General features: G+C 54.3%; 3 protein-coding genes and 1 long non-coding RNA gene across 9 annotated transcripts in view; 1 reads left to right on the top strand and 3 right to left on the bottom strand.

Annotated features, from left to right (window-relative positions):
• The window catches only part of INPP5J (inositol polyphosphate-5-phosphatase J), a 9250-nt gene extending 4938 nt beyond the window's left edge, over positions 1–4312 (bottom strand). Inside the window, 6 exon segments of the mRNA XM_045534499.1 lie at positions 1–62; positions 383–499; positions 724–832; positions 962–1075; positions 1435–2600; positions 4208–4312. The exon segment at positions 1–62 is cut by the window's left edge and continues 114 nt beyond it. Of these exon segments, the coding sequence (XP_045390455.1) occupies positions 1–62; positions 383–499; positions 724–832; positions 962–1075; positions 1435–2600; positions 4208–4312 (1673 nt within the window).
• An 8152-nt stretch (positions 4313–12464) lies between these two features.
• Positions 12465–15210, top strand: SELENOM (selenoprotein M). Its single transcript, XM_045534498.1, has 5 exons — positions 12465–12696; positions 14054–14089; positions 14312–14346; positions 14691–14769; positions 14860–15210. The coding sequence occupies exons 1-5, from the start codon at positions 12568–12570 to the stop codon at positions 15016–15018; spliced, it is 438 nt and encodes a 145-aa protein (XP_045390454.1). The 5' UTR covers positions 12465–12567; the 3' UTR covers positions 15019–15210.
• Positions 15211–15387: 177 nt separating this feature from the next.
• SMTN (smoothelin) lies at positions 15388–37473 on the bottom strand. 5 transcript variants are annotated; one of them, XM_045534492.1, is made up of 20 exons: positions 37318–37473; positions 35438–35552; positions 30859–31007; positions 30366–30459; positions 30195–30273; positions 30003–30100; positions 28736–29056; positions 28578–28650; positions 27883–27954; positions 27277–27798; positions 26913–27085; positions 23687–23839; positions 23524–23599; positions 22418–22582; positions 22256–22318; positions 22007–22079; positions 20855–21028; positions 20550–20667; positions 19813–19964; positions 15388–15688 (listed from the first exon to the last, which is right to left on the bottom strand). In XM_045534492.1, the coding sequence occupies exons 2-20, from the start codon at positions 35486–35488 to the stop codon at positions 15538–15540; spliced, it is 2757 nt and encodes a 918-aa protein (XP_045390448.1). In that variant the 5' UTR covers positions 35489–35552; positions 37318–37473; the 3' UTR covers positions 15388–15537. The 5 variants fall into 5 exon arrangements, with proteins under 5 accessions (XP_045390448.1, XP_045390453.1, XP_045390450.1 ...); XM_045534497.1 differs by lacking the exon at positions 37318–37473 and adding an exon at positions 24930–25022 and having other exon boundaries at positions 35438–35511; XM_045534493.1 differs by lacking the exon at positions 15388–15688 and adding an exon at positions 18687–18851.
• Positions 37474–59114: 21641 nt separating this feature from the next.
• Positions 59115–68813, bottom strand: part of LOC123625855 — a 12147-nt gene continuing 2448 nt past the window's right edge. Inside the window, exons 1-3 of one of the 2 annotated variants that reach the window (XR_006730668.1) lie at positions 61216–61480; positions 60839–60951; positions 59115–59254 (exon numbers count right to left, since the gene is read on the bottom strand). This is a non-coding gene — a long non-coding RNA (uncharacterized LOC123625855). Of the gene's footprint in view, positions 59255–60838; positions 60952–61215; positions 61481–68813 lie in introns of those variants that run through there. The other variant, XR_006730669.1, reaches the window with a different exon arrangement.

Below are 68813 nucleotides of genomic sequence, written 5' to 3'. Positions count from 1 at the left end.
TTGAGGAAGCAGAGCATGTGCCCGAAGGCCGCCAGGCGCACGCTCACGCCACCCTTGTTGCCCTAGGGAGGCAGGGTTGGGCGGGTCATGGGCGGGGAGGAGGTAAGGCACTGGGCGGGGCGGATGGGGGGGGATGAAGCTGGCAGAGTGTGGGTCCCTTGAAGGGGGCGGAACACTGGGACTCAGCGGTGGGGACAGAAAAGGGGGCAGGGCCCCAAGACAGGAGACATGGGATGTGCTGTTGGCAGTGCGTGGGAAGGGGCAGGCCGCAGGCTAAGGGATGGAGCATGAGGAGGGGACCTTGCCAATGTATGGGTACTGGGGGACTAATCTAGGGCCACCTTCAGGTCCCATCCTCTCCCAGGCCCGCTCTCCAGCTCACCCAGTAGCCACCCAGGCCGGTGCGCGTGCAGTCGGTCTGCACGTCCCGCAGGAACGGCAGGTGGTAGTACTTGGCGAACAGCAGCAGGATGACGCCCTGCATCCTCACAGAACTCACCTGCGTGGGGAGGCGGGGAGGCTGGGAGACGGGACACAATCCCCACCCCCAGCCCGCCCTCGGCCCCCTCTTCCTTTCCCCTGTCCTTAAGGTCTGCTCCTCCAGCCTCCTATTTCAGGGACCCAGGAACAGAGGCCCAGCGGGCCTCACAGTGAGTCAGGGCAGAGCTGGGGCCAGGCAACCCGGCAGGGTCTCGCCTGTCCAGGGGGTGACAGGGCCGTTACCAGCACGAAGTTGAAGGGCCCCAGAGCATCCATGAAGAGCTCGCTCCACTGATCCGTGAAGAGAGCGTCCTTGAGTCGCTTGTTGATCATGGAGTTCACTTCCTGCAACCTGGGGAGGTGGAGGCGGGGCAGCTGTTGGATTAGAGAGGCACCCCAGAAGCCCCTGTCATGGTGGGGGGTCCGGGAGGCCAGAGGGGCTCTGGAGGGGGGTTCACACGCCCTGCCTCCTCATCCTCACCCTATTGCGATCATGTCTGCGCCATCACTGTCATCACCACCGCCCAAGTGGAGGAGGGACGTGACATCGTCAGGGGGCATGGCGGTGCCCACATTCCATGTGACCACAGTGATCCTGTGGGGAGGGGCACAGAAGGGTTTACTGCGGGCACCACTCCCTCACCCTCACCCTTCCTTTCACAGGAAGCTCTCTAGGGAAGTAAACTGAGGCAGGTGTGGGTATCAGCCATTAGAAGGAGCCACAGGGGCCCAGCATCCCTCCTACCAGACTCTCCCTGGAGAGATCAGCTGTGGGGGGCAAGTCCCTTAGGAGGGGATGCTGTCTTCTGAGGGTCCCAGAGTGCACTCAGCACCTCCCTCCCCAAGGACTCTTTCTCAGGGAGGCAAACTGAGGCAGAATAGGCTATCCACCCTGGAAGAATGGCAGTCTCAGCTTTAAGCCCCAACAACCTTTCTTGGGAGAGGCCCCCTCACCGGAAGCCGGGGTCACTCTTGCAGGTAGGCTGAGCTGACCAAGAAGAGGACGACGAGGTGGATGTAGAAGGGGAGATGGTGACCGGGGCTGGGGCTTCTTGGGCCTGAAGGTTGGGGCTCGGGCTCCTGCCAGGCCCTGCACCCTGGGTGCCAAGCCTGGGGAGGGCCATCTCAGGGGCCGTGGGGACACCGGGAGAGCGGTTGGGGGAGCGGTTGGGGGAGTGGCTGGGAGACCGGGGTGGCTTGGGCAGAGGTGGGGGCACAGTCTGGCTTGAGGATGTCCCCGGCCGGAAGGTGGGGGACAGAAGTCCAGGGGAGCGGGTGCCAGGCTCTGGAGGGCCCTGGCCCATATCCAAGGGCAGGGTCTGGGGTGGCTGTGGCAGGACAGGATCCTCAGGGCTGCTGTGGGAGGCCTCAGGCCGGGCTCGGAAAGAGGAGGAGAAGCGGGGGTCTAGGGAGGCTTGGATGGAAGATGGGGGTCCCGTAGGACCAGATGCCTGTGCCGGAGGCTGGAGACGCCCCTCAGAAGGAGGGAGAGGTCTGGGGGCTGGGGCATCCCTCTGTCTAGCTGGTGTCCGTCCCACATAGGCCGGAGCTGATGCCGTGGACACTGGAGCCAGGGCCTGCTCCTGAGAGGGTGACAGAACCGGACTGGGCACTGGGGAAGGGTTGGACGGGGGCTGTGAGGGCTGCAGCTCAGAAGCCAGGGCCAGACTCAGGCCTGAGGCTGCCAGTGCTGGCTTGGGTCCCACGGAGGCAGGTGGTACCTGCTTCTGGTCCCTGGAAGTTGGGGCCAGACTGGGCCCCAGAGTGGCTGGGGGAGACGTTGGCCCAGCTGAGGCAGACATCACCAACTGCCCCAGGGATGTCGGAGCCAGGACTGAGCCTGAGGTTGCTGGGGGAGGCTTTGGTCCAGCCGAGGCAGACATCACCAGCTGGCCCACAGATGTTGGAGCCAGGCTGGAGCTGCGGTGGGCAGGAGCTGTTTTCTGCCCCCCAGGAGTACACAGTGGAGCCAGGATGGGTCGAGGAGATGCTAGAGCCAGCCTCAGGCCCTCTGAAGTTGACATAGCTGCTCGTGGACCTACAGGTGCCAGAGCCAACCTTGGTTCCGAGGGTCCTGGGGCTGCCTTCTTTTTTGCTGGGAGCTGAAAACTTGAGTCCACCTTGTAGAAGACAAGTCAAAGACTCAGGGTGACCCTAACCAGGGAATTCAGCCCTGACGTCCATATAGACCCTAGCAGACCCCAACCAGCTAAAAAAGGCACATTGTTCCGAGGAAGTTCTTCCTACTATCTCACCCCAATCCATCCTCTCTTGGAGGAGACAGGACACAAAGTTCTATCCCCTCCTTTAAGTCTGAAACCTCTTTCACAGATGGGGAAACTGAGACCCTGACTCGAATGAAGCAGAGTGTGAGCCTGAACTTAAGGACTCTCCTTCTCTTCCTGGCTGGCACCCACTCCCTGCCCACGCTGGGCAGCTTCCCTGGGCAACTCTCCCACTGCAGCCCCTGCAACCCCCCATCTCTCGCCCACCCCCCAGCCAAGGGCTACTGACCTAACATCCCAGGTCAGCCCACTCCAGGCACACTGGGTACTTCCTGTTAAATACCTCTCCCCTCCCACATGGTGCCCTTAGGCTCCCCCTGCCAAACATCCCAAGCCTCTTGGTCACAGCCCTGTCTGTCCTCTCACCCATTCCCAGAGCTCTCAGCTAGAGGCTGAGACTGGCCGTGTAGTTTCCAAGCCCAGCTCCATGTGACCTTAGGCAAGCACCTTTCTGCCCAGGGCCTCAGTTTCCCTGTCTATAAAATGAAGGGACTGGGTGAACGGTTCCTGGCCACATTATATTCTGGGGAGTCTTGGTCTCATATTCTCTGCATTTACGAGCCTAACATTTGCTAGAATTCCATCGCGCCCTGCGGAATAGTCCATCCTCACCGAGTGCGGTTCTAACATTCAGAGCAAGTCCAGGATTCAAAGGTGATCCTGGTATCACACCTCTCTGTGTCTCCTCCCCCCTCCCCCCCACCTGTGAGGACAGGCAAGCAGGTGTCCCCTTTATGTCCGGTAGGTAGAGGGTGGGTAGTGGGGCCATGCAGGGACCTCCTTTCCCTTCCTCATCCATTCTCTTTCTGATGTCCCCTGTCTCCAGAAGACAGGATAAAGTGTCCTTTGCCAGGGAGGGCAGAAGGTCTACACTTGCCCCAGGGTGGCCCCATCCCTGCCTCCAGAGACGCAGTTTTGTCTCCATCCCGTGTCCTTCTCAGTTCAGAGAACCTGAAACTCTGCCTCCACCTCCCTTCTCAAACTCAGCTCTCTGAGGCTGCATTTTAGGCATCCTTCTTGGCTCCAAGTGTCCCCCTGTGTGCCCCCTCTCCCCCAACCACCACACCGCCTCCAGCACTAACAACTTAGACATCCCAGATGTCACAGTTTTAGTCTTCAAAGACAAGCCCTCTCATTTTGCATGGGCTCAGAGAGGAAAAGCAACTTGCCCAAGGTCACACAGCAAAGCTGGAGTACTGCTGGGTCCCCTGACACCCAACCCAGGGCTCTCCTGGGGGCTTCTGGAGATGGCTAACTTCGCCTCTTTCTGGGCATGCCATCATTGCCCCTCAGCCCCCAGGGTGCCCTCTTCACCCAGCCCCTGCATGGTGGGCAGAGGAGAGTACCAGCCCCTCAGCCAGGGGCACCAGGGTGCCTGCAGTGTGGGGGGTGTGGGACCAGGGATCGGGTATAAGGGAGAGCTGGGTTTTAGTGGGTCTTACCTTGGAGGGCGCCCCAGTTTGGAAAGCCCCATGAGGCTTGGGCAGGGGTCCCAGGCCAGCCCGGGTCCCCGGCCTCCTGCTGCCACTGCTGCTCTGGCCCTCCATGTCTGCAGCCCCCGGCAGCCCGGGCTCCCTCGAGCTCTGGCTCCAGCTCCTCCGCTCCCGGGAACCAGTGATGTCATCAGCCATTTCAACCTGCTGAGAATTTAAAGGCACAGGCTCCCACTTCCCAGCCTGAAGGTGGCCAGGGCAAGGTGGCTACCCCACCCCCGGAATCCTTCAAACTGGCTGCGGAGGCTGGACCGGCCGTGGGGTGGGGTGGGGTGGAGAGAGTGTGCCCATCAGTCTGGCCCAGGTCCCAACTGGCAGCATGGAGGAGGCTGTCCGCCTTCCCCCACCTTCCTGCCAGTAGGCCCTGCCAGCCCTCGCTCCGGGGAGGGGCATGTTCACACCTGCGGGTAAGGTAGAGACAGGTGGTTCAGAGGTCAGCAGCCTCTCCAGGGCCTCAGAAGAAATTGGGTTTCTGTCCTGATCCTGTGACCTTCCTGACTCCCTGCCAGCTCAGGGCTTGCCTTGGCCCCCACCCTTGCCCCATTTTCAGGCCTCGGTGCCTGCCCTCCCCACCTCACCCCCCATCTTCCCATCCCAGAACCAGACACTCAGGCTCCAGCCGCTGCAGTCCTTTCCCATCTCAACCTCGGCACCGGCCCCTCCTCGCCTGCAGACACCTTGCTGCCCTCAGATGTCCCCACAGCCAGGCTTGTCCCAGCCCAGCTTCTCTCAGCTTTCCCCCCTTCAGTACTCCCTGAGTGTGGTTTGGGAGGGGGACTTGCTCAAGGTCACCCAGTGAACTGGGGAGGTCTCCCGAGTTTCGATGAGGAAACTCAGTGACCCCAGATTAGCCCAAGCCAGTTGGGGTAACTGGGGGAAGGGAACTCGGGTGGAGAAAGGCCCAGAAGTTGGGGGACAGGCTGGCAAGAGGGTAAAAAAACGGGCCTGGGAATTCCTATAGCCAGGACCCAGCAGAGGGGCTGTTCCCCAACAGGTGCAGGGGAGTGTTTGTTGAATGAGTAAGTGAATTAGGAGAGTGAGTGATGAGGGTCAGATGTGGTTGGGAATGGTTGCAGCCTCTCTGTTTCTGCCTACTCTCCACGCCCATTCCTATCTGCTAAGCAGTCCCTGAAATCCCAGTTCCTCCAGAATTTCTGGATTGCTTAGAGAGGAGTGGTCCCAAGCAGTTGAAGCAGAAGATGTCCAGAGTTCGGTGGCCAGAGCTCTCTGTTGGTCAACAGGCACCTCTGCGTCTTCACGAGCGTGTGCAGTCCCTTACGTGAAGGTGGCTGTCTCATCCTCCTCTCCTGGATGCACCTCCCACCTCTGCTTGGCTGTCTCTGGGTCTAGTCTGTATTTTCCGGCCAGCATCTTTGTGAGGCTGGGATTTGCGGGGACAGAGACTCAGGCCATATCCAGGTGCTGGGGTAGAAAGGTCTCTGGACAGTGATGGTGGAGATGATGACAGTGGTGACGGGGGAGGTGATTGTGGTGGCGGATGTGCTGATGTACATAATTATGGTGCTGGATGTGGGGGACTGAGAGTCATGGTGGTGAAGGTGGGGGAGGTGATGGTGGTGGCAATGGCGGAGGTGACAACAGGTATAGGTGATGCTGATGGTGGAGGTAGTAGAGTGGAGGGATGGTGGTAATGGCCATGAGGGTGGCAGTCAATGAAAGTGGAGGAGAGAGGGAGCAGAGGAGACGGCGGGGGTGTTGTGTCAGTGCAAGAGGTGGTGGTGGGGTTGGAGGTGAAGGCGGGGGTGGCAGTGAGGGAGGATGTGAGAGTGGATGGGGTGCTGATGCTCAGGTCACTAGAAAAGGAAAGAAAATTTGAACTCACCCTGTCCAGCCCTCTGACTCCTATTTTACAAATGAGAAAACTGAGGTCCCCAAGAGTACCCAACTTCTGATGCAATCCTGGAAGGGACAGGGGCAGACCCAGGCCACTGGGACCAGTCCTAGGGCTCAGCCATCTAGGGCAGGGACAGAGACATCAGTGCCCTTTGGAAGCCAGGCAAACGTCATGCAAATGAGTATGCAGAGAGCTCCTCCACCCCAGAAGCGCAAACCCAGGATTTTCCATCCTCCTCCTCCCTGAGCTCAGGCCCTTGAAGGCGACTTTGTTTCCAGCCCTGCCGCTGACTTACTTGGGGAGGTCTTTCAGATTCCTGATTTGTGCAAGGGAAATAAAAACACTAGATACCCCCTAAGTTTGCTGTGAAGATTAAATATGATCCTATATATGAAGAGTTTAGCATAGAACCTGGCACAGAAAACTCTCAGTAAAGGTGGCTCTGTAGTTAGCATCACCACCATCATCATCATCATCATCATCATCATCATCATCATTATGTGCTTCGGCTGCCCATTTAATGGATGCTGAAACTGAGGCTGAGAGTGCTTGTATTCCTGGGAGGCAAAGGAAGGGGTTTTGAGACCCAGGCCTGGCTTTGCCAGGGGAAGGGGGTGGGGGGGGTGGACCCCAGCTGAGAAGGGAGCAGTTAGGAGCTATATTTGCATCCTGGTGTGATGACTAAGGAGGTTGATAACAGGCTCTGGGGCTCAGGGCGGCAGGCCGGGGGCAGCTGCCAGGGAGAACCGCCCCCCTGGAGATGGCTGTATCCGGAGGCCCCTTCTGGCTCCCTCCCTTCCCTCATTGGGGGGGGGGGGCAGGGCAGTGTACTGAGGCAGAGGGTGCAGCTCATCCAGCTCCCTCCCGGAAACTCTCAGCGCCATCCTTCTGGCTGTTTGGGCCAGGGAAAGGAAGGGAGGATGCTGGTGGTTGACAGGATATCCTAGTTACTGTCCATGGTAGCCCTGTGAGGTTGGCAATAAAGCCCCCATTTGACAGAGGAAGAAACTGAAGCCCAGGGATTACACAGCCAGTAGAGGACAGAGCACGGGGCTCCTAGAAAGGTAGTGGATAACTCCCTCCTACAGAGGAGGTGACCACTGAACCCCTTCTTGGAAGGAGAGTCTCTGTTGCCAAATCAAAGAGGAGTAATGCCTTGGGCAGCAGAGAGAACTGCAGGTGCAAAGTATGGGGTGTGGAAGGTTTGGACTGGGAAAGGACACAAAATGCGGGCATTTGTGCACATTACTCCAGCTCTTTGGTTCAGTGTAAACAAGTCCTGAGCTGGGAAGGAAGAGAAACCTTTCTCCTTTCTCTTTCCTCCTCCTCTTCCTCTCTCTACCCTCCAGGGGCACATCAGGGAGGGCTTCTCTGAGAGGAAGTTTACAGGGCACAAAGGAGCGTTTCTTTTCCTTCTCTCTCTCTCTCTCTTTTTTTTTTCAGAGATAGAGTCTTGTTCTGTCACCCAGGCTGGAGTGCAGTGGCGCTGTCATAGCTCACTGCAGCCTCGAACTCCTGGGCTCAAAAGATTCTCCTGCCTCAGCCTCCCAAGTGGCTGGACTTCAGGCACGTGCCACGATGCCCGGCGTCCAGGGTTTCTTTTTGGAAACAAGTGCCACATGTTATGTCACTGGAGCCTCGTTCCCTTAGGTAGATGTCATTCTCATCCCCCCATTCTGCCACTCAGGAAGTGGGCTCCAGAAGGAGGAGGAGGAGGAGGAATGACTTTCCCAAGGTCACACAGCTGGAGCTGAGCTCCGACGTCCCTCCTCCCTCTCCTCTGCTCCCCCTCCTCCCAGGCAGCCCAGCACCCGCTGTCAGCTGCTCTGAAGTGAGTGGCTATTTTTATTCTGGTGCGAGGGGATCTCGAGCAGCAGAGCCATGTAGGTTAGAAGGCTCTAGGACACCCGGCCTCCGCAGGCAAGAGGAAGCTTACTGCAGCGACCCGACCCTGCTGAGCTTGTCTGATGGCTCTCGTTTCTTGCAGACTGACCTGTGCTGGGCTCCCATGTCTCCAGAAACTTCTTTATTGGAGCTCAGAACAGAGAATTGAGCCAGACTAAGCCCTGGGCATGGCCCTGATCCCAGATCCAACTTGAGCCCTACTCATGGTAGGGTTAACTGAGCTCTAATCTCATGTCAAGAGTGAGCCTCCACTCCAGCTCTAGACTGAGCCCTGACTCTAGACACATACTGAACCCTGATCCAAGTCTGACTAAGAATGATACTAACTTGAGACCTTGGTTTTGGAGCCAGACTGAGCCCTTATCTTAGTCTAAGACTGAGCCCTAGTCACAGACTGAACTCTAACCCCAGTCCAGACTGACCCTTGCTTTAGACTGAACCTGACTCTGGTGGAAGACTGAGCCCTGCTCTTGGTCACAGACTGAGCCCTGAGCCTAATCATTGACTGAACCCTGATCTCAGACTGAATTCTGATCCAGGGTCACACAACTCTGGTCACACATGGAGAACTGACCTCAGGCTGTGCCTTGAATCTGGTCAAAGGCTGAGCCCTGAATTTAGTCATTGACTGAGCCATGACCCTGGTCACATACTGAGCCTTGATCCCGGTTATAGACTAAGCCTACTCATTGACTGAGCCCTGACTCTAGCCCCAGACTCGGTCCTAAACCTGATATTGACCCTATCTGAACTTGACCCCATCACACGCTAAACCCTAACTCCAGCTCCACCCTAGGAAGGCTGCTGGCCTACATTACATGCTGCCACATAAGGGGTATGGATTAGGAGCAGAGATGTGTCCTGGGAGATCTTGGGCCTCCCATGCTGCTGATGTCAGAATGTTCCTATTATTATTGTGGCCACTGTCTCCACCACTGGTTCCACTGGCTGGTTGGTCAACCCTCATAAACCCAAACTGTGGCCCCTACAGGCTGCGGCATTCAGGTTAATGCAATGAGAGTGGTTTGGTGGCATCTGTCCAGCGAACAACAAGGGCCCATGGGGCACTGGGGTTTGGCTCTGTCAGCAGAAAAACCAAAGGCTTCATGGGGCCTCTGGCTTCAGTCAATCTGGGGCCTTTGCTGGGGAAGGGGTGCAGTGGAGAAAAACAGTGGAATATGTCCAATTATTTTTGTAAACAAAGTTTTACTATTTGTGTTTAGGTAATACATGCTTGTGATATAAAATACAGGAAAAAAGTGTAAAAGAGAAAAAAATTTCACCTATAATTTCACCCAGCAAGAGAGGACCATTTGTCTTTTTGGATTATTTCCTTCCAGATTTTTTTGAGGGGGGTCTAGGCATACATATTTATATATACATATTTTATAAAGTTGGTTGGCTACTGTGTTGCCACCACAATGTCCATTGCAGTCCATCTCCTTCTTAACGGGAACTGGAATATGACGGACCCAACCCACAGCTTTAGGAATGGGTCCCAATTGGTTAAAGCCAATAAGCAATTTACATCCCCCCCCATTAGATCACAAATGGACTAGTGAGATATGAGGATATTTTTGCTGAGGGCTTTTGGGAAAGAAAGCTTATTTTCTATCCTGAGGAAGTTACTGAAAAAGATGATTTCCCCTCCATTAGATGTGAATGAAGAAGACTATGGCTCTGGTTACTGCTGGAAGCCATCTTGACACCATGCGAGGAATTGGCCTAAGGATAAGCTGACCTTATGGAAAGCAGAATAGAGAGAGACCAGGTCTTGGTGACTTTGTCAACTGGATCAAACCTCACCTGAAGCCCTACCTGCCATTGGACTTTTTAACTTATTTGAGCCAACCAATTCCTTTTATTGTTTAAGCCAGTTTAAGTTGGAATTAGTGTGATTTGCAGCGCAGAGCATCACAACTCCCAACTAATATTACTATATTGCTGTTTCATGGCTTTTCCCCCCTTTTTATTACCATAACTATGTCATGCAACACTATGCTACATCGTTTTTGACAATTGAATGGTTGTCCATCCTGTGGAGGTGCCCTCATTTATTTAACTCATCTCCTGCCATGACGTGCTTATGTTGTGTTTTCAGTTTTTCACCATACTAAACAGCGTTCTGATAAACAACCCTGACCTAACAATTGGTCCCCTCTCTGATGATTACTTTGGGGCAAATTCTGAGACATGGGATTACTGGTCAAACAAATGTTTTTAGGGTTTTGATTTTTGATTTATTGAGTCAATTGCCCTTCAGAAAGCTTGCATGAATTCAAATTTCCACAGCAGTAAATAGAGTATTAGAGATAGCCTATGGTGTCAACAGTCTAGACGGGACCAATCACATTAATGTGTTTATAGAAAATGTGTTTATACAAAATGAATATTAAATAACAGCTCTAAGCCTGTTATTTTTATCTTTTTTTTTTTTTGAGACAGCGTCTCACTCTGTTGCTTGGGCTAGAGTGCTGTGGCATCAGCCTAGCTCAAAGCAATCTCACACTCCTGGGCTCAAGCAATCCTCTTGCCTCTGCCTCCCAAGTAGCTGGGGCTACAGTCCCGTGCCACCACACCCAGCTAATTTTTTTTCTATTGTTAGTCACCCAGCTAATTCTTCCTTTCTTTTTTTTTTTTCTTTTCTTTTTTTTTTTTTTAGTAGAGATGGGGTCTTGCTCTTGCTCAGGCTGGTCTCAAACTCCTGAGCTCAAGCAATCCTCCCACCTCGGCCTCCTAGAGTTCTAGGACAACAGGCCTGAGCCACTGGCCTGGACTGTTATTTTTATATCTTTATAATTAAGAAGTGGAGGGGAGGCCGGGTGCAGTGGCTCATGCCTGTAATCCTAGCACTCTGGGAGGCCGAGGTAGGTGGATCATTTGAGCTCAGGAGTTCAAGACCAGCCTGAGCAAGAGGGAGACCCCCGTCTCTACTAAAAATAGAAATTAGCTGGACAACTAAAATATATACAAAAAAAAATTAGCCGGGCATGGTGGTGCGTGCCTGTAGTCCCAGCTACTCGGGAGGCTGAAGCAGAAGGATCACTTGATCCCAGGAGTTCGAGGTTGCTGTGAGCTAGGCTGACGCCACGGCACTCACTCTAGCCCAGGCAACAGAGTGAGATTCTGTCTCAAAAAAAAAAAAAAAAAAAAAAAAAAGAAGTGAAGGGGTAGCAGGCTGCAAGCAAAGGACTCAATGCAGACCTGATTTCTCCATTAGGCACAGTAGGCTCTGTGTCTAGGGGTCGTAATACTTTTAAGGGTCCATGAAAATGTTTTAATCTTAATATCTTTTAAAATTGGAAGGAAAACATAATAATAATATGATAATGAACCCAGCCTGATTTATATTCATCTTTTTACAAAAGCAGTTGTAAAATCTTTTTTTTTTTTTGAGACAGGGTCTCACTTTGTCTCCTGGGCTACAGTGCAAAGGCATCGTCATAGCTCACTGCAACCTCAAACTCCTGGGCTCAAGTGATCCTCCTGCCTCCCAAGGACTACAGGTGCGCCATGACACCCAGCTATTTTTTTATTTTTATTTTTAGTAGAGATGCGGTCTTGCTCTTGCTCAGGCTGGTCTTGAACTCCTGGCCTCAAGCAATCCTCCTACTTCGGCCTCCCAAAGTGGTAGGATTATAGGCATGAGCCACCGATCTCGGCCCAATTTTTAATACATATTTTAAATAAAGGAAGAGGCCCAGGAAGGCAAAAATTCCTAGGAGCCACGACAGTCATAATGCAGTCTTGGCTCAATGTTGAGAAAGAGTGTCCAGATTCAGCGGGAAAGAGCACAGTGATGGACTTGCCGTGTCTGCCCAGGGCTCATGAAGAGGGGGCGTGGCATCCTGAGATGGTCATCTTTGCTGTGGTGAGATGAGCGCAGGTACATCTTGGGTTCAAATCCCGGAGGCACAACTTAATCATTTCACCTTTCTGAGCCTGTTTCCTAACCTGCAAAACGGAGTTCACAGGACCTTCACGAGGTAAGGAAGGAACTGCGAGTGCAAGCTAACACTGCGCCAGGTACTGTTCTAACGAGCCTTATGAGCATGAACCCCTGTATCCTGCCACCCGCGACAGGGCAGGTCATACTGCATCACCACAATGTGCGCTATGGAGAATCGAAACCTTCATTGGAATTTCGTCCCCCAAAATAAAAAGCCACAAACCATGATTCCCCGGCCTCACTTTCCCTATCTTAAAAGTGGAGGGTCTGGCCCAGAAACTCCCGTGTCCGTCAGCGTCCCGCCTGCACGCCCTGCCGGCGACAGGTGGCGCTGTCCGGCCGCATCCTGCGGGAGTGTCCACACTCTCGATGGGCGGAAGGAGCGTGGGCCCTCCCTGCACTGGGGCAGTGAAGGCCCGAGCGCCGGAGAGGAGCTGGGACCCCGCCCGGAGCTGGCGGGAGGGAACCACGCGAGCCCGGGACGGAGACCGCGCTGGGGGCGGGGCCTCTGGCGGGGGCGGGGCCAGCCTGCGGGCCCAGACGTGGCGCAGCGACCCGGAGGTTCCCCCCCCGGTTTGCGCATCTTCTTCGGCTGGTTCGATGAGCCTCCTGTTGCCTCCGCCGCCGCTGCTGCTGCTTCTCGCGGCGCTTGTGGCCTCGGCTACAGCCGCCACCACTTACCGGCCGGACTGGAACCGTCTGCAAGGCTTGGCCCGGGCTCGGGTAGAGGTGAGTGCGCCCGGCTTCCAGGGCGGTGACCCCATAGCCGTGGGACCACCGCCCGCTCCGGCCTCAGAACCACTCCAATCCCCATCTCCCCCCTTTCCCTCTGGCACCAGAATCATCCTCCCCACTCCCCAGCCTCAGATTGCCCCAGCACCCACCGTGGAAGCCTGAGACACCCGACCTTGCGGCCTGGAACTCGGAACCCTTCCCCAGCTCCCGGTGGGACAGCGGGTCCCCAAACACATTGGCCTCGTCTCCTATCTCTTGTCCTGGCCTATGACTTTCCCAACCCTGCCCCTTAGAACCCAACTTCCCATCCCCAAATCACTCCGTGTTTTCCTGGAATTCCTCCCCCACCCCAGTTCTAGGCCTTGGAGCTCCAGAGAGTCTCTCTTCCTTCTCCTGGGGAGAGAAGACTTTTGGGTGTCTCCCCTCATCATGCAGGAGCCAGAGAAGGGGGTAACTCGGAGAGGGAACCAAGGCGGTAACTAGGTTATCAACGTCTACTGGGTAGGAGCTCCCCATCCTCCCCCACTGCCAGGAAATTCCATTCTGGAGTCCTTGGCTTGCTCTGTGACTTTGACCATCACAGCCCCTCTCTGAGCCTTAGTTTTCTGAACTCCTGACCTCAAGCGATCCTCCCACCTCAGCTTCCCACAGTGCCAGGATTACTGACATGAGCTACCACAACAGGCCCTCAGCCTTAGTTTTCTGTCTGACAAAAGGGGAGAGGATGAAGGAGACCTGGAATGGGTGATCTTGGGGTCTGGACTCCTGCTTGGGAGGTGGCCTCCTCTCAGGGAATGCAAGGAGGTGCCCTCCCATCCTGACATTTCAGGGAAGCAACCAGATGGTCTCTGGTGCTGGACAGCAGATGGCAGGCAGGGCCAGCTCTGCCTGCAATGGGGTAAGGACCAGATGGCAGGTGTCTCTAATGGGGGCCCCCAGGGCCGTTCCGAGCTGTTTCCTTCTGGTCTGCCTCCATCTTGAGATTTCAGGGGTCAAAGGCCAGGCCCAGGTCTCTACTGCCTGAGAGGAGCAGGGTGATCATTTCTCCTGGGCATTGGGAGTGAGTCAACAGTCACCAGAATGTTCAGGCAAGAGCCCCAAGGCAGGAAAGCACCCTGTAATCTCTGGCCTTACTCCGTTCCCCTGGTGTCTCTAGGCCTGAGTTTCTCCACCTGTACAGAGTTCCCCTTCTGCCCACAAGGGACTTCCATCTCCTACACACCTTGGGCATTGCTGTCCAGGGATAACTCACAGCCTGACCCAATTCAGGGATGAGGATGAAATGGCTTTGAGGGTGTAGTTGGGGTAGATGTGAAGGACTCCTGACCTATCCCATTTTGTCCCCCTCCAGACCTGTGGGGGATGACAGCTGAACCGCCTGAAGGAGGTGAGTTTGAAGGAATGGGTCCCCAGCTGTGTCCCCCCTGAGCCTCTTGGGGAGTGGGACACGTGGTCCCGATTATTAGGGAAGGGGGAGGATCCCTGGGCTGGCAGTCAGGAGCCTGCACCTGACTTGCTGTGGGACCTCACTGGGCTTCAGTGTCCTGTCTGTATCTGGGGCTGGGAGGGAGTTGGGACCATGATATCTAACGCTCTGGTTCCTCCCCAGGTGAAGGCTTTCGTCACCCAGGACATTCCATTCTAGTATCCTTCTCCTGTTCTCAGGAAGGGGAAATGGGAGGGCACCAGGGGGGATCTCCTTCCGCTCAGCTGCACAGACAGAGATGGCAAATGGTTTCCGACTGATAAGTGGAATTGATTGGTAGTGACTGCCCAGGGGACTCTGAGGTGGTCTCCATGTTAGGTAGGCAAGAGGGCTTGACTAGTGATGACTGGCACAGAGAGGAGGGCCCTTTACTTGTTCGAACTCTAATTTTCTCACCTGTAAATGGAGATCCCGCCCCACCCGGGTGCCGAGTGAGCGCCCAGCAAACGAGGCAGTACTGTCCACATGAGCGCAGCGCTACCCGCCTTAACACCACCTCCAGCCACAACCTGGTGATGAAACACCTCCCTGGGGCCGACCCCGAGCTCGTGCTGCTGGGCCGCCGCTATGAAGAACTGGAGGTAAGGCCGAGGGCGGTGGACGGGGGGCGGGGCTAGGGCGGGGAGAGAGGCGGGGCCCGGCGCGCTGACCCCGCCCCTCCTCCGGCTCAGCGCATCCCGCTCAGCGAAATGACCCGCGAAGAGATCAACGCGCTGGTGCAGGAGCTCGGCTTCTACCGCAAGGCGGCGCCCGACGCGCAAGTGCCCCCGGAGTACCTGTGGGCGCCCGCCAGGTCCCCCGAGGGAGCTTCGGACCGCGCGGACCTGTAGGTCTGGGGACGCGGCGGAGCTAGGACCACCCTGCCTGAGTCCCGGAGACAGAATGAAGCGCTCAGCATCCCGGGAGTACCTCCCTTGCTGAGGGCCGACGCCCGTCCCCGAGCCTGCAGGAATGGAATTGGGGCGGTTCCCCTCAACCCGCTTGCTTCCAGCCCCAGCTCCACTAAATCCCTTCTGCCTTGACTGAGACTCGACTCCTTCCTTGCTGCGGGCGAGTGGGGTGAGCGGTGGGAATAGGAGTCTCCCAAATGCCCCCGGGGGACCTCGCATCCCCAAGTGCCTGGCTGCTGGCGTTGGAGACACTGCGAGCTGCCTTTTATCCAAATCCTTCCTCCCCCCAGAGGCAGAAAGGAGTCAGGATCATTGAAAACCAATAATTTATCAAAACGCTGCGTGTGCGGGGCAGGGTGTCGCGACAGACAGGGCGGCGGTGGGCAGGCGCACAAGGAGGGACGGTGCCCGAGGGTGGGGGCGGCAGCTTGCCGCGGGCGGGCCGTGCGGGCGGGGAGGCTAGACATTCTTGCCGCGCAGGCGCAGTTCGTGGCGCCGCAGGTGGTTGTAGAGCGACTGCACATAGGTGAAGACGCACTTGGGGTCGGGCTTCTTGCCCATGATCATCATGTCCTCCACCTCCACCAGGGGCACGCAGTCCACTAGCATCCTGCGGGGAGGGGGCACGGGGGTGGTTGTCAGCGCTGGCTCCGCCTCTCGCGGCGCCCCTTTACCCCAAGGTCTTTTCATTGCCGTAGCCTGCGGGTCTTTCATAAATTCCAGATTCTTCATCCATTGGAGGAAAAGCCTTCTAGGAAGGCAGGAAGCCCTTGGCCGCACCCACCCAAGCCCAGAGCACCCCTGTCGGGGAGCATAGCTAGGCAGGTGGAGGTGGAGATGGGGGAGAAGAGGGCCCACTGCAATCAGGCAGGTGCTGGATCTGCCTTTCCCCCAGCCCTGGGGAAGGCCTGGTACCAGGTCCCCCCATCAGTTCTCCCTGGAGGGCCGCCTTCTGCTCACTCTCACTGGCACACTCCAGTTGGTACAGGCCTCTCAGCCGGGCTGTTGCAGCCAGAGGGGCTTCCCCATTGGTAAATATTTCTCCATGGCCCCCAGTGACCCTCTGGTCCCCTGATGATTATCTGCTAGCTGCCTGACCTGGTACTTCCTGCCCAGGGGCCCAGGAACCCCGTCCTCGGGGAAGTGGGGGGGTGAGACACACAGCTTTGCAGCTGGAGAGAGATGCCAGGAAGTGTGTGTGGGTGGGGGTAGGGGGGTTCATTAACCCTTATCACCTGCCTTGAGTAGAGCAGGGAAGGCAGATGAGGATCCCAGCCAATACCAACTAGACCATCTATACTGTGTTCAGGGCTGGGACCACCTCTCTGACCATCCTTCAGAGTGCTAGCTGCACTTTACAGATAGGGAAACTGAGTCACGGAGCAGCGGTGCTGTTTCAAGCTTCACAGCTTAGTATGTCCAGGGCTGGGCCTCATGGAACCCACACTCCCAGTCCTGGGCGTTGGTACCAGCCTGGAGCCCCCTCTTCCCCACTGCAGGAGCCCTTTCCCCACTCTGGAGTGAGTGAGTTGCTGCTACTAAGCAACTGACAGCCCCAGAGCTCTAAAGCTGGCGCGTGCTCTCTGGTTCCTTTTCCCCTCCTATCCCAGAGCACGACCTCTTCCTGGCTCCCTGTTTGCTCTCTCCCATCTGCCATGCCTGGCACTTAGTAAATGCTCAGTCAATGTTGTCGAATGAGTTTCCTTTGGCAGGGAAGGCATACAGGCAAGGATCGCTCTTATTCCCAAGACATCTGAGAGCCCAAGACCACCTCCTGTCTTGGGCCTTCATGGTCAAACCTGGTACTGTGGTAGGGCTGGGCCTACTCCCTGCTCACCTGGACTCCTTCCAAGATGGAGGCTGGGAAGCAGAAAACCTGTTTAAGTCCAGGTTCTTCTACCCCTGGCCAGCTGTGGATGCTAGATAAGGCCCTGTTCTGTGACTCGGTTTCCCCCTCTTTATAACCGATAGTCATTCCCTACCTCATTTGAGACCTTGGAAGCACAGAGAGGTTCCTGGCTCTGCTGCTGATGTGCTATGTGTCCTTGGGGTCATCCCTACCCCGTACTGGGCTTGTTTCCCAGCTGTAGCATGGTACAGAGGCAGCCTCTCTCTGAAGCTTCTAGCTGTGGCTATCTTCCCGGGGATCCCGGCCTCCCTCCCCAACCTAGAGCTCCCTCCCACCCCTGGTGCCTTCCCTGGAGACCTTATAAAGACATTGTTTACACTGGGGCTCACGGCTCAGGACTCAGGGCTCAGGCTGCCCCAGTGACAGGCCAAACACCAGGCAACTTGAACAACATGGCTGAGTCACACTTTCCAACTGGATCAGGGCTCAGCTGGGCCCCTCTCCCTCCAGGCCAGCTTGCTGGCCGGCAGCTCCGAAGTCCATATATGACCTGGAGACAGCACCAAGCCCATCCTTCCCTCACCTGCGCTGCTCCTCTGAATATATGTGTGCACATGTGGGCTGCTCTCTGCAAGGGCGCCAGGCCTGAGGGGCATCCGAGTGTACCCCCAGCTAGCTCTGTGACTCATGCTACTTTGGGCAACCCCCTTGCTCCCTCTGGATCTCTATTTTTAGTCCTCTCTACAAAATGGGTAGGAAAACAGCGATGGGGCAAGGAAAAGAGCCACTAAGTGGGCAGTCTGGAGTCCCAGTTTCAGGCCCCAGCTCTGACCTACCCCCACCCACCTCCGGGGAACCCTGAGCCTACCTCTCGCCCTCTCTGAGCCTCTTGTCTGTAATGGGGCTGTTAGTTCAGGATGTGAATTCTCTACTGTGGCCCTGAGCTGAGGTGACCAGAGAGGAAATGCCACGGCTGGCTTGGGGATCCGGAATCCCCAACCAGAAACATCTTCGTGTTGAACTGGCCCCTCTCCTGATCTCCCCACCTTAGAGTATGGTGCCACCAACTCTCCAGTCTCCAAACTGGAAACCTGGAAGGCTTCCTGACCCTCCTGGTCCCTCCCCAAACCAGATCTATCAGGCAGCCTGTGTCCCTCTATTTCTTAAGCTTGTTCCAGCCATCTAGTCCATCCCATCTCTCATGCAGGCCTCATCCAAGGATTGTTCTGGAATGCTAACCTGACCACATCCATCCTTCCTCTGTTTGGAAACATTTTATGACTCCTGCTGTCCTCAGGAGGAAGTTCAAACCCCTGCCTGCGGCCCCTTCCTCCTCCCTCACACCCAGGCTCAAGTTCCTTCCCTTCCTGGGTGTGCCACACTCGCCACCTCTCTCATCCCGGCCCTGTGCATAGTCTGATCCCTCTGCCTGGAACTCCCTCTCCCTCCCTTAGCCTGAACTTGTTCAGCTCCCAGCTTAGTCCGCATTTATTTCAGATAGTCTCAGACCTGCAGCCTGGGTCAGGTGCCTCCCGTGGGCTTCCCCATTCCAGTCCTGCTCACCTGAGTGAGCACTACCCACTGAGAATGGTTTCACCTGCTAGGCCCTGAATGCCCAGGAGACAGGACCATGTCTTATTCCTGTGGCTTTTCTAAGGGTTCCCCTGCTTCTCCCACCCACTTCCTGGGCCCCTCTCTGTGTGCCCTGCTGAGCAGATTCCGGTGAAGCAGGGCAGGTGGGAGAGGCGGCGTTTCTCACCGTGGGGCCCCCAGCAGGGGTTAGGACTTTTTGGTTTTTACCAGCCCCTTCTGGACCAGACAGCGGTAGAACTCCTGGATGTACGTGTACACGCACTTCCAGTCAGGCTCTCGAAGCCGCACCATGTCCTCTGTATCCAGGAGCTGCGGGCAGTCCGCATGGGTCCTGGGGAGGGTAGGGGGCCGGGAAGGGGCAGGCGGGCGGGGGGCCAGGGCCCAGGCGGGTAAGAAAGGGAAGAGGCAGAGAAGAGAGAGGGGAGAAGAGAGACACACACGTACACACAGAGACATGAGTTCAGTTACGTTCCCAGTGCTGCGATCTGCCAGCCCCCCCGCATGCCCCCTCCCCATTGTGGACGTGCCGCTCACTACCCATCACTAATGGTGTGCAAGGCAGACAGGGGTGGGGGCCAAACCAGTCACAGGTGCAGAGAACTCTTGGGGCAAGCGGGAATGCGGGGTGGGGGCAATGGCGTTGGCGCCAAGGTTGGAGAGGAGGGCTGTGCCCCAGGGAGGGGAGGTGAGGGAGGCGTGAGAGGAGGTGGGGGGAGGAGGAGGAGGAGGAAGAAATTTGGGGGGAACCAGAAAGAGGAGGGGAGAGGAAAGACAGATGGAGGAGGGTGCTGAGGGTGAGGTGAGCAGATGGGGCAATGATTCCAAAGTGGAGGGCTTGCTGATGTCCTATATAAGCCTCTGGCAGCACCTATATAGGCTGGGCGGGCACGGTGCCCGGGCCAGGAGCCTCCTTTTGGAATCTCCAGCCGGGATCCCGTGGGAGCAGGAAGCTCTGGTGATAGTGGGAGGAGAGCAGGACAGAGAAAGGGAGCGAGAGAGGGAGAAGGGGGCAGAGGGAAGATGGAGGGGATATGGACAGGGCCACCTGGTGGGCCTTGGCCCAGGTTGGTGGGCGGGCCTGCGGCTCCTTCGTTCCGGCGGGCACCTGGCACGCTCAGCATCGGGTGGGCGGGGGTGGAGAAGGACAGGGACTCTCTGGGGAAGGGGGGGTCTCAGCTGCTGACTGACAGTGTGGCTGGCTGGCTCCAGTGGGTCTCAGGACAACAGGGCCTGGCCTCGATGCCCAGCCCTAGATGCCCAACGACATCAGCAGGGCTAGGGCCCACACTTACTCAGCAGACGAGAAGGCCACCTCGAAGTTCTGGCGCCGGTTTTGAGGGCTAAGCTGCCCATAGTCAAAGGCCTCAGGGAAGAAGTTGTGCACCAGGGCACAGAAGGCCATCCCATCACTCCAGCTGGAGGAGAAGTTCTGAATGTCCACGTGCTATGGGTGGTAGAAGGACTGGTCAGGACCCCGGGGGGCAGCTCCCCTATGCCCTCGATCCCCAGTGCCTTGGCATTCCAGACCTACAGCAGCTGGGCACAGAGAAGCCCTGTAGCTGCTCACGGCTGCACAGTGAGTGAGCAGTCAGGACACGAGCCTCCTCCAACTCGGTCTGTCAACTTCTACATCTAAGATTTAGGGGGTCAGAGCTACCGAGAGGCCCAGTGCCATCCAGGCATGGCCACGGTCATGCCCCATCATGCCTTCCCTCATTTACAGAAACTTACCCCGTGCCCCCCACAAAGCAACAAGGAGGGGATTCCAAGAGTGGGATCTGTCCTTGAACTGTGCCCACCGCCCAGGGAGCCCTCATTAGGCCTTGTCACTTAATCACTTGTTCTGGTATCTTGGGCATGTCATGTGTCCTCTTTGAGCCTCATCCCAGAATAAGGCTTTCCATGTTCCCTGCGAGGCCACACGGTGGCTGTGAAGTGTACAGGGGACTAGAAAGGAGTTCTACCAAGCAGGAGGTGCTGAGCTGGGGTCTGGGGAGGTCTCTGGGCCACCTGTTGTCCTAGGGCTCACCTCGTAGCCGCGCGTCTTGGCTCGGCACCAGTCCAGCAACATCTGCTTGATGCTGTTGGCATTGGGGACCCCGAAACTGGTGGAGCGCTGCACGGCTGTGCGGGGTCCGCCAGGGCTGCTGTGGGGGTGGGTGAGGACCAGGTCACAGGACTACAGGGGGTCTCAGTCTTCCATGACCTTCAGACCCTTCCCACCCCAGATCAAGCCGCCCTCTTCCCCCTATGGCCCTGCCCACCATCAAGCCCCGCCCCTGCACTCATCAAACCCCGCCCCTCACTGCCCAGCCCCCGCCCTCTGCCTCTCACCCCGCGGCGCCCTCCTTCTCCAGCTTCTCGATCATGGCCTTGCGTGCCTGAGAGGCTGAGGTCTTTGGCAGACTCTGCGCCTTCATCAGCTCTTTCTTCTTCTCCGCCTGGTGCTTCTCCAGCGCCGCCAGGCTGCCGGGCCGCGGGCTGGCCTGGTCCTCGCGGTCGAAGATGCTACGGGTTGAGGAGGTGACTCTTAAGCCGGTGGAGGAGGGACACTCCCCAGCCCTGGCCACCACTTGCCAGTATCTGCACTACCCCTAATGCCAGCCAGCAAGGGAGTCTTCCTCATCACACCCATTTTACAGAAGAGTACCCAGAGGCTCGAAAGCCAGGAAGGTTTTCATCAGGCTTGGCCTCCTCCCACCCAATGGGGAGTTTTCTGAGAAGCCTCATTGTACCATCAAGTTACAGGTGAGTTCAGCTTCTGGGCACTATGAACTAGTAAAAACAATGACCAGCATAATAATGTTAATGGTAATAATAATAATAATAATAATAATAATAATAGTTCATGTCTGCTGAACCTTTCCTGTGTGTCATTTTAAACTTCATAAAAGGAGGGAGGGACTCTTACCATTTCCACTAAAGATGAGGAAACTGAGGCCCCTAGCAATAACTTGCCTAAGATTTCAGAGGACGTAAGGGACAGAACTTGAACTTGAACAAGGTCTCTGTGACTCAGAGTCCCTGGACCCCTCTGGTTCCCAGCCTGGATTCACATCCTGTCCTTGCTTTCTGCCAGCCCCAGCATCCTCTGGAACATGGGGTATACCCCTCTCTTATGGGGCTAAGGAGTAAAGGTGCTCTGTGACCTAGGACGTGGTTTGAAGACATTGGCAAGTGGCAGTGCCACCAGGCAGCTCATTGTGGCAGTCAGGCCTCTCTACGGGTTCAGTGCTATAGCTGCCACTCTGAGCTGTGGGACCTTAAGCAAGTCTCTGGCCTCCCCAAGCATCCACCTCCCCGTGGTGTGGCTGGGGATTAAGTGAGATCACAAGCAAGCAGGAGTGGTCTCTCACTTTGCCCCTCCCTAGCTATATGCCTATCACCTCCCAGCATCTCAGTCTACCCCTCTGCAGAATGGGTACACAGTGAGCTCCCCTGTGGCACTGACTCCTCTGTGGTCTGGGGGTGGGTGTGCGTGCTCACCTGCCCATCTTCTTGGATGAGGAGGAGGAGGAGGAGAAGGTCTTGGTTTGCATCATGGTACTGCCACTGCCATCTGCAAAAAAGGGCAAGGAGAGCCAGGTGAGGGGGTGGGAGGCTGTGTGGAGGGACGGTGATAGCCGCAGGCGGAGAAGAGAGAGGGACAGCACAGTTGAAGACACGGAGAGAAAGCTCGAGGAAGAGCCCGAGGGGGTCGGCAGGCGGGCACAGGTCGACGCCGGGCAGCCTTACTCTCTGAGCGCCTCACGAAACTCGACTCCACTGTGGTGGTGCGGGCCGTCCGGGTGCCATCATCTGGAGGGGCAGGAGGTGAAAAGAGGATGTGAGAGGCATACGGGGTCACGGGGAGGACATGTGGCCACCCTGACCCCTGAGCTCTGCTCGGCCCCTTACTGGAGTGGACGAGCCGCTCGGTCTTGGTAACGGTGCTGACAGCTGAGCCATCGGCCGCCCGCTGGCTGTGCCGCGTGGTGGTCTCGGTGGCTGTGTTGCCACGGCTCTCCCCTGGCCGGGCCCGTGCCTCCTGCAGCCGCCGTTCTCGCTCCTTGTCCCGCTGGTCTGGGTCGGGGATGCCCCACGCATGCGCAGAAAGGCCGCCCAATGCCCACACAGCACACACGCACAGGCACAGGGGCACACAAGATGGGACGGAGGGCGGCTTGTTAGAAACACTAATGACGCAGGTGACAAGGGCCTCTCTAGGAGCACGGGGGGTCAGGGGACAGCCATAACTTGGCAGGGAGTGGGGTGTGGGAGGCGGCAATGGACTCAGGCAGAAACCAGGGAATACGGAATAGCTGAACACAAAGGACTATCTGGACCCAGGAAGGAGTTTCTATGGGAATGAGTAGCTGAGTCAGGAGGGAGTATCTAGATCCAGTGAGGGAGTAGCTGAGTCCAGGGAAGGAGAAGCTGGGTGAGGGCAGTAGCTGAGCAGATCATCAGATGGGTCTCTGAGGGGGAGAAGAGCAGGTAGAGGAAGGAATATCTACACTCAGGGAGGGAGTGATCGGAGGGATCTGAGAAGCAACTGGATCCAGGGAAGGAGTAGCTGGGAGAGAAGCTGGTGAAGTGGGTTAACTGGGCCTACAGGAAAAGAAGGTGGGTGGGGATGGAGCCTGGGGTAGCCAGCAGTGGGCCCCAGAGGAAGCAGCTAGATTCACAGAAGGAGTAATGGAGACTATTTGGAGAAGCAAATGAATCTAGAATCTGAGGGAAACAATAGCTGTGTCCAGGCAGGAGGTAACTGGGGGAGGAAGTAGCTGTGTCCAGGAAAGGAGAAGCTGGGTGGGGGCCGAGGCTAAGGTGGCCAGGGGAAGAGAAGCAGCGAGGCAAGGGGGCAGCTGGTTCCAAGGGGAAGGAGGCAAGGGAACAGCTGGGTTTCCAGAGAAGCTGGGCTGGGCAGTTCTCGAGCTGGAGTGTCCACGAACGGACCCGGAGAGTGAGGGGAGCAGCTGGAGAATGGCAGCCGGATCTAGGGCAGGGCCCTGGCTCTCTACCTCTCTTCCTCTGTCGGAGCTCACGCAGCGCGGCCCGGATGAGCTTCCGCTCTTCAAAGTCCGTGGTCTGATCCAGCTGCACATAGAACCCTTGTCATTGCCCACCTGGTGCCTGCTGGTCCCTGGCCCCTGCCAATCCCCAGCCCACCAGATCCGGCCATACCATCTTGTCCAGGACTCCCTCATCCTCGATGGCCATCAGCTCCTCAGCGCTCAGTGGGCTCCGCCCACCTGGCGCTTTGTCCGCCCGGGTCTGCTCAGCGCCGTTGGCCGCTTCCACTGCGGCGGAGGGAGGCTCCGCGGGCTCTGGCTCCATCTGCGGGGTGGGGAGAGGGCACGGGCTTTAAGCAGGGGCATAGGTGAAACCCACCACGTCCCCAGTGGACAGGGCACCAGATCCTGCAGCTGCTGGCACAGCCTTGAAAATAACCACTAGCCCGCCAGTCTGCCAGCCTGCCCAAGCATGGCCATGTTGGTGTCAGGCTCAGGGAAGAGACGTTGAGAGGCTGTGGCAGGGCTTCCCACGTACCCAGACTTGTATTAATATAATCAACAGTAGCAGTAATGATGATTTCCATTCAGTAATAAGGGCTGTATAAGCACAAGGGATTTTACTGTCCCCATTCAACAGAAGGGAAGATTGAGGCTCAGGGCAGCTGAATGACTTGCCCTCAGTCCCTCTATAAGTTCCATGCAGTCTGGGGTCTGAGCTGAAGGTAGCCTAGCTTCTGAAGCAAGTTCTTTCTGCTGCTTCTCTCCCAGCCCCCTCCCAGGCAGGCTCTGCTCTGTCCTGCCAGTTCCCGAGGCCTGGGTCCTCCTGGGCCAGTGCCTGGGCAGCACATGCCCCCCACCTCCCTTGCCAAGAGGGCTGGACCAGGGCCCATAGGCTCCTGACCAGGTGTCTGACTGGGGCTGCCCTGAGCCAAGATCTCTCTGAAGCTGTCTTCAGTACCACCCGCCCCTACCGACCCCTGCTGGGGCCCATCCTCTAAGGGGTGTCCAGTCTCAACCTAGCCCCCCACCCCTCCCAGGGCATCTCCCTAGCCCCTTGAAGACAAGGCGCCAGCCCAAATATTACAGCCCCTCCCCTCTTGGCAGAGCCTCTCTGTCTGCTACAAGGGTAAGGAGAGCCGAGGTGGCAGCTGTTTCAGGGAGGCTTGGCCAGCGTGGGGGGGGTGGGGCTGGGACTGGGGGCTGGGCCATGCCAGGGGCTGCCAGGGCAGCTGCCACGCGTGCCTCAGGGCTGAAGCCTGGCACCTTCTTGCCTCAGTCTGGGAGCACCCCAGTCCCCTGTAGTACAGATAGGTAAACTGAGGCTCAGAGAAGGTGGTGACACACTTAAGGTCACTCAGCAGAGGCAGAACCTGGCTCGAAACCACCCCCTCCCACAGCCCAGGGGGACTTACAAGACTGCTGCTGCGGGCAGTGCCAGCAGAGGAGCGGCGGCGGGTGCTGAAGGCAGGCGGGTGGGCTACGGGGGTCCCTGCATCCTCGGCTGCCTGGAAGAAGGCCTCGGGGTCTGCAGCAGCCAGGAGCAGCTCGCTGGGCTCCAGCTCAGGCTCAAGGTCGGGCACGAGTGGGACCCCCAGCCGTAGGCTCAGCACCTCCACCTGCCTGCCCAGTGCGTCCAGCCGCCGGCTCAGTGCCGCCGTCTCCGCCCGCAGCTCTTCGGCTGCCCGGGCCACTGGCTCCACGGCAGCCACAGCTGCCTCGGCTGCCTGGGTCACTGCCGCACGGCCTGCCTCAGCCACTGCGTGCAGCTCCTCCAATGCCCGGCCCAAATGCTCCTCAAGGGCTGCAGCCAGCTCAGGCCCAGGCCCTGGAACCCCCGGCATGATGCTGCTGGGGTCTCTACAGGGGGTAACGGTGGGATGGTGGCAGGGGCTGCTGCCTCTGGTTGCCAGTGTCTGAGTCTTTGCAGCTGGTCAGAGGGCGAAGGCAAGGGCAGCGGGCCTGCCCCGCCCCTGCCGGCCTCCCAGCCCACCACCAGCCAGCTGGAGCTGTGGCCCAAATAGAAACCTATTCTGGGCTCCACTGTGGAAGGGGCAGTGGGGGAGGGGCGGCCTGCCCAAGCGTCAGGCCTGGCACTAGCCCTGCAGCGATCACAGACCCGCAGAACAGCAAGACTGCGTGGCTTCTGAAGGATGACTGAGACCAGTGCCCCATGCCTCACAGGTGGGGAAACTGAGGCAGGGAACAGGAAATGGGCCTATATGAGCCACTGCACACATTAGCTAGAAAGATCCAGTCTGCCAGACTCCAGAGCCTGCACTCCTCTGCCCTCACACCGTGCTGTTTCAGATGGGGGAGATGAGGCCCAGGGAGGGGCGACTTTGAGCAATCTGCTGTAGCAACGGTTTCGCTCTGAGATGTCTGAGATCAATGTTCTCTGGCCTGCCATGGTGCTCAGATCCAGCCACAGACTTTGAGCAAGTACATTATAGGCACCTCATCTGTTCCCCCTTGGTGCTAGATGGGTAAACTGAGGCAAGCTGTTGATGTCAGACCCACTGTGGCACCTCCCACCCATGTCAGGGGCCTCAGCAGGTACCCCCGCCCCACGACCCCTTGGCAGAGGGCAGGTGGGTCCTGCTTTGTTGGAGGAAGGGCATTTGCTTGTCCTCACTCTCTCCCTGTCACCCTTAAGAAGGCCCAACTCTGGCTCTCGCCACCTCAGCCAAAGTCCCATTCCATCCCTGGTTCAGCATAGAGGGCATTACCTGGGCAGCTGGGTGGCCCGCTGGGATCCCTGTCCCCGGCTGAGCAAGCAGCTGGTGGGTCCGGGGCTCGGGAATGAATAATGGAAGGGTGCTGCGTATTCAGTTCCCGTGGCACCTGCTAGGCCGCTGCCTCACCTGATTGGTGTCCCCCTGCCTGTCTGTCCCCCATCCATGCTTCTGCCCAACCCCCGCGGGGAGGTTGACGCAGATGCTAATCGCTAATCTCCAATCTCCTAATGGGCCAGGCTGATCTTGGATGAGCAGACTGAGCTGCTCTACACCTCAAGGCGGATGTCCAGAGTGGGGCAGGAGCAGGGGCACTGGGGCTGCCACAGGAAGACGGGAGCAAGCCCCGTCCACCCTCTCTGAGCCTCAGTTTTCCCATCTGTTCATTAGGAATGAACTAACCCATTTTGGAATAAGGATCAGACATCAGCACGTGGGAAACTTAAGGCCAGTATAAAGTGGCGTCTGACACATCTAGTGGCTGATACACTAGGGTCTGGCCTTAGCTCTGCCACCAATTGGCTGTGGACTGTGAGCAGCCTCAGTTTCCCTGTGTGTGCACTGGGGAGGAGCAGAGCAGAGGAACCCGGCTAGCCCTGCACCCTTAAGGGGTCTATGTGAGGTTGACGGATGGTGAGGTTGGTGGGGTGAGGAGGGGCTCACCTTAATGCTGCATCCTCCTCGGCCACCAGGGGAGGCATGGCTGAAGCTGCTGACGTGAGTGACACTGCCCAGCCGGGCCAGGGTCCCAGGGCCGCTGACATGGGTGATGGTGTTCTTGCCCCCACTGCTGGTGTTGAGGAGGGTGGGGGGTGCCCGCAGCCCCAGTGTCAGTTCTGGGTGGGGAGAAGGGCTGCTGTCAGGACCAGGTGGGCTGAGGGCAGTGCCAGCCAAGGCTGATGGCACCCCTCATTCCCGGTGCACCCTTTGGAGATACCTGAGCCCTGGCTGCAGCACCTGTCCTACACGTGCAGCCGAGGGTGCAGGCACCCATGCCCAGCAGTGAGGGGGCAGCGGGGAGGCCTACCTGCCCTCTGGTTGCCTGTGGGCAGCAGCACCCGGCCCGTGGAGGACTGGCCACGGCCATCCTTGATCTCGATGGTGAATGTGGTCTTCATACTGCCCCCTGGCTCAGCGGTGCCCACGGCCACAGCCAGCGGGGCACTGGGCTCCTCTGAGCGGGCCACGGCCCCCCCTGCTCCGTTTTCAAGGGACCTGGCAGCTAAGCCACGCCCACCGGGGCTGTCCTCCCGGGGGCAGCTCTGAAGCTGGGCCAGGGGCCGGGCTGTTCCTCGTTGCTCCTTGCTGAACCGGGAGGAGGTGTCACTGGGACTGTGAGAGGAGGAGCCGCTGGAGGAGGAGGCAGGGGTTGTGCTGGCGAGGGAGGGACCCAGGAGCCTTGTGGGGGTCAGGGAACCGAGGGCGGCACGAGGTGGGCTGTCCTGGAGCCCAGCAGGCAGAGGAGAATCTGATGTGAACTTGCGGACGCGGTCACGCACAGAGCCAGCCCGCTGGAACGGGGAAGGTCCACTGGCCAGGGGAGTGGACTCTAGAAAAAGAGACAGGAGGGCTCTCAGTGGCTGGGTGGGAAAGGGACTGCTCAGAGGTTGGGGGTGGTGACAATAGGCAGTACCTCGGTTCTGGGCTGGCTGGCGGGGAGTGAGCACAGACAGGGAGCGCTGGCAGGGTCGGGATCCAGCCAGGTCTGGCAGGTTTAGGAGGGGGTGGTGGCCATGTGGAGGAAGAGAAAGGAGAGTAGATTGGGGGGGGCCCACCCCACACATTCTTCTCCTTCACACCTCCCTAGCCCCCAACCCCTTCCTGTACCCAACCTCCCTAGTCTCCCCATCCCCTCCTTCCCAAGCAGCTGCATCTCTTCTAGGGGCACCTCCTTCCCCTCCCGCACTGACCCCAGGATGACCTGGACACTCCTGGGGGCTTGGGCTAGGCTTGGGCTGGAGGAAGGGTGCCCAGATCCTTCTGCTGGTGGGGATGGGAGACACCCCCCCTGGCCAGCGCTGCCCATGGCTCCTGCTGGGAGATGGGCGCACTCCCTTATTGGGGAAAAGAATGTGCCTGAGGCCCATTGCCTTTCAAGGCTGCAGGGAGGCCTCCGGCCATGGGTGTGGGGGGGGTGGGCCTGGCTGGGGGCGGGGACACCTTCAGGGTGGAGGAGGGGGTGGGGAGAAAGGAGGAGAGTGCCAGAGACTGCCTGGACCTGAGAAGGCTGGAGCTGTCCAGGCACAAAAGCCCATTCTCCAGGCAGGGAAAGGGAGGCTGGGGGAGGGGAAGGCAGATGCCTGTTGCTACCCCTGCTGGGACCCTCACCTGCTCTCTTGGTGTCAGAGGGGCCTCTGGTGGGGCTCTGGGCAGCAGGGGGCTCTGTGGGGCCAGACAGGAGCTGCAGGGGAGACATGGCATGGGCAGGGCCTGACTCCCAGACCCAGCTCACCTGCCTGGCATCCCTGCCCCGCGTCCAAACTCACCTTGTTGACCACCTGCCTCTCAGTGCTGGGGGGTGCTGGAGACTCCTGGGGTTCAGGGCTGGTGGCGTTGGGTGGGCTCGGGGGTGGCTCAGGGCTGCCTGGAGCCTCAGCTGCAGGACAATGGGCCTCGGCAGGCTCCAGGGGAGGCTCAGGAGAGGCAGTGGCGGGTGAACTGTTGGGTGAGGCAGGTGAGCCGGGTGTGCCCCCAGGCGGGGCCTGCAGCAGGAGTGTCACTGTGGTCACATCATGGCTGGTGCCCTCAGGGGTTGGGGTTGACTCTGGGACGTCTGCCTGCTGCTCCCGTTCCTCTCGCTCTGGCACCTGCAAGGAACCCATAGGATGCAACCAGGGCTCTCCAAGTCTTGAGTGCTGCCCCCACCCACTGAGGGCCAGGCTGGCAGGTGCCCAGGGCGGGGCATGCAAAGCAGAGGGGCTGGGCATGGCTTCCTGTGGGCACACCTGCACAGGCATGGGCACGGGTACTCTAGGGGCAGTCTCTGATCCCAACTTCCCAATCTCTTGGCACTGCCTAGCCAAAGGTAGTTCCGAGAGGACAGGGTCCTAATGTCAGTAGTTGGGGATGGTAGGAGACCTGCTGGAGATACGAGCCCCCGGAGCGGAGGTTCCTGACCCCTGTGTCTCAATCAGGGAGTGGGGGTGGGGTCTTCCCAGGACCATGGACCCAGCGGCCTCTGCTGGCCACTTCGGGAACTTCATGGCCTGACCTCTCACCCACACTCCCTGGAGAACAGAGACAGCTCTGTGGCGGTGCTCCATGAGTCAGCTGACACGCAGGCCCCATAAGCCAAGGTAAGGATGTGGGCTGCCCGGAGGGTGAGGGGCAGCCTTGGGATGGGTTTAAGCAAGGGAGGTACCAGGGCCAGATTTGCATTTCCGGGAGATCCGTCTGCAGCTGGGTGGAGACTGGACGGCAGGGGTGGGGGTGGAAGGTAGGAGTGGAGGTGGGAGAAGTACCAGAAAGCGGTCATGGGAAAGGGACAGGAACTTGGGAGCAGTGTAGACAGGCTGGCTTTGCTAGGGAAGGCCTGGGTACAGAAAAAGTCTGGAGTAGGGGACATGTGGCTGGGGGTTGCCCAGAAGAGTGGGCAGAAGCCTGAGATAGAGCCCCAGTGTCCCCAAACACAGGCTGAGGGGTACCCCTCACATTTAAATACCAGTCAAGCAAAGACACAGGTGCTGTCTGTGCCATGGGCATCTGTGGGCACAGGACGCTGGGCCACCCTCCCACCCTGCCCACGCCCCTTACCTCACACCGTTCCAGCCTACGTGCTGCCCGCCCCTTGCTGTCCTCTCTTGAGCCACTGTTGGTATGCCCACTGCACAACCTCCCAGCCAAGGTGGCAGCTGGAAGAGAGGGGGCAAGTGTCAGGCGAGGGGCCAGGAGGTGCTGTGGGCAGCATATGGCAGGGCAGAGACAGGGCCAGGACAGGGCACCTACCCTCAATCTCCTGAGCCCGGACGCGGCGGATGGCGGCTCGGATCAGCTTGCGTTCCTCATACTCACCGGCACTTCGCAACTGCGGGTGAGAGGCAGGCCACGGGTGTTGGGCTGTGGGGACCAGGTCTTCACTTGCCCTGCCCCCATCCCCTGCCCTGGCCTGGGCCTCACCAGCGTGGTCAGCTCCTCCACGTCGCTTATGGACTCCAGCCGCCCCGCCAGCCGTGCCAGGGCAGCCCGCTGCTCGGCTTCCCGCTGCTGAGAGCTGCGGAGACATCATGACTGTAACCACCGTTGCCATGGCCAGGTCGTGGAAGATATGGCTAGTGGCCAGAACAGAGTACCCAGAACCTTGGCAGAAGGGCAGGATTTGTGCACATTGATACACGCGTGCCCATGGACGTGAGCTTTGACTGCACATTGATAATGCATGCCCATGGTCGTGGGTACCAATACCACATGCTCAGACGTGCTGTCCACACCAGCATGGCCCAGATGCCACGATCAGCACATAGTCCATGCCCACAAACACCCCTCTGTATTCCAAAAGCGTGCACATACGGCTGTGTGCACAGTCAGCAGACACGCTTGTGCTCACACCTGCCTGCACACATGAGCTGAGCCTCTCACCCTCTCACCCCCATGTTCAACCCCCGCCACTCACTGCAGCCAGTTCTCCTTGTTGTCCTGCCGCTCTGCACGGAAGCGCTTGGATGCCAGGGCCTCCTCCTCGCGCTCCAGCTCCTGCCGCTGCAGCTCCCGGATGGCCGAACGGATGCGCCGCCGCTCTGCCAGATCTGCTGTGACCTCCAGCTGCAGGGCAGGCGGGGGAGAGGGCTAGGTCATTTTAGCCACTAGGGGCGGAGGGCTGGCACCAGCTGCCCACGGCTCTGCCTGGGGCACAATAAGTGGCCTGTCTCCACTCCCTCTGCCCCAAGCCCTTCACGTGCCTGCCTGCCCACCCAGGATCCCAGAGGGAGACCTAGCTCACTGCGTCAGGGCTCGTGGGGAACCCACTGTGCATTGTGGGTCACAGAGCACTGACTGAGTCGGCAGCCAGCAACCGCCCACCCGTGCCAGGGGCCGGGCCAGGCACTCCTTCCTGCAACTCGACTCCTGGCCCTCAGAGCCCTTCATCAAACCTCCGAGAGCCAAGGAGCCCTTGCAGGAGGAGGAGGGAGTGACCCTGTGAGTCCCTGGAGAGCAAAGGGTGATTGATTCAGGCAGCTGGAGTCCACCCTGTGAGTAAGGGAGAGTCTCATGGTTTAGTCCCAAAGCACACAGCCCTCCTGGGGGTTGGCTACCTCCCCACAAATGGGGAAACTGAGGTAGGGGCAGATGCTTAGGAGTCCTAGCTTCTTGCCTGGCTGAGGGCTATTTTTTCCCCCTGGCCTAGTCCCAGCCACCATTGAAGGAGCCAGGTCCTGGGATGGGAGGGCCATTCCCCCAGCCAGATAAGGCAGCTGGCATCAGGAACCACCCAGGGTCCTAGAGAGGGCATCCCTGGGTGACAGGTTCTCCCACCAGCTCCTTAGCTCCTCAGTCCCTGAGAAATTAGGGGCAGCTGGTCTAATGAGATCCAGGAAAGAGCACCTTCTCTGGGGTGAGTCAGCCAATCCTGTTGCCTCCCCCACACCTCCACTTAGCAGAGCCACCTGCCACGGACCCTCTGTAGCTCAAGGGAGAGAGGACTGGCCCAGGGCCTTCCAGGAGGACAGTGGCAGAGATAAGCCTCCAGTGTGGGTCTGATAGCCAGATGGGAGCGAGTACAGGCAGAGTTATCTCCTCTGCCCCCACCTCCCAAATCATTCACGGTAGGGCCAAAGAACCCTCTGCCCCCTTCCTTTTTAGCACCCCCCCAATCATTCCTTTTTGCCTAGCCAGGTGGCAGGGGTAGGGATCCATGGGTTTCAGTAGGGAGGTAGGGTGGCCCAATTTAGCCATGAGCCAACTTGTCCTAGGCTGAAGAGAGTGGGGAGAACCCTGGGGGCAGAGCCCTGCAGGCTCCACATTCGTGAGGACCTATAGGAGGGTCCCCTGAAACTAGAGCCAGGAACCCCAGCTGGTTCCAGCCCCAGGGCAGTGGGTGGGAATAGGAGCAGTGACTAGGGGTCCTCCCTACATCAGTGCAGACACAATGAGCACCTCCCCCCACTTAGTTCTAGCCAGTCAGGAGGGAGAGAGAGGACAGGGCAGATGGAAGGGACAGGACACCCAGAGGCATGAGTAACATTTTTGAGAAACTGTGCATCAGAACCTGTGCCAAGCGCCCCCACTTGTCCTAACCTCACAAAACCCCTACTTTATTATTACCGTTTGACAGATGAGGAAACTGAGGCTCAAGGAGGAGAAATTATTTGCTCACGGTCAAATGACCTGAACCCAGGTCTCTCTGACTGCAGGGCCTGCCCTAGACTGAAGCTAGCTCTGCTACTGGGGTCTGTTTATCATGGTGGGGACCTTGAGGACCCTGACACTGTGTTGGGGACCCCACTAACCTGGACTAGAGATGGGTTGAGGCCTAAGGGAACCTATTACAGCAGAGAAACGGAGAAGGAGGCTCACCTCCCCAACCTGAAGTCCTGTCCTCAGGCCCAGAGTCCCCTGTGGTACATTTGGAGATTGGGGGCCAGAGGGGACTGCTGGTCCAGCCCCTCCTGCGCAGAGGGTAAAGAGGCCCAGAGGTGCAATGACTAGCCCTTTGTCTCCTGGGTCCCCATTCCCAATGATCTGGGCTCCAGAGGTGAGGTCCGTGTCCCTGAAAAAAGCCTGACATCAAGAACTTGGCCACCTCTGGGAGCTTCAGGGTCCCCCATCTGGAAAATGGGAACCGCCCTCTGATCCCCCTCAAGTGGGCGGGGCAAGGCTGGGGGCCGACAACCTCATTCCACTGGTCACCCTCTGGCATGACCCTTCCCCGTGGGCCTGGAGGCAAAGGTTGGACCACAGTGTCCCTGCTGTGTAAGGAGGGGGCTGTGGGAGGGAGGGAAGGAAGTACAAAGCGCCATTGTCCACCGAGGGGGAAGGGGAAGAGGATGGGGCGGTTTCCTAAACTGCCCAGTGAAATTCTCCCGGGAGGAAAGAGGGTGCTTCCTCCTCCCGGGGGGCCGGGCCTCTGGGTACATTCTGCCCTCCCTGCTGGGGACGTCAGGCAGGCCCCGACGTCTCTCTGGGCCTTAGTCTCCCCGCCAGCACGACAGAGGTGACTCTCTAGGCGTTCTCTCAGTCCCAGCGCCCCCACTCGTCCACCGGTGACACGCCAGCGGCAGAGCAAGGCCTCGCCAGGTGGCGCCGAGGGCCCGCAGGCTCCGGAGCGGCCCGCCCCCGCAGGGCACCCTCCCCGCCTGTCCCCCACGGCCCTGCGCTAAGAGCTTAGGGGGCAGCCAGACAGGAAGATCCCGCTACCGCCTTCTTTAATGTCTGGGTCTACACGGAGGAAACCGAGGTTCCCAGAACTTAAGCGGCTTCCCCAGGTCGCCTAGCTAGTGAGTGTCGGAGCCTGAACTCGAACCCAGGACAGAAGCGGAGGGTCGTGGTGGAGAGGCACGTGGCCCCCCGCCCAGTGCTCAGGAACGTGCGGGAGCCGGGCCGGAAGCGACCGCCGCGTCCCCGAGTCCGCCCGACGCCGCCGGGCTTCCAGGCGGGCGGCGCGGCCCAGCTTGCCCTTATAAGGCCCGGCCCCGCGGGGAGGAGCCTGTCGGGACGCCCCGGTCCCTGCCACGAGGCCGGTGGGGGCCGGGCCGGCGCGCGGGGCGGGACCCTCGGCAGTGCCCGGGCGCAGCCACGGCGGGGGCCCGGTGCTGGAGGAGCCGGTCTCGGGGTGGGAGGGACCTCGGGAGGCACTGCGGTCTCGGGGCAGGGGCTGTGTCTCATGTGCCCTTTCCCAAAGAGGGGGCGTGGGACGGGGATGTGCTGACTTCAGTTGCCGCTCCAGCTGATTCTCTTCTCTGAAATCCCTTTCCAGCGCCCAAAGGTCGCATGAGAGTGGGGGGTGGCGGCTGGAGAACCCTGAGGCTGAGGGTGGACGCCTGGAGATGGGGGTCCTTGGGGACCTGGCCTGGCTTTCCCTCTGCTTGGAACGCTCTGCCTCTGCTGTCCCCCCTTAGGACTGGGACTTCCTGAGGGGAGGTCGCAGACACCCAGAGAACACACAGGCCACGTGCCTTAGAGAGGTCATGGCAGCTGCTGGGCACCGCACAGTGGCTGGGCTAGGCTGGCTGGCTCCAGCCTCTGCCTCCATGAAAACGGAATTGGGGTAGGATAGGTCACTTATCTTCCAGGGAAGGTAAATCTTTAATTCACCCCCCTGGACAAGGGTCAGGGGCTTTGGGATGGAGCTCTGGCCCCTCCTCCAGGTCAGCTGCTGCCTGGTCTTGCTGGTGGGCACATCCCTGTCCCGCTGTGTTGCCCTATAGCCTTTCTGTGCTTGGGGACAGATAGGGCACTCAGGAAGCAGCAGGGGAAAGGGGATGGAGTGGCCTCATCCTCCCACCACCCCAAGATCTAGGCCCATGCTTCACTCCGTCCCAATGCTAATCCTAGGACCTAGATTTTGTGTTTCCCCACATCACCCCCACACCTTATAGGTAAAGGAACTGAGACTCAGAGCAGAAAAATGACAGACTAGAAGTCACAGAACCCACAAAGGCCCACAAAGCCTGTCTTTCTCTTATGGGCTCTTCCAGCCTTGACTTTCCCAAGATTCTTAGTCCCCTAAGGTCCCCTCTGGGGTTTGAATCTTGGTGCAGTTTCTTCCTAGATGGGTGCCCTTAGGCAGATGATTTCACCTGAGTCACAGGGTCCTGGCATTCAGAGCTGTTGTGACCATTCTGTGAGATGGTGTACCAGTACCCAGCCTGCCCCCGCCATGCCCTGGCATTATTAATCATTGCTGCTACCATTATCATTGGGCCAGCTTCCGGGGGTGGGCACTGGCCAGGCTGTTGCTTGGGAGAGGCAGATTTAGCCTGCCCACACCTGCGGCTGCACATGGGCGCGTCACCAGCAGTTACTATTTAAACAGGTGGTGGCAGTGGGGGGCTGGGAGGCACCAGGCTTCAGCACCTGGCATGGACAAGCACATGCCACAGAGGCCTCTGCTTCAGCCACATGGAAGCGGCTTACTCCTGTTCCCCCAGCCCCTCCCCATCACCTCTTCCTGCCAACTGAAAGGTAGCCCGGATTGGCCCTGCCTCTCTGGCATGGCTTTCCTGTCCCCACAGTGGGATGATGGGATCACTTACCAGCTTCCGAAGGGCTCCCTCATCCAGCCCAGCTAAGGCCTCGTCCGCCATCTCTCGGGCCCCTAGCTCTGTCCGTCCCCAGTGCCTGTAGCACCTGTCACCAGCTCAGAGGATTCTGCAAGGGACAGACATGAATCAGACCTAGAAACCACAGGCATTTGGGCTCTATGCCTTAGTTTCCCTCTCTAACACATGAGCATCCCATTCTTGCTGTCCCATCCTGTAATGTGGCTCCTGGCTGCGAGTTGCCCTCTGCCCTAGGGTGGCTTGCTGGAAAACGCACTAAACCAGAGTAGGGGTCCCTGGTTCCAGCCTTGCCAACTGGGCTGCCAGTCTGTTGTGTGGTCTGGGCTGGGCTCTCAACCTGTCTAAGCCTCAAACAACGAGGCAGAAACCTGGACTGAGAAGCCAGGGTCCAGCAAGGCCCACCCAAGCCGTGCTCACCACCAGGGGGTGCATGCCAGTCTCCACGGTTTCCTGCTCCACCCACCCATCCCCAGGGCCTACCCAGCCCCCACCCACTCCAAAAGCTCAGCCTCTGGCTGTGGGCTGAGCCCATATCCAAGTCTTTGCTACCACCACCACTCTCATTCCCCCAGGTATAGGAGGTATGCTGCGTCTTCCAATTCTTGGAGCCAGCCCTCGGCACACACCCCTCTCCACACCTCTGGTCCTTGCCCTCCTCATGCTAACTGTCCTGACCGCATGAAGCCAGGTTTCCAGGCATCCAGAGCCTCCTGGCAATTCACACACTTAAAATTCAATTCCCCAGCTGGAAAGGCCTTCAGAAGCTGACCCGCCCAACCTCTGGCTTTCAGGCAAACCGAGAAGATCAGAGAGGGCCAGGGATTTGTCACAGGGGAAGGAGGAACCCAAAGACTCAGAGGGCAGGGAGGGATTTAATTAAAATCTTGGTCACCTCTGGTTTCTGAAGTCTCCTTCCAAAGTGTCCCCAAGGGCCCAGGACACTCCCTCTTGCCCCCTCACTGCCTGTCAAAGTGGATCCCTAAATCCTGGCCCAGCCTCCCAGTGCAGCTCTCTCCTTCCTCCTGTAGCCCTAATGTCTTTCCGGAATTTGAGTGCCCTGGCCTGACACACTGTAGTAGTAGAGGTATGATGACTGAAATGGCCCTAGGATCACTCCCCCCACACACTCGCTCACACAACTCCTGTTGATTCATCCCTCAATCATCCCTTCCCCCTCTTCAGAATAGTCACTTGGCAAGTCACCCCATCCGGTGAATGGGTCTGGGGGGCTACTAAACCATACAGTTGGGGTATGTGGGACCCTGCCTGTTCAAGTCACTGCCTGCTTCTCCCATCCTGGTGGGCTCAGATGGGTATCAGTCTCCCAACCTGTCTGTTAGGGTCCTTGTCTCTTATCTACCTACTTTGCCTGGGGTAAACCCCCTCAAGACTGTAGCTCAGTGGTCACCAGCCTTGGGATCTGTGGATACTCTGCTTCTCCCATGTCTTTTCTTCTGAGGCGCAGGGGTCACTAGTGCCTAATCTAGGACACCCAGGGGACTGTAAGTGGCTGGGAATCTTCCTCAGAGATTCCCCTCTCCAGTCCCATGGCTTCCTGTCACACAGTCTGGGGTCGCTGGACATTGTGAGGGACCTCAGGGGTCTGTGGGAGCTTCCCCAGGGTATCTGCCCCACAGACTGGCATCCCTGGGGGGCGTGGAGCCTCTTGGCGGTCCGTGGGCATCCTCTCCCAGGGTCTCAGAACTTTATGTCATGGCTTAGAGCTCCCGTAGATAGGTGGAGGTTCCCAGGTCTGGCAGTTCCAGAACCCCTGTCCAGATATCCGGGTTCCACCCCCCGGAACCCGTCGGGGTGGCACCAGGACCCCCGCCCTCCGAGGTCAGCACACCCACCTCTCAGTCCAGCCCACCCGTCTGGCGCGGGCTCGGGTTAGCTTGTTCGGGACCCGGCAGATGGATTAGAGACGGGCAGGCGGGAGGAGCCGCGACCCGGTGTCCCAGGCCCGCTCAGCAACCGTCCCCTGGACTCTCTGTAGAGCCGCCCGTCCAGCCGCGCCAGCCGTCCCGCTGGCCCCGCCCCGCCCCGCCGCACCAGCCAATCCTCGGTTGGGTACCACCCACCATCGTACCCCATTGGGGAAATTCAATTTGATGACCACGCCCCGAAGGAAGGCCCCGCCCCGCGCGGGCCAAAGATGTTGGAGTCTGCAGTCTTGGGGCGGTCGCAGCGCTGGCTTTGGTGGGTTTGGTGGGCGTCGGCAGGAGGACGAGGCTCTGTGCTAAAGTCGAGGAGGGTTCTCGGAGCAGGGGTAAGTGGCCTGGGATCGTACGAGTCCCAGAGCCTTCGGGACAGCCCCTCTCCGCCCTCCTCTTTGTTCGTGAGACCAAGTCCCCTCCCTCAGCTCCACCCTCTTCTCGCGTCACTGCTTAAGCTCCGCCGCCGCCCCCAGGCCGCTTTCGGGACACCTGGTCCGGCCACCTCAGAGCAGGAACTGAGCGACCAGCAGCACCTTGACTTGTGTTGGAGTGCCAGGACCATGTCAGGTGGAGCAGGATGAATCACACCGCACGCCTTACCAAGTCCACACATCTTCGCAAAGACATTGCCTTCACCTAGCATGCTCCTCATATCCAGGCCCTCAGGGTCTGCCTCTTGGAGCGCTGGAGTCCTACATTGGGAATATCATTCAACAAATGGTGGAAACTGAAGCCCAAAGAGAGGTGACACGTCCAAGATCAAACAAGGAATTAGCCAGAGGACCCAAAATCTCAGACCCACTGGGGAAAGCTACTCCACCTCCAGTGCTGGAGGCCCTAAAGGCGCTCGCGGGTCTCCATAGAGACCAAAGGGGGTGGAGCTTTGGCCGGATGGCGTCTGGAGTCTTGTCTGTCAAATAAAAACAATAATAATATCAACTCGTTTATTTTGTACTTGCCATGTACCAAGCATGTAATTCAAATAACAACCATATGAGACCAGGATTATTCTCCCATTTACAGATGAGGACAACAGCTTCTAGATGGTGGAACTGTAATTCATATCCAGCTTCTTCTGAGTCCAGAATCTGTGCTTTCAACCACTATAATGTGGGGCTGTGGGGCGACGGTTTCAGCCTGTTGTCCCAGAAGAGCCCTGGTTCAGACCCTCTGAGACACTCCCCACCCCTATCTAGGGAAAGGCCCAGTATCCATGCTGAGACTCTTTTCCATGTGTCACATCATTTCATCCCCACATCCCTAAGAGGTAGTCCCATTTTGAATGTTGGAAAACCAAGGTGTAGAGAGGGAAGCCACTTGTCAATACAGGAAGAGGGGCAAACAGAGCCCAGTTTGGAGCTATAGTTTGAAGTTCTAGGTCCTCGCTACGTGTCCTAGGTGCCATCTTATTCTCCAGAATGAGGGTCAGCACCCTACAAGGCCAATTCCGTCATACTTCAAACCCTACACACCCCTTTGGATGGCCCCTTAGGGCGGGGCACACTTAGGACCCCTCAGATCCTCAGGACCTGCCTGAATGGCAGCTGCAGGCTCCAATGAATGGCCTGCTTCAGTGCTAGCTCTGTCTCGTTCTCCCACCCTGTCCCCTCCCAGGCAGGCTGGGAGAGGAATCACATGGGTGAGTTCCTGTGCGCCTCAACTTAATGTCTGACACAAGTGCTCACTAGCCCCTGGAGGTACCAAAGGGATGTGTGGGTCCTGTCCCACTGTCAAGCCCTTAGGGCCCCATTCCACCTCCAGACCTACATGCCTGTTTCTTTCTCTTCCTCTCTGCAAGAGGCAGTAGCATTTGGGGCGTGCTGAGGGGTGGTGATCTCAAGATCAAAAAGCAGCCTAGTGGGGTGCTGGAGAAGTTTATAACCATAGCCCAGGAGATAGCAAACATCTGTGATGAGGGCCCTGGCACTTATTAATCACTTGTTGCATGTCAGATGTGGGGCTCCCACTATTGCAAGTTGACCATCGTGCGAGATAGGTATACTCCAATTCTACAGGGAAGGAGGTTGAAGCTCAGGGAGGTGAAGACACCCTGGACTGGTAATGGCATTCAGATTTCAGTGGAATTCTGCCTGATGCTGAAGCCCCTTCCCTCCCCCTTGCTTCCTCTAGGATGGAGGAAATCCTGGAAGACTTCTCAGAGGAGGTGATATGTAAACTGATCCTTGAAGATGAGTGCAAAGAAATTTACCTTCCAGAGAAGAGGAGGAAAGGCATGGAAGGGCATTTGTAGCAGAGGAACAGCATGAGCAAAGACTGAGAGGCTTGTGAGTGGGGGAAGGAGGGGAATGGGCTGGGGATGGAGCAGGAAATGGGAGTGGTTCCATCTGTGAAAGGCCTTGAATGCCAGGTGAGCGGGTTGAATGTATTTTGTGGGCACAGGGGAGGCCTGGGCCTCAGTCTGCCCATCTATAAAATGAGGTGGTTGAACTGGCCAGCTTCAGGCCCTTCTAGGGCAAGGAGCTGTAACAGGCAGGGTCCAGATTCTTCCAAGTTCAACCCTGGACTGGTAGAGTGGGGAGTGGCTGGAGCAGCTTAGGGGCCAAGGGTAACATTTTCCTCCAGAGCCTGAGTCCGAGAGAATTAATATTTTACCAAGCTGTTGGTGTTGGATCCCTAAGTCACCCTGGCTCCCCCTCCACCCCACCAGGCTCCTGCAGAGAAAGCCCAGACCTGGGGTGAGGAGGCATGAAGGGTGGATGGGGCTTAGCCCTAGCTCCACCACAGGCAAGGCTTGGCTCTCCTGAAGCCTCAGTTTCTTCATCTGCACAATGGAGGAATCGTGCCTTGAGCTCCCTAAGCCTGCTCTCCGCAGCCTGGACAAGACCAAGTTCTGAGACTTTCAGGGAGATCCCCATCTTGGATGTGCCCACAAGTGGCTATGAGGCCAGCTGAGACCAGAACCTTGGGGCTATGAAGGTGCCCAGGGGCCCGAGGGGCAATAGGAGGAGTGGAGGAGTTAGAGATGGGTCTGAGCTGGGCCTGGGCTGGAGTCTCACAGCCCAGTGGGGATAGGGGAGAGACAATACTTGCGCTCTAGAAGGTTTAGAGAACAAAGCCCTCACTTGCTTTGAAATGTGGAGACGACGGGGAAAGGCAGCCTGGAGAAGGGAACAGGATGAGCAAAGGAAGGAGGGACCGTGAGGAGCTTGTTGAGGAATAGTCAGGCAGGGTGACGCCGGAGCATGGGGTCCCTAGAGGAGAAGAACTGGTTCTTGCTGGGGTTGGCTGGACCCAAGGGCTGTGACCCTCCTCCCCATGTACAGAACTGGAGGCCCCTAGGTCATGCACAGCAGCCCTAGGAGCTGATTGAGGACCTGTTTGGCAAACCAGTTTGGCAAGGCCATCACGTCCATGATGTCATCCGGTTGCTGTGTTCTCTGGGCAGCAGTGCCAGACAAACTTCCGGCCTTGGAGGAGGAGGAGAAGGGGGCTTGAGTCGCCCAACGGGCAGCGATGAACTCCAAGAGACTAGCCTCATAGACAAAAGAGAGGGTTCTGGATGTGCCAGCCTGGACCTCTTGTGACTCCTGGAAAGTCCCCAATGCCTGGGGAGGGAGGGGGGCTAGGCTCATGGTGGGGCACTGTGTCATCACTGTCCAGTGGGTTGGATCCTGGCTCCCAGTGTCCCTTATAATACATGTGTGACAGTTTTGTCATCATTATGACCCTCACATAATGAGTCCCGAGAGATAAGACCACCATTATACAGATAAGAGGACAGGCTCCGTGAGGCTAGGCCGCGTGGGTACCTCACACACAATTCGAACCCAGAACCTCTGTTCTCAATCACTCTACTCCACCATTCACCATTCGGGAGCTCTGCACAGATGGGGTTTTGTCAAAAATTTAAACTAACCCTTCTCTCTACTTGCGAATGCAGCAGCTGAATCTTGGCATTACAGAGTCCAAGGTGCCCACCTTGTGGTCCAAATAGATAACTGAGTCCCAGAGAGGGCAGAGGATGGGTTTCGGGTCACAGAGCAAGTTGGGGTAGAGCCACTCTGTACCCCAGGTCTCCAGCTTCCCAAACCCTTGTTTCCTCCTCCGGGCCTGGCACACCCAAGGATGAAATAAGAATAATAATTGACACATATTAAGTGCCTACTCTATACCATTCATTGATTTAATGATCACCACAGCCCTGTGATGTAGGTGCTAAGATTATGTCCATTTTACAGATAAAGAAACTGAGGCTCAGAGAGGGGAAATCACTTGTTCAAGTGGACACAGCATGTTAGTGGTAGGGCTGGGATTTGAACTCAGGTATATGGGCTCTTCCCTCTCAGCAGACCCAGCAAGCCTCATCAGGAGCACGAGGACGTGTAGACAGAAGAGTGGATGGCTCCTTTGCAGGCTTTGAAGGCGAGCACTGTCCAATTCAGAGTTTCCATGCAGGCCTGGCCTCTCCAGGGCAGGCAGAAAAGTGCTGTGGCTGCAGAAATGCTCTGAACCTTCCCAGAGGAGGCGGCCGCGGTGGGAGGGAGTGCTCAGCACCAACCTCAGAGCCAAGTGTAAACGTGGCGGCTGGACCAGCTGCAGGCGAGGGAGGGCAGGCAGGGTGGGGCCCAAACCCAAACCCGGCCTCTAAGCCGTGTTCCCAGCCCTCCGCCAGCCAAGCCCGGCCCTGCCTGCCCATCTGGATTTGAGATGAGGGCGCTGGGCCTAATAATAGCCAAATGGCAGCAGAGGCAGTGCCTGGAGCCACGGCCAGTTGGGGGCTGGGGTTCCCCATTTTCTCATGTTGGCCTTGAACAGGATTCAGAACTTTAAAAATAATAGCAACTGTTTATGAATGAAGTTGGTTCTATGTGCCGGGCACCGTGCTAAAGCTTAGCCCGCAGTAACTCATTTATTCCTGACAACCTCCCCGTGGGATAATACTGTTATTAGCCCTTTGCATGGATGGAAACACTGATGAGCAGAGAGTTAGGCAAGTTGTCCCTGACGATAATGTGAATTTGGCAGCCTTTGTACAAATTGCTGAGTATGTACGATGTCCCCTTCTGGGCACTGTGCTAAGCACTTTCCATGTAGTTTCCTGTGGATTCCCAAAGCATTAAGAGGTAGATCCCAGTTTATTTAGATGAGGAAAAAATGAAGCCCAGAGAGAAAAGTGACTTACTTAATGTCACACGGTTGTGATGGACACAGTCAGGACTCAAACCCAGAACTTTCTAGAACTTTCTAGAGAAGTTAAGACCTTAGCTTCTGGAATTAGACAAACCTGAGTATAGTGATGACATCACTGCTCCTTAGCTGTGTGGTCTGGGAAGTCATATCACCTGCCCAAGCCTCTGTTTTCTCCTCTGTGAAATGGGTGGTTGGTTGAGATGACACTAATACTACCTGGCAGCTATGAAGCCCACCTTGAGTACAAAAGGTAACTTATATCATGTATTTATATTGTATATTCCCTTAATCAGTTCTCGCACTGGCCCCCAAGGTGGGGACCCTGCTCTTCTCACACGTGTTTTATAGAAGAGAAATGTTTGCATCTCAGAGGGGGAGTTAGGATTTGAGCCCAGCACTGTGATTCCAGAGGCTGAGCTCGTCTTTTTATCCTTTGCATCCGATACTGAGGCACAGAGGGGGTGTGGGATGCACCTGATTCACATAGTAAAGTAGGTCTCTGGGGCCATCTGACACGCAAAAGCCAAGCCAGGAAGCCTTGTCTGCCAGCCCCAGGTCACTGCAGTCACAGCCTCTCTGGGCTTGGAGACCAAAGTGTTCTCTAGCCCCAAGTTTCTGGAAAGATGCCCTGTTGTTCTGAAGCCTGGAGCAAGACCCAGATTTTTGGGCTCCTTCCTCAAGAAGCCTGGATGCTGAATTCTAGGTTCAGCTAGCAGAGGTGGGGACGTCCCTCCTGACCAAAGAAGCCAGGAAAACTCCATGGAGTCACTATGGCAGGCTGGGGCATGAAGAGAGCTTCAAGTCTTTCTTCTCTTCCCTTCCTTGAGATGGGGTTTCACTCTATTGCCCAGGTTGGAGTACAGTGGTATGATCACAACTGATTGTAACCTCAAACTCCTGGGCTCAAGTGATCCTCCCACTTCAGCCTCCTGAGTAGCTGGGACTACAGGTGTGCACTAACACACTCGGCTAATTTCTTATTTTTTGTAGAGATGGGGTCTCTCTATGTTGCCCAGGCTGGTCTCTTAACTCCTGGGATCAAGCCATCCTCTTGCCTCAGCCTCCGAAAGTGCTGAGATTGCAGATGTGAGCCACCATGCCCGGCCCAGATTTTTCTTAAGTCCTAATTCATCCATTCACTGGGCACTTCACCTCCCTGAGCCTCAGTTTCCTCAACTTTCAAATGGGGACACTAGTACCTCCTATAGTAGACTGTTTGCAAAAGTGACTTCAATTATTTGCCTCTCTGGGCTATCCTGTTTGAGTATAAGAGACCACTGGAACAGGGACTAGTTGTCCTGGCTGAGGCTGTCCTAGTCAATCACCAGCTAGACTAATAGCTGACCACAGATAAACAAGCCCAAGTGAGACCAGGAAAACCGAGCCCAAAGAGCCAATCCATGAAATCATGAGCTAGATAAAGGTTGGCTGTTCTAAGGCATTAAGTTTTGGAGTGGTTTGTTATGTAGCATTGTTGTGGCAATTGGCAACTGATACATAGTTTTATTCACTGTAATTAATGTTAACTGCTGTAACAAACCAAAAATCTCAGTGGTTTAACCCAATCAGTGTTTATTTCTCACTCATGCAAAGTCTGATGGAGGTTGGGGCTCTCCCAGGCAGCTCTTTTCCAAGCAGTGAGTTCCCCAGGCCCTCCCGGGAATCCATTTCTGAACCCTCTGCATGTGGAAATGGAGTCTAAAAATTGAAGGAGGCTCATCCACTCTTAACTGCTTTTGCCCAGGGCAGATGTGCAATTTCCCTGGCCCGAATGTAGTCACATGACTCTACTAACTGCAGGGAGAATGAGGCCAGGGCCCTCCTGTGTGCCCAGGAAGAAGAAACAGGTTGGAGAACACAAAGCATTGCTTCTGCCAAATTCCTCCCGTGTGGGGCTGTTGTGTGGGTAGGGATCAAGCAGAGAATTAACATCCATAAAGAATCAATTCCAGCACCTAGCATGTGTTAGCTTAAATAAGGGGCAATTTATAGGTAAAAACATCTGAAGCTCAGAAAGGTTCAAGAACTTGCCCATAATCACACAGTGAGCTAATGGAATAGTTATTTTGCGGTAATGAAAATCTCAGAGAGATCTGGAGTTGGAGAGATCTGGGTGCAAATCCCAACTCTGGCACTTCCTTACTATGTGACATTCAGCAAGTTACTCAATTTCTCTAGGCCACAGTTTCCTCAGCCATAAAATAGGGAGAGGAATAGTTCTAACCTCATAGGGTTTGGAGTGATCATTCAGGGAGCCTTCACGTGTCAAGAGCTCAGCTCAGATCCTGGCACATGGGACCTGTTTAATGCATGTGAGCCACTTTGGTGGAGGGGAGGCTATTTCTGATCTTACCTTGCCAGACTCAATCCATTTGGCCAAGCAGCTTTATTATGTTTTGGGCAAATCCAATCACAAAGCCCCCAAACACCTATGGCTATTTTGCTGACAGAGGTCTGGAATGCCTCCATTATTGCTTCCTTTATTTAGACTGAAGCTTGGCTCTGTAAAATGCATCCCCATCTCAACCCCCGCTTTAGGACTGTCCCTCCACTAGGAAGAGCGCAGGGCAAGAGGGCCTGGAGCGGCTCCAGCTGGGAAGAGGCCAGGGCCAGGGCAGACCCTGCTGGGTGTGTGGTCTGGGCATTCTGATCACTTTCTGCCCAACCAGAAGAGAAGGTCCAAGATAGCTGACAAGTGGCTTTACCCCACCCCCCCAATTTAACCCATCCCTGAGCTGCCTGTCGCAGCCAGACAGAGGTTCCCAGGCAACTGCCAACACTTAGTATAAGCCTCATGGAGTGCACAGTCTGGAGGTCGAGACAAACTCAGCAAACAGACTCTTCTAGAAACTTATGACAGATTGTGGTGAGCTCTCTTAAGGAAGAGCCACATGGCACTATGGAAGCATGTGCTAGAGGCCTACTTTAAATTATTTTGTAAGTTTTGTTTTGAATAGGTAATCCTGGGAGGTCAGAGGAGGTGTCTCTCAGGAGATAATTATGCTCAGTTCTGGAGGTTAAGAAGAAATTTGTTGAACAAAAACTGAGTTGGTCTTGGGGTGCGGGTGTGGGTGTCCCAGGCAAGGGGAACAGGCTGGGCAAATGTCCTGAGGCAGGAACAACCTCCAGGAACTGATAGAGAACCAATGCGACCGTCGTTTGAAGGGTCAGGGAGGAGTAGGGTTCAGATGAGAGAGGAGAAGAAGGGAAAAGGGACAAGCCTGAAGGGTCCCTGTGGGCAGGACTGGCTACATAATTTGTGGGGCTTGGCGTGAAATAAAAATAAGTGGGCCCTTTGCTTAAAAATTATTAAAAATTTCAAGATAGTGACAGCAGAGAATTAAACTAAGCATGGGGCCCTGTGCAACTGCACGGGTCACACACCCGTGAAGGTAGCCCTGCCTGTGTACTATAGTAAGAAGTGAGGGCTGCAGGGAGCCATGGAAGGCTTCTGAGCTACAGGTGACAAGATCTGATTTGCAGAAGCCTTGGTTCCTGTCCTCACTACACCACACCTGGATGGTGTGTGCATCTCTGCACAGGTGGGTGGCCTACTTCATTTTCCCCTTCAGCATGTCACTCCCCTGCTCAAGAACCTGCAGTGGCTCCTACTTCCTGTCACATCCAGTCCAAACTACCTCCCCAGACACTCAAGGCCATTCAAAATCTTCTCTTAGTGGATTTAGTTAATCCAATGTCAACATAGACTGTGTGCTGAATCCGGGAGAGATGATGAACCCATCCAAGTTCACACAGCAATTACAGGAGGGCAAGCCAGGACTGGAACCCAGGTCTCCCGAGGTCTGCCCACCCAGCCTTGCAGGAGGGTGCAGTCTCAAGCTGTGCTTTGTATCCCCCAACCCAGCACGAAGCTGTGCACACAGTAGGTGCTCAATATATGCCTGTGACGGTGAGTTCCTCTTGGGGCACATCTCTGCCAGGGCAGGGGTGTCCCAGAATCCAGGATGCAGTTAGCATCCTTGATGACGCCTCCCCTCCTTCACCCCTACCTCTAGGCATTCACCAAGCCCCACCGCACCCAGGCCGGCGGGCCAGGTCCTGCGCATAGACATGTTGTGTTTGGCCTGTACAGTGTCTTAAAGCTTTTTGAATTTGTCGTTCACATGTAAAACTCAGGACATTTCACATGGCAATCCGCATTTTTGTTTCTCTGCAAAGTCTCAAGCCTGAGTCTGGCAGGAGTTCTCTCCAACACCTGCTCTCCCCGGGGTTCCGCTCTAGTCCTCAACTGGCAGCTTGAATTTGAGACTTGGAAGAAAGAGCGCCCTACTTACCACCAAGGACCAATCAGGATTCTGGATTAAATCAGATTAAAACTAACTCCTCCTTCTGGGGGGCGGGGCCAGGATGGGTAAGCCCCGCCCCCAGCCTCTGCCAACAGGGAGTGTGAGGGGTGTTTTGCTCCAAGTTTTACAACCTATCCCAACCTGATGGCTGACTTCTGAATCCCTTAGGGCTTACTAGATGCAGTGACTGACTGCTCCTCTGTAGACCACAAACGCTGCTTCCTCTCCCCCGGCCTTTGCCTTTGCCATTTTCTCTGTCTGGACGGCTCTTCTGCCTGTCTCCACTCTGGCTGGCTCCTTACTGCCATTCAGATCTCAATCAAATGTCACCTCCTTACAAAGGGCACCTACCCGAAGCTTTCGAAAATTACCCTGTACTGTATTGTACTCCTCTCCCCCATTCTAGCAGTTATTACCTGGAATGGTCTATTTGTGGCTATTTGTCTCCTGCTAGACTGTGAGCTCCGTGAAGCCAGGGACTGAGTCTGTCTCGCTCAACAGAGTAGAGTCCCCAGGGCCTTTGACCTGGCATCAAAGAAGGGGCTCAACACACATCTGTGGAACAAAGGAACCACTGGATTCACAAAACACCTTTCCCTGAAGGATGCTGTCATCCCAGGTGTGGGTGGGAGCCAGTAATGAAGTCAGTCTATTTGCAATTAGGGAGTAATTAGTCACTAGCTAATTGATGCAAAAGACAGCTCAGAGGCTGGGAGGAGAACAAGGGACTGAAGCTCAGAAAGGAGCCTCAGGTCTCTTTCTGGGAAAATATTGAGAAAGGGCAATGAGGAATCCCTAGGGTAAAGTTTGAAAACCTCAGAAGCCCCTCAAAGGGTCTTGGTTCCTTTAAGAAGCGGGGAGGTCTAACGAGGCTATGCTGGAGGAACCGGACTGGAAGCTAGGGGGTGGGACTGAGGAGGAGTCACACTTTCCTGCTGTTGGGGGCAAAATTCTTTTTGGGGGGTATTAAGAAAGGTTCTGGTTGGGTGCAGTGGTGTGCACCTATAGTCCCAGCCACTTGGGAGGCTGAGGTGGGACGATCCCTTGAGCTGAGGAATTGGAGTCCAGCCTGGGCAACATAGCAAGACCCCAACTCTAAAATAAACAAACAAAAAATGCATTAAAAAAGATTCTTTTGTTTGCAAATATTGGAAACCTCCCTGGATTACCTAGTGCAAAAAGGAGACTTTATTGGAAGGCCATTGGCAGAAGTGGTATCAAGATTATAAAAATTTCAAGATACAAAGAGGGAGGCTTTTTCTTCGGTATGGCTGGAGGAGAAAACTGATTAAAGCAAAGTGCCAGTGATGGATCAGTGAGGAATGGATTCTCTTGACTACATGACATCGGATTCAGCTGGGGAAACTGAAAACCAAAGTGACAACTCTTCTGGTAGCAGCTTATTTAAAATGCAATGTGTTCCTTACTCATCTAAACAGAGGCAAAGAAACTCCACTAGAAAATATGTTCATTCGCCTGAAAGCGTTCAAGCAAGAGATTCACCAAATGACTCATCTATAGAACCAAGATCATTGACTTGACAAGCTATTTTTGAAAGATTCAAGAAAAGGAAATGTAAACTTAAAAAGAGAAAATACAAACCAAAACGGGGCGACAAGGGGAAGACAAAAAGGAAAGAGAAACACTAGAAGCTCACAAATAGATGAGAAGCAGTTTAGAGGCAAAAGACGTGGGTTCTCATTTTTGGAATCAGAGAATGAAAGAAAACCTTGGAGAAAAATTTTAAATTTCAAGCAAGCTGTTACAAGAGGATTTTTCAACTACATTGAAAAATTGATGTATGAGCACTATCTTAAGGAGTCATTAATACGAATTGTTGGTGAAGATTTAGAAAAAGACGATCTTGATAGTCATAGATATAAATATTTGGATGATGAAGGATCCATTTCTCCTATTGGGTCAGTGGCAGAGGATGAGGGTGCAACACACATTGAACATGATTAATGTGATATCGAATTGCAAATGGATGGTTGTTTCATAATAAGTTCTGATTTCCCAAGGAAGATCAGTGTATATCTAGAACAAGAGAATAGTTTTGAAGAAGCTTCTTTGTCTAAAAAGAGAGTTACAGAGGCCAAAAATATTGGGCAGAGGACACCAAGGCCTGAAAAGGACATGGGAACATGAATGTCAAAGAAGGTAAACAATATAGACAAGAAGTGACTTTTCATAGAAATAACCACAGATAAATGTGGATATATACACCGGCCTGGTAGTGAAGAAATTCTTCTTCTTCTTCTTTTTTTTTTTTCGAGACAGAGTCTCGCTCTGTTGCCTGGGCTGGAGTGCCGTGGCATCAGCCTAGCTCACAGCAACCTCAAACTCCTGGGCTCAAGCGATCCTCCTGCCTCAGCCTCCCGAGTAGCTGGGACTACAGGCTTGCGCCACCATGCCCGGCTAATTTTTTCTATATATGTATTTTAGTTGGCCAGATAATTTCTTTCTATTTTTAGTAGAGACGGGGTCTCGCTCTTGCTCAGGCTGATCTGGAACTCCTGAGCTCAAGCGATCCTCCCGCCTCGGCCTCCCAGAGTGCTAGGATTACAGGCGTGAGCCACCGCACCCGGCCCAAAGTCAGGTATTAATATGCAGCTCTTTCGAAGGATACCTTCTCCCCTATCTGTACTCATCTTCCTCTTTTAATTTGAGATGGCACTGTAGAATCACTGTATGTTCCAGATTATTCTCGGATCCACCCAGCTCCCCGGCCCAGTTCTGCTTCTTTCTCTTCTGGATCAGTCTTGAAATTTTGATGGGAGCTGCTGTGTTATTACAGACTCCACAGTTGATTGGTCGAGGCGTAGACATCTGGCCCAGTTGGGCCAATCAGACACCTTCCCTGTTTTGTTTTGTTTTGTTTCACACCGGAACTAAGAAGTACTTGGTCTGTCTCTCCTGTTGAAGCCATGAGATGTGAAACATGGAAGCTGTTAGTGTTAAAATAAGTTTAGCCTACAGCTGTCTCCTTACATATTTTAAGTTCCGTGTAAAGGTTTGTCCGTACATAGTGAGCTGTAACCTAACCGGTTGTGTAAAGATCGTAACCTACTATTGTGACAAGTAGCAGAGTCTCAGCCAATCACAGCAGCCGCGTTCCGGCCAATCACAAACGGCCAATTGTTCCATCAGCGGACAAATAAGGTAAACGCTGAGCTATAACCATTCTAGCCGTTTCTGGACCTCGCTTCTGTTTTGTGTATGGCACTTCCTTTATTGTGTCCACAAATGTTATCCAACCATGTGGCAGCCCCTGAGTCTCTGTGAACCTATGCTGATTCTGGGGGCTGCCTGCTTTGCGAATTGTTCTTTGCTCAATTAACTTTGTTAAATTTAATTCGTGTAAAGGTTTTTGTGGGTTTTTTGTTTATTTGTTTTAGAAACAGGGTCTTGCTATGTTGCCCAGGCTGGACTTGAACTCCTGGACTCAAGTAATTCTCCTAAGTAGCTGAGACTACAGGTACGTGCCACCACACTTGGCTTAAAGTGTTTTTTTTTTCTTTAAAAATTTTTTTGTCCAGCTAATTTCTTTCTATTTTTTTAGTAGAGACGGGGGTCTCGCTCTTGCTCAGGCTGGTCTCGAACTCCTGAGCTCAAACGATCCACCTGACTCGGCCTTCCAGAGTGTTAAAGTGTTTTTTTTTTTTTTTCAACATTAGCCACCATGTTCTCTGCCACATGGAGGAAGCCTGTCTGTAGTTAGAGTGAGAAGACAGCTAACACAGAGAGTGAAGCAGAGAAAGAGTGAGAGACCTGATTCCATTTGTTCTTGAAGTTTTCTGTACTTGCCAGGAGTGGTTGGTTGGTTGACCTCTCTGTCCACTACATAACCCCTGGAATCCAATAAATCTTCCATTAAAACCCCCTTCCAATAAACATTCTTCTTTTTTTTAAATGAAGGTAACTGGAAGAGTTTTATGTGGCTTTCACCCAGACACTCAATGAATATAGCTACTTTGAGTTATTTGCATAAATATTTTATCTCTCCAACTCATCTGAGGGTTGCCAAATGCCCATCTTAGATACTGTTTTCACTGGCCTGCCACTAGTGAGAAAACTAGGACAATGTGGTGAGTTACTTACCTGGGTAATTTTTTAAATTGCTAAATTCTGAGAATAGTTCTTGTTATTGAATTTTATGAGATGATGGTAACAGTAGAAAGTAGTGATTTATTTTTCCTTTAATGTTCTTTGAAAAATAACAAAACGTTGGCAACTGCATGCCCCATTTTAGGATGAAACTTTACTGGAACATGAAATCCCGGAGTCTGGGGAGTGCTGGCCAGGTAATGATCCCTCTGGGGTGGGGCCCTCACCTGGCTCTCAGCACAGTGCCTGGCACTGGTAGTGCAGGAGGTACCTTGGAAGCGAGTGAGATGAGCTAATGGATTTAGAGAGCTGTTCTGGTCTCCTGCCTGTCATGCGGAGATGATCTGACTTAGAACTGTTACAGCTTGTTCATTCACCCAATTCTTTTATGATTTTCAAAAGAGGCCTCATTTCTTTACTTATTTGAAAAATGTCCTACTCATCCTGTCTGGCCCTTCAAGTGGATCTCAGATTAATTTTCTCTTTTATCTTAATTATCTGTATAGACCTCAGAAGGTCAAGGATTAGCTCATTGTGTGAAAGCACTGAAATAAGAGTCAGACAGCATTGTGGTCCACCCCTGGTTTCTTCTCTGGCTGGTTGCAAGGTCTCGAGCAACTTGCTTAATTTCTCTGAGCCTCATTTTCCCCATCTGTGAAATCGGGATGATATCTAGCCTACCTTTTGCATAAAGCTATTGCAAGGGGCTGAACAATGCTTTGGTAGCAATTTGGAACTGGAAGATGGTGGCGGTGGGGGAGGGGAGTAGGTGCCAGGTGTTGTTTTAGAGAAGCTGGATTAAGATTAAGTAACATGGGAATGTAGTAAATGGAAATGCAGGGAAGTGTGAGGAAGTTCCTAGCTCTGTCTCTGACTTGAAAGTGATCTCACCCTCTCTGTGCCTCAATTTCTTCATCTGGAAATCCAGGTCCCACAGTCAGGAAGTAATTCTTTGGATACCTCACACTGGGTACTGAAGGATGTGTAAGAGTTGATTACAAAGAGAGAGGCACTCAGGTGGACGGCACTATATAAGCAAAGGCTTGGGGTTAGGAATTACTGTGGCATGGATACAAGACCCTGGGCTCACATGTTTATTGTCACGGAGACAATAGTAATACTTCTTTATTGTGATAAGAATTAAATAAGATAATGCAGGTAGAGTGCTTAGTGGTACGTAATAAAGTCAGTCATGGTGCTTGTCCTTACCAGTATTGTTTTATTTTACAGATAAAGAAAATGGAGCCTCTAACAGGTGATGTGCTGGCCTGGAATCACACAGCTATCAGTAGTTGCGCAGCATTTGAACCCAATCTTCTGGACTCTAGAGGCCAGGCTCTGAACCATTGTCTTCCAGTCACCCAACTGAGGGCCTCTGTTCCCGACCTCAGCTGCTTCCGTGACTCAGCAACTGTGGGTGGCCTTGCTCCTGTGCCTGGGCAGCAGAGCAGGCGAGAAGCCTCCTAGTTCCTTGCAAACCAAATATGGCCAGATCAGGCCCTCTGAGGCCTGACCCCCAGGCTGGGCCTGTTCCTGCCTGCTCGTCAGGGCTGTGGGGCCCTACTCCCTGCTGAACCTCCTGGCTCTGCTCCAGAGGACTCTGGCAGAGCCTCCAGTGAGATACCCCTTCTCAGGAAGTTGTTGGGCAAATTACTGAAAGAAACTATGAGACCAGTGTCTCCCATCCATGCTACAGTAATTCTTAACCCCACACCTTTGCTCATGCAGTCCTTCCACCTGGAATGACTTTCTCTCTCTAACCAGCTGCTACACATCTTTGGTACGCAGTTATCAGGAGGAGTGACTTCAGGACTGTGTGACCTGGAGTAAGTCGCTCACCTCATCCATCCATCTATCCATCCATCCATCCATCCATCTATCCATCCATCCATCCATCCATCTATCCATCCATCCATCCATCCATCCATCCATCCATCCATCCATCTATCCATCCATCCATCCACCTATCCATCCATCCATCCATCCATCCATCTATCCATCCATCCATCCATCTATCCATCCATCCATCCATTCAGTGGGTACCTACCTGTGCCAGGTACGTTATACACAGACTCTTCCTCCAGACCAGAAGCTCCTAGAGGAATGCATACTAGGTGCCAAAAAATAATTGTTCAACCAATATCCATGGGTGCTATAGTCCAATTGTTTCCCTGCCCCCCATAATTCATATGAAGAAACATCATCTGCAATGTTGTGATGTTAAGAAGTGGGGCTTTGGGGGTGATTAGATCATGAGGGCTCCACTCTCATGAATGGATTGGTACAGTGGTCCCCAACCTTTTTGGCACTAGGGACTGGTTTCACAGAAGACAATTTTTTCCACGGGTGTGGGGGTGGGGTGGAGCTCAGGTGGTGATGCGAGCAATGGGAAGCAGCTGTAAATACAAATGAAGTTTCACTCACTCACCCACTGCTGATCTCCTGCTCCGTGGCCCGGTTTCTAACAGGCCACAGACTGGTCCCATGGGGCAGTCTGGGGGTCGGGGACCACAGGATTAGTACCCTTTTAAAGAGGCCTGAGGGAGCTTGTTCTCCCCTTCTGCTATGTGAGGACACATAGAGGCGCCATCTATGAAAAACGAGCCCTTATCAGACACCCAATCTGCTGGCGCCTCGTTCTTGAACTTCTAGCCTCCAGAACTATCAACAATAAATTTCTGCCATTTATAAATTACCCAATCTGAGATATTTTGTCATGGCAGCAGGAATGGACTAAGACAGTGGGCCAAGGCTTATCCTTACTACAGCCCTGGTGAGGCTGTTATCCTTAGCCCCCCCCACCCCCTTGCACAGTTGGGGAGTCTGATACTCAGAGAGGGGAGGCCGAAGGGACACATAGCCAGAGATGAGTGGAGCTGAGACTGGAAGCCAAGTTGTTAACCACTAAGCAGTACTGCCCAGCTCCTACCGGAGGGAGGAGCCATGCTGAGGGTCAGACCTGGGGGAGGGCAGGGACCACTTCTCCTTCAGTTCTTGGCTTCCTTGGCTGGGAGAGGATTAATTCTTTCCCTTGCCTCCCCCTGACCAAGACCTTGAGGATGCCTGTTCCAGCTCAGAGCCTACAAAGTCCTTTTCAAGGTTACCAGCGCCCACACCTCAGTCCTGAGGGGGAGGAAGGGCGGGGAAGATCTTCCCCATGGTTCAGATGGGGGAATTGAGGCCTCAATACTGCCCAAGGTCATATGCCATATTGAAGGGTAGCCCGACTGGGCCTGGACTCTCTTGCATCAAGAAACAGAGCATGGGATTGGCTGCTAGTTCTTTCCTGAAGTCATGGTATGAAGTGCTTACAGTCCGGCAGGTCCCAGCTCTGCCACTTACCAGTTGTGCAGCCTTAGGGGAGTCATTTCACCCCTCTGAACCTCAGTCTCCTTCCCTGAACAATGGGGACGGTGTGAATACCCATTTGAGAGATGCTGGGAGGATGAAATGAAACGATGCTTGGGAAGCACTCAGCACGGTGCCTGCAACACAGTGGGTGCCCCGACCATGAGATTATCATTGTGCTAGGTGCCTAAGAGAGAGCAGGCCTGGAGGACTGCCCAAGCCAAGTGTAACATTATCTACCATTTCTTGATCACTACTGTGTGCCAAGCACATTCATCCAGACAACATCCCTATAGCTTAGTGCCATTTTACACGTGTGACAACTAAGACTCAGAGAGGGACAGGAAAGTGCCCTAGCTTCCTGCCCAGCAAGAGGAAGAATCTGGGCTTGACCCCAAGTCTGTGTCCATGACCTCAGCTCTGCTCCACTGGGCTGGATTCTCCAACCCTACCATGCTGGAACCCAGGGAGGGAAAGGGAGTTACTTGGGGCCCCACAGCAGTTGTGGGTGGGTGAGACCACATTGGGGAGGCCTTTTCCTTCCTGGAAGCTCTGCATGGGTCTGGATAATTCTCTGGCTTTAGGATTAAGGCAGGGACTGACTAACACATTCACGGTCCTTGGAAGGGTCTGGGGGTCTTGTTCCCAGTCTCCGGTCAGCCAGCAGACCCCATCCTCCCCAGGTACCCTAAGCCCCCACTGTACCCGTGACCACCCCTTCCCTACCCCTAGTTTTAATGTGTGGCCCCCCCCTTTTTTAATCAGCTGAACCTTCTGCCAAAGAAAACTCATCGGTGCCCGCAAAACCAGCCAGCCAGGGAGGAGGATGGCCTGGAATGTTGGAGGGGGGTCACCAGGCTGTTTGTGAGCTGCTGGCAGAGAAATGTGGGTAGCTACCTTTTTTGGGGAAAGTCAGAACTCCATCTATGGGAAAAGATCCAGGTCGGGCCAGCTGAGAGGCTCAGGCCTCAGTTTCCCCATAATCACCACCACGGCATTTATGGGGTGTGAATAACTCCAGCTATTGATTGACAACTACTGATTGGGTGCCCGGAGTGTGCCAGGCACTTCTCTGGCTGCTAGGGACACAGCACGACCGAGCTAAGCCCTGTCCTTGAGGGCTACATTCTAATGGAAGGCAGTCACTCAGTCAGTCCCCCAACAGGCTAGGGGCAGATGCCTGAGGCCCACATGCCCTGATCAACACCCATGGGGCTGGATAGGTTTCAGAATTCAGATCTTTTCTGGATTTTAAAAGATGATCTGGTGGGGTCTGGGCCCACCCATTTTCAAACTAACACATGAATATTTCTGTAGCCAGAAGTGTGACTATTCACTGTAAGTGGAATAAATAAAGACTGGCTGGGCACGGTGGCTCATGCCTGTATCACTTTGGGAGGCCCAGGTAGGAGGATCGCTTGAGGCCAGGAGTTCAAGACCAGCCTGGGCAACATAGCGAAACCTCATCTCTACAAAAATTTTTAAAACTTAGCCGGGCATGGTGGCACACGCCCGTAGTCCTAGCTACTCAGGAGGCTGAGCCAGGAGGATCACTTGAGCTGAGAGTTTCAAGGCTCCAGTGAGCTATTATCATGTCACCATGCTCCAGAGGCTAGAGCCTGAGTAACAGAGTGAGACCTTGTCTCTTGAAAAAAAAAAAAAAAAGAGGCGGCAAAGCCTCTGTCAATCCAGGTGGTCAGGTTTTGCTCCCAAATGAGTTTTCTTTGCACGTTTGTGTGTGCAGAAAAGCCTTTGGTTGTCTGGGTTTTCCGGATTGTGGAGCTGTAGATACGGGATTGAGAAGCCAATTCCTCTCCCCATTGTACAGATGAGAAAACTGAGACTCAGGGCCAGGGAGTCACATCAAGGCCCCACAACAAGCAAAGGTGTGGGTGGGTGGGTGGGAATGCAGTCACTCCAAATTCAGGGCTTGTCACCACCAGGGACTGTGCCTGGGAGAGAAGCGGGGACTGAGTGAGAAGACTCCTTTGGCCAAACCTTGGTGGCCCACCAGCCAGTTCTGCTAGGAAGGAGTTAAGCACTAGCTGGGCCCCCCGCCAGGCCTCTGCACCAGGTCCTCACAGGGCCTGCCTGTCTGGGGCCTGTTTACCAGGCCGCGCTTGCATCACCGGCTCCGGCTCCCATGTGCAGTGCAAACACACTCACATTCTTGGGTCATGAGAAACTCACGACTGCGGTGACATCATGCCCAGCCAGGAGGCTTTTGACAGCCTCCCTCCTGCCCTAAGTCAGAGCTGTTTAATTAGCGCCCTGAACTGGTACTCTGTCTTCTTGTAAAAACCAACTGGAGCTACTTCCCCGGTGGGGGTGATGGGGATTGGAGAGAGTGGGTGTGTGTATGTGTGTGTATTTTAAGGGATAAAAATAGCCCATCTGGGACTCCTTTTGGGGTATTTGTGAGTATTAATGCACCACTGTTTATATTACATCTATGTCACACTGGACATTTTCATCTGAATTTGGCTTGGAGGCCGGACAAGAGAAACCACCCATATCTTTTTGTTCCCTCTCATTTTTCCTTTTGGGAGGGAGACACGTAAACCAAGTGAAAGGGCCCTCAGAGACAATTTAGACCAACCCCTCATTATACAGCCAAGGAAAGGGAGGCCCAGAGTGGGGAGGGTCTTGCCTGAGGTCACATAGCCAGGCTCCGAGTTCCCACACCTCTCAGATGCATTTTGAGGTACACGCCCTGATCCCCCATTTCAGGGTGTTGGAAAGAGAGGTGCCTCTGGCTAGAGCTTCCTGGCTGTGTTTTGAGATCTAGAGTGGATGTGACGGTGGCAGTGGTGGTGATGGTGGCGCCTGTGGAGGGTGGCAGCAGAGAAGAGCGAATGAGACCACGGGAGACCTCAGCCTCCCCCACCTTCCCTGTTTTGGACCCAACACTTGCTTCCTTGGGCTTTGAAACATGTCTTCCTCAGATCACCCCTTCTTTTGCTCCCCCTTCCAAGAAGTCACATCCTTCACTGGCCTCCCACCATGACCATTGAAGACTTGTTTCCCACCTTAGGGATGCTAGATTTAGCAAATCAAAGTGCAGGACACCCAGTTAAATTTGACTTCAGATAAACAACAAATAATGTTTCGGTTAACTATGTCCCACGGAATATTGGGGTATGCATTTATCTGGCAACCCTATCCTCCCTTACTTTTACAATCCTCATTGTGGTACACTCTTGACTGCATCCCCACTAACCTTCCCTTTCCTTCCTCACTAACTGAGCCTTGATTTTGTCTGGGGTGGCAACATGTCCCAGGCGATGAATCATGCATGATTAGTCTAAATTAGTCACAACAATCGTTTTCTTCTTTGATTTCCAAGACTCGCTTGCAGTCAGGGATGACTGGGTGGCTTAAAATTAGATCTGCAAGTTCTTTGACATCCATCCTTTCAAAAGGTGGACACTCGTCCCCTCCCCTTGAATGTAGGCTGGACTTAGTGATTCATTTCAAAGAGCGACTTCCGAAGCGAGGTCATAAAAACCATTGTCGCTTCTGCCTTGCTCTCTGAAATGACTCACTCTGGGGTAAGCTAGCCGCCATGTTGTGAGGATACTCAACAGCTGAGACTTGCAGCTCTGTGTAGAGATCTACACGGGGAGAAACTAAGTCCTCCCACCAACGACTAGCCCTAACTTGCCAGGCATGTGCATGAGCCACCTAGGAAGTGGCTCTGGCCCCAGTCCAGCCTTCAGATGACTGCAGCACGGGCCAACATTCTGACTGCAGCATGAGCCAGACACATGCTTGTATTCATCGTATTTTTCGTTTTCTATATTTGATGATGTTTTTGACATCTTTGGGGGTGGGGGTGGTTTCTGGCTGGGGAGAGACTACCCCTCTCAGGGCAGGCTAATTCCTAGAGATGGTAAACAACTTGTCAGTGAGCCTGTCTTTCGTATACAAACCAACCAATCCTAAGTCCATACCTCCTTTATCTAACTCTCACATACCTGCCCTAAATCAGCCCAGGGCCCAGTACCAGACAACTAGGGACAGCCCCTGTGCCTCCAAGCCTGCTGGAATTATTCTAACTAGCCAATCCTAAGATGTTTACCCTGCCCTTCCTTGCCTTACCCATGGAAACCACAATAAAGGCCGTGGCCTCTGTCTCCTCCTCACTCCTTTGTGCCTCCCGATGACACTGGTGCTTCCCCCCATGGCCCTGCACGGCATGATGTACTTTTTATTTCCAGAGAGCTGAGAGGAGCATTCAACTTTTCTTTCAATGGCATTGACCTCTCTGTGCTGCCATTCAGTCACCTTTATAAATTAAAACCTGGGCACAAATCAACTCTGAGAGATTCTAAGCCAGAAATTTCTAAGCCATTCCTAGATACCTGAATCACAGAAAGTTTGAGAGACAGTAAATGTTTATTGTTGTTTTAAGCAATTAAGTTTTGGGTAATTTGTTTCAAAGCAAAGGATAACGAATGGGGATGGTGACATGACTTAGTTCTGGCTAATGAGTCATAAAGGGAAGTATGCAGGTGCTTCCAGGAAGCTTATAGAGAATCAGAAGGGAGGCCAGAGGTGGTGGCTCATGCCCATAATCCTAGTACTTTGTGAGGCCGAGGTGGGAGGATCCCTTGAGCGCAGGAGTTCAAGACCAGTGTGAGCAACACAGTGAGACTCTGTCTCTACCAAAAAAATTAAAAAATTAGCCAGGCATGGTGGTGCATGCCTAGAGTCTTAGCTCTTTGGAAGGCTGAGGCAGGAGGATCACTTGAGTCCAGGAGTTTGAGGATGCAGTGAGCTATGATGATGCCACTGCACTCTAGCCTGGTGACAGAGTGAGACACTGTCTTAAAAAAAAAAAAAGAATGAAGAGGAGAGCTCAGTGACTCCGTGGTATCCTCCTCCTGGAACAAGGATGGTTCTTACAGAAGTGACAGCCATCTTGGGACCATGAAGCCCTGAAATATAAGGATAGAGGAGTGGAAAAAGTAGAAAGAAACTGTATCCTTCATGACACCATCAAGCTGGTGAACCAACTCAGTGACCATCTGCCTCCTGATTTGCAGATAAACAAACAATAAATGTCCTTGTGGCTTAAGCCACTGCATTTTGCAACTTGCAGCCTAAAGCATTCCTAACCAATGCAATCAGCATGCACAATAGCATCTCATTTAAGTGGAGTAACTCATGCCTTGACTTTACTTGTCTAGAATCTGAAAAGAAGCCAAAAGGGCAACTGAGAACCAAAACCAATGCCATAATGTCCATACCAGAGCCCAAGCGCCTTACTCTCAGGTAAGCTTTCCTGGCCTTCACTGGTAGCCTTTTTACTTTTACTTTAGACACAATTCTAACAAGCTTATCTAGGGTGTCTTCCCAGGCCACAGCAGCATGGAGATCAAATTCAATTCAGCAATCAATCATCTGCTATGTGCAAAGCACTGTGGGAGGCCCCACTGGGCACCCAGTAATGTGTATAGGAATTTTCAACAGGAGACCAACATGACCCAACTGGCCAGGTAACTTGGGCTGCAAGGTAGAAACTGGAGCAAGCCTAGAAAGAGGGAAACAAGTTGCTCATGAGTGCCAATTTATTGAGGAAAATCCTATTTATTGAGCAACTATTTTTCCATGGAAAATTCCATCTACTGGACAAACCACTGTAACTCTTCATAACAGCTGCGAATATTGGTTTCCAATATACTCAGAATACTTGTCTCCTTTGACTTCCCAAATCCCTTAAAAGTTTTCACACATGAAATAGTGTGCCTGCCCTGGCTCCGTGTTCTGAGGAGATGCAGAATGTAGCAATTCTAACATACCTGAAAAGCACATTTATTCTACCTCTATGCTTCATAGAAGGGGAGGGTAGGCTCAGGGGAGGGGAAGAGACAGCCTAGAGCAGCATAGTAAACTAGTGGCCAAGTGGGGGCCAGAACCCAGGACTCTGAACCTTCCCTTTCTCCAGGCTGTGAAGAAGGCAACGTGGATTCCCTCAGACCACACAAAAATCGCCTTTCATGAGGAGGCGATTTTTGACCTGATGCTGCTAAGAGCTCCCCCCGGGTCAGGAAGCTCTGCCTGGCCAGGATTTCCTGTGTGTGGGAAAGAAACAGGATGAGCAGATAAATCCTCCAAGGCTTTTTTCCCCAAGTGCGTGAGGCCCTCTCCCTGCTAAGTCTGCAGCAGCTCTAGCCAAGATGACCGGCTCATGGACACGCGTTTTGGGTGTTTCTAAACAGTAATCGCAAAGGACGATTGCACACTCATGAAGCACAAGGATGGAGGTAGGTGAGAAGATCGTGCGTCACTGTCCCTGCCCTTGGGAAGCTGCTTTGGTTTGGGTCCTCCCAGAAGCAGACCCTAAGACAAGCGTTCAAGTTCAAGTAATCTGCCTGGGGAGTGATCCCAGGGAATCCCTGCAAGGGGAGTGGGGACGTGAGAAGGCAGCCATTAAAGCAAGTGTTGTCAAGACAGTTACTTCAGTGGGCAATGGGAGCTCAACCCCACCAGGGAACTCTCAGGGACGGCGTAGAGCTCACCTCAGTGATCCCAACCAGGGAGCCAGGGAGCGGAGGTATCTATCCACCAATTCCTGCTGCTTCTGGAACTCTCGGTGCTTCCAGCTTGCCCTCGGGCTGGCCCAAGTGTGCTCCTGAGGTCAGAACAACGGTCAGGTGGAGTTACAGGCATTTGCAGTAAACAGCTTGGGTGGGTGGCAGTCGGGGGGATCCTGGCGGTGATGCTGCAGGGGCTGGCCACTGATGAGTTTTCCATTCCCAGGAAAAGGCGGACACAGGCCCAGGAGACATGCCACTCCCTCCCTGGGTGGGGATGCAGAGGCCACGTGCAATGGGTGGCGGGGCTTTCCCCTGTCCGGGGCCCCCATCACCCCTTCCCTCTCACACTGGGAACCCACCTTGCCCCGCTCTGGGAGAGTCCGCCAGTGCGCATGAATACGCGTTTCCTCCCCTTGGACACTCAACTAGGCCACATTTCCCAGCCTCCCTAGCGGGTAGGGGCAGCCACGTGACTGACTCCAGCCAATGAAATGTGAGCAGAGCGCCCCTCCCAGGCGTGGTCCAGACACAACAATCACCCACCGTCCTTTCTCTTTCCCTACCCGGGGTGACCTTGAAGGCCACGTGTTGCAAATGGCAGAATGTTTTCCAGTGGTGCTTTGGGGGAAGACGACATCGCAGAAATCACTACACACACTGCCGTGACTAGTTGAGGGTCAGTTCTAAGAAGGAAAAGGTTGCGGTGTTTCGAGATCCGGGCAGAGGAAGACACGGGCAAAGGCCTGAGGCACAAGGAGACACCCAAGCAAGCCGTGGAGGCTGGAGGTAATGAGTGAGAGGACGGCGCGTGGTCTTCGTGCAAGGTTCCTGGGCTTGTGTGAGGAATTTGATGAGTATGGGCAGGACACTGCCTTGGCACCCTCTCTGCTCTCCCTGGGGGCAGAGAGCCAGTTCGAGAAATCAGATTGTAACCAGGAAGGGCTAAGCCTAGAAACTCCGCAGAATTTGAGGGTGGGTGTGGCTTGGAGAGGTGGAGTTTGGTGGTCCCGTGCCCGGAGCCCCCTGCCGTGGTCTAGCCAGGGAGAGGCTTTTCTGTCTTCCAGCCACAGCCCAGCTTCACCTCGTTCTCAGCTCATGTGGCCTGAACTTGGTGAGTTTTGAAATCATGTGCCTAGACCCTCTAGTCCATGGGCTGGGTGCCTCTCATCCTAGACAAGTGGCTTTGCAATAGAGTCCGCTTTTGGGCCAACCCGGGAGCCTTGTGTTGTTAAACCTCAAGGAACTGACTTGATGATGAACTGTTGGGCCAGAGCTGCTGGCCTGACCTCAGGGGCTGCTTTTCCCCTGCCCCGCCCCCACCCCCAGAGCAGTGTCCTCTGGGGAAATGCAGGCGCCCCAGCTGCATCCGTGGGAAGGCCTGGCCCCCACACTTCATCCTCCCAGTCCTGCTGAGGCCACAGGAAATGACCCTCTTAGCAGCCACGAGCTGCGATCCAGAGGACAATGACAGAGGGACAGACGCCCATTCGTCCCAGCTAACTTGTCCCCTTGGGTGGATGCCAGTGGCTGCAAACACAAAAGTGAAGATTCAGTGGGAAACCATATGTTTTAAAAAACAAATAAACAATCCTGTGGGTGTTAGCCAACTTCTGAGGCCCTGAGGGGTTTTGTTTTTCTTTATTTGCATCTGGGTGTGTGTTTAAAACATAGATAAGACTCAGAGAATCAAAGAGTCTAAAGTTTGGAAGGCTAGCGGTCCCACCCAAGCAGCAGGCCACCCCCCCCCACCCCCCCCTGCGTCTTTCTTCTTTTGGCCAAGCCCCACCTCTCCACACCACCGTTAATCATGTCACTTGGCTCCATTTACTGCCCAGAAGCCAGAGAGCTCTTCTGAAACCCAAATCGAGTCACCCCTTCCAGGGCCCTGCAGCCAGCTGTCTAGGCTCAAATGCCACTTCCTCCAAGGCCCTTCCCTGAGCAGTCTGTATGAAACAGCACCCCTCAGTCTGTCCCTGTTACAGCACCCATAGCCCTTACCACATCTGAAAGGATCTGCTTTGTTTTCCTGTTCCTGGCACATAGTAGGTGCTCAATAAATGTTTGTCGATTGACAATGTTTTTCAGTGGTCGTTCAGGCGGACACAGGCCCAGGAGACATGCCTCTCCCTCCCTGGGTTGGGATGCAGAGGCCACGGCAATGGGTAGCTGGGCTTTCGCCTGTCCGGGCCTCCGTCACCTCATTCAGATCGAAGTTGGCTCAGCAGATCCAGATTTCATTGTATTTCCACAAACATTATTGGCTACAAAACTGAGTACTAGGGCCAGGAGGTGAATCAGTCAGGATCCGTCCATTCATTCACTCATTCATTCATTAGAAGGGTAGACCCCAGAGGAAATGGTGATTCAGTCCGAGGGTGCAGAGATCCAAGAAAGCTTTACAGAGGGGGAGATTGTCGGTGGGGTTTCCCCCAGGAAAGCAGGGCTTGGAGGTGTGAACGAGAATGTGTTTGAAAAAGGAAGAAAACCTTGGGGTGTGCAATTTATTTTCACATAGGACCCCCAGGGAGGGCAAAGACATGTTTTGTTGTTGTTGTTGTTTAATTTTTTTATATAGAGACAGGGTCTCGCTCTTGCTCAGGCTGGTCTCAAACTCCTGAACTCAAATGATCCGCCTGCCTTGGCCTCCCAGAGAGCTAGGATTACAGGCGTGAGCCACCTCTAGCCTGGCCAGAAACCTGGTTTTATCTGAGGCTGCAGGAAGGACACTCTACCTGTGCTTGCTAAAAGAATGGAGGGATGAGGGATGGGTGCAAAAGGGGAGCAGTGTTTGAAGTTGTTCAAGAGGTTGCCATGGAGGCCCTGAATGCCGTGCTGAACAATCTGGACTTCTATCTAGAGGAAGTTATTTTTATCAGAGTCTAATAAAAATAATGATTTGGGGAAGCTTGTTTTAGGTGCCTGAATGTGTGTTGAGGTCCTGAACTCTTCTCTAGCTGCCTCAGACTGTCCCAGGATGCTTCTGGAAAGTACAGCTGCCTGGGCCCCCATCCTAGAAGAGTCTGAGTCTCTGTAAGTCAGAGTTGGGGCCTGGTCGTCTGCATTTTCACACACTTGCCATGTGTTCTCCTCATGCACCAGGTTTGGTGACCACTGAGGCTCAGAGAGGGGCAGGTATGTGCCCCAGGTCTGTAGGTGGCAGCGGGGGCATTTGAATGGGGTCAGTCTGGCCCTCCACGCTTTACCCGCGTGACTGCAGCCTCCCCGTGGGCTGGTTCCTTTTTCCAATTTTATTTTCCCCTGGATGCAGGAATCTGGGCTGTGGCTGGGCCCGCCCGCCCTGTCCTCCCTTCCCCGCCCCACCCCCAGCCTCAAAGGTCAGGTGCCTCCCAGCCTCCCTCGGTCATGTCCATTTATGGCTCTGTTGTTCCAAATTGTGGCCAAATTTATAAACTCCCCTTTCCTGGAGACATGAACAATTTGTGCAGAGTGCAGTGCGGGGGCAGAGCTGGGAGCTTCGTCGGAAGCCTGGACTTCAGCCCAGGGCCAGGCCCCTGCCCCTCCCTGGGCCTCAGTTTCCTCACCTACAGAGCAAAGGGACTGGACTAGATCATTCCTTAAGTCCTTCCTAAGTCTAGACACATCCATTCACTGCTTAGAAATACCAATTCCCTGAATCCATGAGCCCAATAATCATAAAAGGAAGTGCTGGGGGCTGGGCTGCAGCCTCTACCCTTCTCCTTTGCATTCTTTTCTTTTTTTGGCTTGATTTTTTTTTTTTTTTAGACAGGGTCTCGCTCTGTCACCTGGGATAGAGTGCAATAGCATCCTCCTGCTTCAGCCTCCCAAGTAGCTGGGACTACAGGCATGTGCCACCATGCCCAGCTAATTTTTTCTATATTTTTTTAGTTGTCTGGCTAATTTCTCTCTATTTATAGTAGAGACGGGGTCTTGCTCTTGCTGAGATTGGTCTCGAACTCCTGACCTCAAGTGATCTCCCGCCTCAGCCTCCCGGAGTGCTAGGATCAGAGGCATGAGCCACCATGCCTGGCCTGACCTCATCTTTTTAAAAAAAGTTTGATCAAGGTATAATTTTTATACTGTAAATTTCACCCACTGTGAGTGTATAGTTCAATGACTTTTAGTAAATTTATAAAGTTGCGCAGCCATTACCACAACCCAGTTTTAAAACATTCAGAATATTTTTAGTCCCCCACACATGCCCATTTTTCAAGTCAATCCCGACTTGGGCCTCATGGAACCTCTGATCTACTTTCTGTCTCTATGGATTTGCCTTTTCTAGACATTTTATATAAATGGAATCACATGCTATGTGGTCTTTTACACTTGACTTCTCTTCTTAGCATAACTATTTGAAGAGTCATCCATGTTGTAGAGGTATCAGTAGTTCATCTTTTTCATTGATGACTAGTATTCCATTATCTGGATATATCGCATGTTGCTTATCCACTTACCAGGACATTGGATTGTTTCCAGTTTGGGCTACCATGAATAATATTGTTAAAAACATTCGAACAGAAGTCTTTGTGTGAACATGTGTTACCATTTCTCTTTGGTAGATACCTTAACCCTAACCTTTAAAAATTTTTTTCCCTTTTATTATCTTTGTTTTTAATTTTTATTTTTTTTTAGAGGCAGTCTGTCACTATGTTGCCCAGGCTGGAGCGCAGTGGCTATTCACAGGCATGGTCATGGCACACTGCGGCACAGCCTCTAACTCCTGTCCTCAGGGGATGCTCTTGCCTCAGCCCCTCGAGTAGCTGGGCCTACAGGAGCACACCACCGCACCGGGTCCCAGCCCTAACTATTTAAACTGGTATGGCATCTTCCATTGGAAGGACGCACTCTGATGTCATAATAACTCCTCCTCTATCAATGGACATTTGGGTTGTTTCCACGGTTTCACACTCACAGACCCTGCCACTCTGAGCCTCCTTACCCATCCATCTTTGGATACCTGTGCTAGGAGATCAGTGGGTCGCAGAGTACGTACAGTATACCTTTGTTGAACTGTTGCTCAATTGTCCCCCACGACAGTCTTGCCTCCTCTTCAAAGGGACAGGGAATGGTGAGGAGAGAGAAGAGAAGAGTAGAAGGGAGAGGAGGGGAGGGGAGAGGAGAAGAAAGGGAGGGAGAGAGAAAACACACTGTAAAGATATTACCCTCCCCATTGGACTTGAACTTGAGGGATTGGACAAAAAGGAGAAAAACGACTGCTACTTCTGGGGAGAAGTCCCCAGGGTGGGGCAGTCACAAGATGGCTGAGGCCAGGGAAGAGAAAGAAGAGGCTGGGACAGGGACTAGAACCTTTCCTTCCAACCTTCTCCTTCGCAGGCCTGTAAGGTAACGTGCTCTGTTGCTGGAGGTATGCACAGGAAGGCTGGCCAGCCCTTTGGTAGGGGCTCTCAGAGTCTGCTGGGAGACTCTACATGGCTTCTGGGGCAGCAGTGTGGCTGAGGGATTACGAAGTTGGGCTCTGCTGGCAGGGGACCCTGGTTCAAATCCCAGCTCCGCCATTTCCTAGCTCTGGGACACCATGCAAGTGAATTCAGTGCCCTTAATTCCTTCAGGTGTAAAATGGGGATGTGACTTCACCTCCCATTCTCTCTGGGAGAGGTCGGTGACATCATGAAGACAGTGATATGTGCCCAGTAGGCTCCATGAAAGGAATGCCTTCAACAACTTTTATGGCCTGGGATTCATGTACAGGTTCTCCCTATTTCCAGCCATGTGAGTCCTCTGTACAACAGTAATGGAACCAACCTCATTGGGCTGTTGGGCAGCGAGACTAGGTTCAACTGGATGTGACAGAAAACCTCCAAATAATAGTGGTTCACCCAGGAGAGACATTTATTTTTCTTGCTCATGTAAAAAAAAGGTCCAGAGTTGAGCAGGTGACCATTCAGGGCCAGTGGGACAGCTCTGTATAGGCATCGAGTTCCCAGCTCTTCTAACCTTAGGCTACGGGCATAGTCCTCATGATCCAATATAGCAGCCAGGGATCCAGCCATCACATCTATATTCAGTGAAAAGAATGGAGGAAAAGGACACAAGGGGGGCTAAGAGTATGAATCAGCCTTTATAAAAGGGTTTCCCCAACTGTTACCTAATAGTTCCTCTTACATATCATTGATCAGAACTTTATCAAGTGGCTACGTTGGCTGTAAGGGAGGGGGGAAGAAATATTGGCTAGACAAGGAATAGTTTTGTCTGTTCCGTACGTCTCCTAGGTAACTACTATTCTGACTCCTATCACCACAGATTTATCTTGCCTGTTCTAGAACTTTATACAAAAGCCACCACACAGGACATTCTCTTGTATCTGGCTTATTTCACTCAACATTATGTTCATGAAGTCCTGAGGTTTGGGATTTTTTTTTTTTTTTAATATACCACCATCCAGAAGGAGACATCCGTCCACAGGAGACATTGGTTAACGTTCAGTCTTTCATTCATTTCTTCTATCACTGAGTCACTCATTCGTATTTCTCGAACCCCTATTGTATGCTGGCAGCTGGCCAAACACAGTCACCTGTGGCAAAGACTGAGTGTCCTCTGATGCAAATCCATTTGGGCTCCGGATTATGATGGTGACAGCTCTACTCTGAACACCCTCCAGCACCAGGTAGAGTCCCTGGTAGACAAAGGTCAAGCAGTGCTGTGGTGAGGAGCTCAGGCTCTGGTGTCCACAGATGGAAACCTAGTAGGTGCTTAATAAATAGTGGCTCCAACTAATTCCTTGGCACAGGAACATTGTAAGAAGCAGAACTCTCCTCTTTTCTAATCCTTTTCTAGCCCTGTAAGGTAGGTGCATTTTGCCAATGAGTAAGGATGCCCAGAGAGGTGAGACAACTTGCCCGAGGCTGCACAGCTTGCGAGAAGCTGAACTGGGATTGAAATCCAGGTCCATCGAGTACCAAGTCCAGGCTTTCACCCCTCTGCTCTGGGGAACCAACTCATGGCTCCTGGCCCTGCCTCTAAGCCTCGACCCTCTCCGGGGACAGCTCAGACTCCCCGAGCACAAAGGCTGTGCTCTTCGCTTTGCTGCATTTCTTCTTGTCTTTCTCGCACTTTGGGGGTCAACCCAGGATGTTTTCCTGGCCTTGGTGCTTGTCTGTTTCGGCTTAAAATCAGACACGTGAGGAAAGGCATAACTTGCCAGCAGTCCCCTCATCCCCTCGGACCTGGGCTCTAGATGGTCTCACTGTTGTCCCCCTTCGTCCTGCTCCCTGGGGACCTTTGGGGCCCTTCTAGGTTTTCACTTTGAGTTTCTATCCAGCCACCCCAAACGACAGCATTTTTCCAAGTGACATTTTTCTAAGCAATGAGCGTGAGATTACACATCTGGGCCAGTTGTTACTGACATCTTGACGGCTCAGCTCTCCTGTGTGGGAGTGAGCCTTTCAGCTGAACTGCTTTTAAAGCGCCCATGCCTCTGTTTTTCCGACCCTGTAAAAATCTATTAGAGAGGGGGCAAAACGTGGTTCAAAGAAAAAGTTAATTTTCTCCATGGGAACAAACATTTTCCAAGGAAGAAAATGTGTAAATCCTATGACGTAATTGAGTGGCTTTCAAAAAATATTTTTTTCAGCGGATGAGCCCTTTCGCAGAGGCTACATAAGTTGAAGGTCAATGTATGAAATAGTAAAAGTGCAGCTTGTGGGGAAGAAGGAGGAGGGGTGGGGTGGCCCAGTGACACAGCTTCCTTTTCATTCCCTTACCACCCACTTTCTCTAGGAAACCTGCCACTAGGTGTGGAACCCAGTTCGAGAACCCCTGAAAGATCCCTGAGCCGGGAGTTGGAACCCAGGGCCTGAGTGTCAGAGCTGTCCTTTACTGCCGTGTGACCCCAGGAAAGTTAGCAGGCTTCTCTGGGCTTTTGTTTTTCCATCTGGGAAATGTCATACTTAGACTAAATATTTCCTAAATGTCTTGCAAGCTCCCAGATTCTGTCTTATGGGGGGGTGGGGGGAGGAAT

The sequence above is a fragment of the Lemur catta genome, chromosome 21 (genome assembly GCF_020740605.2).
Source record: "Lemur catta isolate mLemCat1 chromosome 21, mLemCat1.pri, whole genome shotgun sequence".
Classification (NCBI taxonomy): domain Eukaryota; kingdom Metazoa; phylum Chordata; class Mammalia; order Primates; family Lemuridae; genus Lemur; species Lemur catta.
Note: the sequence above shows the minus strand (reverse complement) of the source record. Positions and strands in the feature narration are given on the sequence as shown.

Bases quoted from the DNA above. Each gene is read 5' to 3' on its own strand.
- SMTN (XM_045534497.1), bottom strand. From the start codon at position 35,488: ATGGCGGACGAGGCCTTAGCTGGGCTGGATGAGGGAGCCCTTCGGAAG. The intron at 30,460-30,858 runs GTGAGTGGCGGG...ATGTCTCCGCAG, and splicing joins AACAAGGAGAACTGGCTGCA to CTCTCAGCAGCGGGAAGCCG. The intron at 27,955-28,577 runs GTGAGGGTCCCA...TAAACCTGCCAG, and splicing joins CTCTGACACCAAGAGAGCAG to ACCTGGCTGGATCCCGACCC.